The 60,948-nt window shown below is 39.2% G+C and overlaps 1 protein-coding gene and 1 pseudogene across 1 annotated transcript; one reads left to right on the plus strand and one right to left on the minus strand.

The window, feature by feature from the left end:
* The first annotated feature begins 16,157 nt into the window (after positions 1–16,157).
* On the plus strand, positions 16,158–51,353 carry SMC3 (structural maintenance of chromosomes 3). The gene is made up of 29 exons (XM_045854412.1): positions 16,158–16,299; positions 17,312–17,387; positions 22,893–22,931; positions 24,232–24,299; positions 25,825–25,896; positions 26,903–26,982; positions 27,254–27,332; positions 29,311–29,428; positions 30,541–30,716; positions 31,247–31,327; positions 31,562–31,726; positions 32,269–32,390; positions 33,539–33,752; positions 36,958–37,061; positions 37,372–37,471; positions 37,877–38,037; positions 40,657–40,798; positions 42,270–42,420; positions 43,001–43,153; positions 44,776–44,927; positions 45,706–45,864; positions 46,440–46,547; positions 47,285–47,393; positions 48,178–48,425; positions 48,510–48,722; positions 49,085–49,276; positions 49,431–49,608; positions 50,258–50,364; positions 50,939–51,353. Exons 1-29 carry the CDS (start codon positions 16,285–16,287, stop codon positions 51,008–51,010), a joined length of 3,654 nt encoding a protein of 1,217 aa, XP_045710368.1. The 5' UTR covers positions 16,158–16,284; the 3' UTR covers positions 51,011–51,353.
* Positions 35,802–36,064, minus strand: LOC123828936 (annotated as a pseudogene).
* Positions 51,354–60,948: the final 9,595 nt, after the last annotated feature.

The following is a 60,948-nucleotide window of genomic DNA, read 5'->3' on the forward strand; positions in this document are numbered from 1 at the left end:
GGCATGTGCCCTGACTGGGAATCAATAGGCAACTCTCTGGTTCACAGGCCAGCACTTAATCCACTGAGCCCCACCAGCCAGGGCACTGCAACATTATTTTTTAAAGCAAAAATTGAATCCTACTCCTATGTGGCCTTACACCCACTCTTTTCACTTATGAGTATTAACATCACCTTATGTCTTTAAATGGCCTCCTACAGCATCATTTTTAAGAACTATCTGGCATATTGTCCTACCATATGGCCATACCATCATTTATTTAACAAACCTCACATCGTTGAGCATTTTCACCATGCCGAAGTGAACATCTTTTATTACTCCACTGTAACGAATTTCCTGAAGGAGAGCTGTTGGTCCGTGCTGACAAACCACCTTCCCAAACCTTCCCTCCAGTTTATGTGCCCATCTACCAAGCCCAGCCACAGCAATTATCTCGATGGCAGATAAACCCAGGTTTCGTCATTTTTTCCCTCTCCAGAAGTTGTAACCTAATTACTCTCCCTCCTCCATTCTAGAAATATTTCTGTCCAAACACATCAGTTTGGTCTCCCAGCCTCACAAGGCCTTTCTGGCCCTGTCTAGTTCTGGAAACACAAGGTCTGACTATTACCTCCTGCCAATTTTTCACCATAGCCCCCAGGACTTGTCTCACAGAGAAACCATGATAATTAGTTAGAGGGCTGTTTATCTGCTGTTGGTTACACGTCCCAAATCTCATCAGCCTTGTTCACAAATCTCACCTAGGGCGAGTTCTTTCCCGAGAAGATCGACACAGTTAGCTAGTGTCATTCATTTTCTGTTGATGCTGCTGGTTTCTGTTTCGGAGAGTGAGGCTCTGGCTTTGTCTCTAAAGGCAGGGGTGGGGAGGAGGGCATTTTAGCAAAGTTGAAAGTAGCAATTGGGTTCCTGAGTCAAATAGCAGGAAATGAGAGTTCAGATCAAAGGAGGGGCACCCTTGGGGGGGGGGCAGGGCAGTGGAGAAAACAGAGGCCCCTGTTCCCACAAGCATTCCTTGACTCCTTGGCCCCACCTCGCTCCAACCTCTGCTTCTACAGTCATACCTGCTTCTCCGACCCTCCTACCTCCTCTCCTTTACTCCAAGGACCCTTGTGAGTACATTGAGCCCACCCAAATAACCCTGGATAATCTAATCTCTCAGTCTCAAAATTCTCAGATCAAGCACATCCGCAAAGTCCCTTTTGGATGTAAGGTCACATAAGCATAGGTCCTGGGGATTAGGACTTGGACATATCTGGGGTCATTATTCTGTCCACCTCAACCGAGCAAGCCATGTTCCCTCTCTGGTCTGATTTTCTCACCAACAAACTGTGAGCCTTCGCCACAAAGCTCCAGGGGCCCCTCTAGATTTGGCCGATGGGAATATTCTAAAATGTGAAATGTAGGAACTGCACTGAATTTCTCGAATTCTTCCTCTGGGCCTCCACCCTCTCCCCTGAGTGATACTGCTGCCATTTGTACTTACCCTTCAATTGTTTGGATAAATCTGCACAGAGTGCTTACTATGTGGAGTGGTAACTCTTGTTTACAGAGGCACAGAGAGGTTGAGTCACTTGCACAAGATCACAGAGCAGCAAGGCTGAGGTCCAGCCTCAGGCGTCTGACTATAAAGCCTCTGCTCTTAACCGCTTTTGGCTCAGCTTCTCCTCAAAACCCTTTCCCACAGTCGCTTAGCCCTTGCTTAAGTCTCTTCCAGACTGTGAGCGATTCAAGAGCAGGAGCCTTGCTCTGGCTGGGTAGCTCAGCTGGTTAGAGCGTCATCCCGATACACCAGGGCTGTGGATTCGACTCCTGGTCAGGGCACAAGAAACAACCAATGAATACATACATAAGTGGAACAGCAAATTGATGTTTCTCTCTCTCTCCATCTCTCTCTCTCATCAATCAATACAATTTTTTTAAAAAGAGCAAGATCCTTGTCTGATCCTGTGAATTCTAGCTTTGCTATCAGTCTGACACAAAAATAAAGGAAAAATGAATGAATGAATGAATGAATGAATGAATGAATGAATGAATGAATGAATATGGGCATTACTACTTGTCTTCCTGAGGACCCTTGTAGATCAGAGCCATGGCTGCAAGACGTAATAATGAACATTTATGGGACGCTTCAAAAGAGAGTGTGATCCTCACACCAGCACCATAAAGCAGGTACTCTTATTACTCCCATTTCACAGACAAGTAAACTGCAACAGAAAAAGGGCAAGTAACTTGCCCAAGGTCAGCACTGGATTTGAGTTGAGATCTGCTTGACTCTCACGTTTGTATCGTGAAGGTCCGTGTGAACTCCCTGAGGCCTGCGTGTTCTAAGTTGGGACCAAGCACAACTCTGGCCAACCAAAGGGAAGGAAGGAAGGGAAGGAGCATTTCACTCGGCAATTACTGCATGCTAGGTTCTCCAAACTGCCTGAATATCCCATTTTCACAAAAGAAGAACCTAAGGTTTAAACAGATCTCGTGAAGTTTCTAGAGTCTAGTGGGAGATCCAGGATTTAAACCAGGTCTGTCTAACTCAAAAACTCACGATCTTTCTCCTATCGCTGGGCTGTTGGACCTCAGTTCTGTAATCCGCAGAATGAAGGAGTTAGGTGAGTTAGGTGATCTCTGAGTTCCAATTCTGCTTATTTTTTAAAAGCCAGCATTGATTGTGTGCTCATTGCATGCTGGGCACTGTGCTGATAAATTCACATACATTATGTACGTCATCCTCACAACACCCTCTAAGGTGCTCCTATTATTGCTTCCACCGTAGAAATGGGGAAACCGGGGCTCAGACATTCAGGTATTGTCTAAGGTTACCTGGCTACCACGAGGCCCAGCCTGAGTTTTAACCGAAGCTTGTTTGATTCTTGAGCCAAACGTTGACCCATAGCCCACATTGCCTCCAGCGGTTCCAGCCAGCCTTTGGAGTGAGAACATCCTGTGTTCCTCCAGGGTCGGAACAAAGCTGGAGTAGATGTGGGATGAGTTCCTCAAAGCGTGGGCCCTTCTTCCTTTGGATTTCAAAGACTCACTTCAATGAAGTTCTGTTGGAGTCAAGACGTGACATCTTTCCGTGGACAGCTGGCCAAGGCTCAGAGTCCAGCCCTGGCACCTCAAGGGCTTGGTGGTTTTCTCTGATCTTGCAGTCAAGGCAACCCTGGGGCCCTGGGGCTCTGTAGTCATTCTCTCTCTTGCTTCCTTGTCTCCCCACCTTTTCAGACAACACATGAGAGACGGCAGGTCCAAGCGGCCCACTTGTCAATGTTCGAAGGCAATGCTGACCTAAAATAAAAAGTTTTTGGGATCTTCAGGGCCTCAAACAGAAAGAGCTATATTTGCTGAACACTTTGAGAGCAGAAGCTGCCTGCCCCATTCACAGCTGTGCTCCAGAGCCTGACAAGGTGTCTGGACAAAGCAGGTACTCAGTAAATGTGGAATGGATGAACTAATTGTGGAAAGGGGCTCCTTAAAGTAATCAGCTGGAAAACGGGGGTAGAGCGATGGGCTAAGACTTGTAGTAGTCCCCCAGAAAAAGTACCTGTTTTGTACATGTGTGTGCCGTGTGTCACAGAGTAAAGGCTCAACAACCCTTGTGTTATGCTAGCTGGTGTCTCCACTTCTCCTCTCTTCATCCTGTGACCTGGAGCTGCCAACACACACAGTTCCTGCACAGCCCACCGGAAGTTCCGGCTGAAGGATCTCTGTCTGTCTGTCTGTCTGTCTGTCTCTCAAATACACATGACACAAAATTCACTATCTTAACCATTTTAAAGTGTACACTTCAGTAGTGACATGCATATTCACATTTTCCTGTAACCAATTTCCAGAACTCTTTTCATTTTGCAAATCTGACACTTTATAGCCTGTGTTGTCCCTTTTACATCGACTATCTTGGGTTTCAGCTACAAATACATAGTAAACGGGTTTTGAGCTCTTTAGTGAGTCTTAGTGTGGTACAGAACAGTATTGGTGCTCAATAAATGTTCACTGGGTAATTGATCTTGCTCTGTTTCATTTTTTCCTGAGTGTTTCAATCTCTTCGTATAAGAGCAAGTTTGGCTTTAGCTGCGCCTGACAATTATAGGTGCTTCTTGACTGCCCTCTGGTGGGAAAGATGAAGACGTGACACTCAGAACAATGTTGATCCCTGCTGGAAGGAGGGGGCCCTTTTTTTCCCTAACTCACTGGATGTCATTCACACCATCCAGAATTGTGATCCATACAAAGTTGGCAGTTTATCCTCACCTGATAGGGGAAGTTGACACATGGAACGGTGGTGAGTGAATTTTTGAATTTTTAAAATCTGTTGCAAACCAATCTATTTGTAAAATAAAATAAAAAGGAATCCACAGACAAATTACATTTAAAAACAAAGACATAAAAAATCTAATTTTTATTATCAGATTCAACAGAGAAAATTACATCCCAATAAATATAATCAGAACAAAGGTAACAGGAAAGAAATAATATCCTTGCAAAACCTGTGTGTGTTGTTCATTAAATGTGCATGTTCTAGGTGGTTAATACAACAATTGCTATTCTAATAACTTTGTATTGCTCTGCAGTTACACCTTAACAAAAATTGTAAGTAAAATATAGTGTTTCCTTACTTCAAGTGAACACAATGTATATTAACATTAAGGGTTCTTAATAAGCAAATGCACATGTCGATGGCTCGTTAGCCTATCTAATTAACCCAGGCAGAATGGACAAGAATGCCACTTCAAAGGTACAATGTCTGTCGAAACTGTCTCTTTGTTTGTTTTAATAAGAGCTCTAGTGGAGAAGCCATCCTCACAGAGGTTTGTTGATGGAACGGAAGAAGAAATTTTAAAGCAATTTCAGGAAGCTCAGGATTTTCTTGTTTTACTTGTATCCAAAATAAAGCAAATTATTCTAATTTTCAAAACTCATCTTCAATTCTCCATCAATATTTCCTGTTCCACCAATGTATCCTGTAACATTATATAAATCAAACCATCTTTCAATTAGAGCAATGGCTTCTGGATCTGGAAATTTCCCATGCATAGATCTTTTGATGGAAATAAAATGTAAACAATTCTGTCAAATCTGTGAGGCATTTGGACATACGGTTTCACAGATTGCAATATGAAGATCATCAAGTATTTTATTGATAATTGTTGTTAAATTACGGAGCATGTTATCATATTTATGGAAACTGTTCTTCTAAGCTTCTAACTTCTAATTTTTGCTCTTCAATTTTATCTGCCATTGAAAATTATATTGCATTCTTTCCTTGCTTAGTAGTAAGATCACCGAAAATGCCCAAAACATCACGTAAATAAACAAGCCCTTTGTCCAAACTACATTGTTAAAAGGTTGGGACTTTGTAAAGGTGGTTTTGGTTGTACTTTTTTGTACTTCTTGAGAACACGAAACATTCCTTTCAGATTCAAACATTCCCAGTAGAACTTTGTGCCTCAGTGGGCATCCCATCACAGCGTGAAACAGCAGTTGTTATTATTAGCTTTCCTGTTCTCACATAATAAAGAGAGTCATCTCAAATTTAATGCATTACCTTTCCCATAATTCACAATTTTTTACCATGTAAGTAGACACTGTTTAGTTCGGGTAAAATTTTTTCATTGCAGAATTTTCTTAATGAAGAAAGCAGTGTGTTGATTTACATCCTCAGGCAACATCTTTGATTTGGGCACTAACTTCGGGATGTTTACCTGTCAGCGCAGCTGCACCATTAGAGCCTGCTGCTACCCCAAGCTTAAATTCAAACCGTGTTCCTTGACAGCATGGTTCTCCACGGCTTTATCCAGTTCAGAGCTAGTCACATTTGTCATCAATGGCACTGAAAAAAATGTCTCCTCCCATCTCCAGCGTGTTCAAATTGTATATTATGCCAAAGTACTTGTCGTGTGAGCAGTATGCGTGCTTTCAACAACCCCCGAGACTGAGATGAAATCGCAACCTGGCCTACACTTACCTCTCATCAACTACAATCCTATATTTATGTTCTTCCTCTTGATGTAAAATTCACAAATAAGGAAGTGCAAAATTCTTACGTGAATAGTCAGTGAGTTTTGATAAATGTATAAACCTTGGAACCCAAATTCGTATAAAGATATAAAACATAACCATCACCTTCCAGAACGTTCCTTTATGTTCCTTCCCAGTTCTCTTCTATCCTCCCTGGACAATCACCTTTCTGATTTGTGCCGTCATAAATTTGTTTTACCTGTCTTAGAACCCCATACACATAGAGTTATACAGTGAGTGTTCATTTGGAATACATATGATATATTTGAGTATACCTGTAAGATTTGTCAGTATAATGTTTTTGAGATTCATTTATAGAGTTCATTTCTTTTCATTGTCAATGTAAAGATATACCTCAATTTATTCATTGAGTCATCTGCTGATAGACATTTGGATTTTTTCCAGGTTGGGGTCATAAATAAAGCTGCTGTGAACACTATTATACAGGTCATCGGGGACACATGTGTTCATCTTGAGCTTAGGTCATAGGGCAGAGGTATATTTAGTTTTATGAGAAAGTAAAACTCTTACAAAGTGGTTGCGTCACATTATATTTGTATCATAAACATGTCAGAGTTCCAAGTTGTGTAGTTGCTCCAACACCTTGCCAAGATTTCACCTTGTTTTCAGTATTTTTAATTTTAGCCACTCTGATGAGCTGAAATTAAAACTTTTAGTTTAAACTACATGTTTAAAAGTAGTTTAATACTATTTAGTAGTATAAAAACAAATACTAAGGGTGCTTGAATTTTAAAATGTTCAGAGATGTCAGGGTCCTTAGAATTGCCTCTTTGGAAAGACACCAATCAGAGAGCTGAAATACGTGTGGTAAAAGTGAAAGTGTGAACTTGCTTTTGAAAAGAGTGATTGAATGAGGTATTGTGGCATGTTTGCTTTCAGTCCCTGCCCCCCAAACCAGATGATACAATGTCTGTGTTAAATGAGTTTTAAGTCAATAATTACTTTTTTCTTGCTGAGTTTCAACCTGAAAAAAGAAATTTAACTTTGGACTACAGGCTAAGGAATTCAAAGGCATCTTGGGCCTGAGGTTAGGGTCTTCAAATCTTGCCTATAGCAAAAACTCTGATTCTAGAAAATGTGTGTTACCTCCCCCCCAAAAAAACCCCATATTAAATACATTTTAAATTGTAAAAGATAATTTAAAAACATCCATTAAATTTAAAAATTATCATATCAACTTATTGTTAAAGAATGTAACAATTTGTGTCTAACTTTGTAATGATACAATTACTGTAAAATGCAAAATTAGGAATTTGGAACATGACATATTTGATTCCATGCCAGAATTTGAATTTCCTCACTAATCTAACTAGCTAAAGCTTTGTGTAAAGATGATGTGAACCTGAGATTTCAATAGCATATTTGCAATTATGATGTATTTTAATTACAGACACCACTGGTATCTTTTATGAAATGGTTCTAGAATGACCCAGATAATCTGTACATTATATAAATATGCACATGGTCTAAATCTGGGCATGGTTTAAAAATTCACAGTTAAATTTGAGCTGTGATCTGCGCAGGTGGTTGGAGATACAGGAAGGACTCAGGGAGACCCAGGAAACCTGGAAATGGACTCTTCTGGCTTGAAGATGTGGTTGTAAAGCTCACCCTGGAGGAGAGCGCTTTGCTGACTCCTTCGCAGAAGAAACTCTCCAGAGATGTAATGTGGCAAACCCCCAAGAAGCTGGCTTCACTAGGTGGGAAATGGGAAGATCGTGACATTGAGGATCAGTACAAAAGCCAGTGGGAGAAAATGAAGCATTCTTATCGTAAAGAGAATCCATGAAGAGAAAAGGTTGGTCAATGTGGAGAAAAGGTCAGCCTTATTAACCTGAATGAGAAGTCTCTTTCTGGAGCAAAACCGTACAACAAATACAGAGTGTGTGGGAAAGTCTTCATGGATCACTCACCTCATAACAAGCACCCCAGATACCACACTGGACATGAGCTCTCTGAGTATCAGAAATACCGAGAGAAGCCATATAAATGTAACCCATGTAGGGGGCCTTCAGCTCTTCCCAGTGTGTTGAAAAACATGAAAGAATTCACAGTGAAGAGAAAACCCATAAATAAATGTAAGAAATGTGGAAACACCTTCAAGGGGCTCAGATTCTCACAAAAACGCAAGTCACACGTACTGCAGATGCTCCTCATGAATGTAGGGTGCATGGGGGAACCTGTAGCTCTTCACCTTCTCTGCAAACGTGCGAGAGAGCCCACACTGGAGAGACACCCTGCTGGTGTAAATCCTGCAGAAAAACCTTCAGCTATTATTATAAAAGTTACAAAAGACATGAAAGAAACCACACAGAAGAAAAACCCTATGGATGCAAGTTATGCGGGAAGGCCTTCAGATGCTAAATTATTTAGAATCACACAGCAGAAAAACCTTATGAATGTAAGGGGTGTGGGAGATCACTCGAACGCTGCAGTTCCTGACCCACACGTGAAGAGACGCACACAGGCCAGAAACCCTGTGAATGAATGTCCACATTGTGGTGGAGCCTACAGTTATCGCGGCTTCCTTCAAGCTCCCATGGAAATGCTCGCTGGAACACTCCCCATCAACGTAAGGGACGTGGAAAAGCATTCCCCCGCCTTAGCTGGTGTCAAACACACGAAAGAACTCACGCTGGAGAGAAACCCTGTGAATGTAAACAATGGGGTAAAGCCTACGGAGATCACAGTTCCTTACAAATACAGGAAAGAAATCATACCGAAGAGAAGCCATCGAAATGTAAGGAATGTCGAAAAGTCTTCACTTGGAACAGGAGCCTCCGACTGCATTTGAGAGGGCACCCTGGAGAGAAACCACACCGAAGGTGTGGGGAGTGTGGGAAAGCCTTCATGGACCACTCTTCCCTCCGGCAGCGTCAGAGGACTCGCAGGTAGTGCCGAAAGACTTCGGTGGGCGTGCATCTTTACATGTGAAAATTCCCACTGAAAGAAATAAAAATGTAAAGAACCTGGTAAAGGCTTGATGAAAATTAATTTACGTACAATGTTCCAGAAAATTTTTACGGTTAAACAGTTGTTTTTAACATTGTAAATAATCGTGTTTACCAAGTTTCTTTAAGTGTGTTATTGGAATGTGTGGATTCCCCTTTCACTTGCCCCTTGGACGATGTGGGGGTTGGGGTTGGGGACACTTTGTTGACAGCCAGGGATTGAACTGCCACATCTGAGGGAACCCACGTGGTGCCAACCTGTGCTGTTCAAACGTTCGTTGTAAAGGGACGTTTACAGACTCCCTTACAGAAATGAGTGTTGCAGTGAGGTAATTTGGGGAGTTGTCTTTCAACAATAGTACGTATTAATAAGTAGTGACTTTTCATGAAGTCAATGAATAATATTGACTATTTACTTTTTGAAGCCTACTGGATTTAAATTGTGTGAATTCAAGCATGTTTCTAATATGCGATTAGGTTTATTTTTTATGATGTTTTATTTGTTTTGTGTTAAGGGGGCATTGAAAAATGACAGTCCGTTATTTTTTATTTTCCTATTTGAATTTTCCTAATGGTTTTGTGAAATTTCATACCCCTACCACATTATATATTTTCTCCCTTTCTCACTGACAAAGCTCCTTTTTGGGGGGTGATGGGTATAAGAGATTTTTCTCATTTTCCTTACCAATAAAAAGTTGGAGTAAATTTTTATGTATGTCAAATTTATGAAAGAATGTATTTTAAAGTTTATTGTTACTTTTATATTTGACCTTGTGCATTTGGATTTTCCTTTTGACAGGCATGTTGGACATCAGCACATTGTGATGTGAGGGAAGGTGTTTGATACGATCAAAACTCTAGATTTGGAGATTCTCCCTGTAGGCAATGTTAGGAACTAGATTTCCCAGAACTCATTTTCTCTGTGGTTCCATATTAGACTTTACCAATAGCCTCGCCTGCATGAAATTTGCAAGGCAGAGGCAAAGAAGGCATTAGTCACATTGTGAAGTCTCCATACCGGGAGAAGGAATGATACATAGGGGTTTCAAGGACACCATCTTCCAGCTCATTTTTTGGGTTTTGTCCTTCCAGTTAAGAGTATTCTTAAAACTACTATGATCCATTTGATTTCCATTTTATTAGAGGTGTAGTTTTCCACTGGTGTCTTTACAAGATTCACTTCAAAGATCCCCCAGAGTCTGGCTTTTTCTGTAACCTCTCCCTTGTGTCCACCAGGGAACTAATTCAGCCTTTCGTGCATGGGATCATTGTCTGATTCCCTCTTTTCTAGATCACATTGATATAAGGCCTAATTTGTATGGCTCGTGCTGTTCATAGTGCTGGTGAGTATGTGTTTTTCGTTCACCATGACATCTACAATTGTGCTCTGAAAAAAAGAACATAGGAGTTTTTTTCTCCACGACATTGTGCAGTGGCTGGTTTGACCTGGTCCTTTAATGGGAGAGTAAGCACCTTCCTTCTCTCACAAATACTGGGTACTGTGTTTTTTAGGGAAAAATAAGGATGCACGATATATGTGGGTAGTACCTGAAATACCTTGTCTCTTTCTGGTGTTTTGTAATTATCTGTTACATAAAATATCTTGTACCATAACATGTCCAATAATAAATGCTAAGATTCCTTTATAATACAAAAAACAAGTATCTAAATATAAATAAATAAATAATTGAATATAAAAATTAAGACAAAAGTTTTGTTCCTGAAAGTTTAGGCCTAAAATATGGGTGCACATTATACACAGCAAAATACAGTATTTTCTGTTAGTTATAACTGAATGTAATCACTCAGAACATTTTCACTTATGTTTAATTGGATGTGGTTAAAAGTATGCATGTTTTTGGTAAAAAATAAATAAATAAACATTCAGGTAAAATTAGTTTTATTTCTGCTTTGTTGAGACATATTTTACATATGATAAAATTCACCCATTTAAAGTGTACAGTTCAGAGATTTTTAAAAATATATTTAAAAAGTTGTGCAACCATCATTATAACATTAATGGATTTAGAACACCCTCCCAAAAAACCTAATACCCCATCGTTAAATCTTCCCACCCAATCTCCAGCCTCAGGCAATCACTAATCAATTTTATGTCTCTATGGATTTGCCTATTCCGCGTATTTCATATAAATGGAATCATACAATATATATGCTCTTTGTGACTGGATTCTTCCACTTCGCAAATCGTTTTCAAGATTCATCCATGTTGCATTGAATTCTTAAGCATATGTATCAGTCCATCCTTAAGCGTAATTAGTACCCTTTTATATTGCTGAATCTTATTTCATTGTAAGGATAGACCACATTTTGTTTATCTATCTTTCCATCAGATAAGGGACATTTAGGTTATCTCTATTTTCTACAAATAATGCTGCCATGAACATTCAAATACAATTTTTTGTGTGGAAACATGTTTTCATTTCTCTTGGGCATATACCTAGGAATAGGATTGCTAGCTTGTATGGTAATTCTATCTCAAACTTTGTAGAACAGTCAAAATGACTGCCCCATTTTACATTCTCTCCAGCAAATAATATGAAGGTTCCAGTGTCTCCAAATCTTAGCCAACACCTGTTATTGTCTGTCTTTTTTTATTTGAGCTATCCTGGTGGGTGTGAAGTGGTATTGGAGTGTGGTTTTCGATTTGCATTTCCCTGACAACAAAAAATGGTGAGCATCTTTTCGTAAGTTTACTGGCCATTTGGGAAAATGTGTATCAAATCCTTTGCCATTTTTGAGTTGTCTTTTTATTGTTCAGTTATAAGAGTTCTTTATATATTTTAAATATAGGTCCCTTGGCAGATAAATAATTCTTTAGTATTTTTACAGTCTCTGGCTTGTCTTTTCATTTCTTTTGATGCATACAAGTTTGATTTCCATTTTAATAGGTGTAATTTATCTATTTTTTTTTCTTTTGTCACTTGCATTTTTAGCATCACATTTAAGAAACCATTCCCTAGCCCATGGTCACAAAGACTTACTACTATGTTCTCATCTAGGAGTTTATAGTTTTAGCTCTTACATTAAAGTTTACGACCCACTGGGGTCTGCAGCTATGGCTAATAGACCATGCTGTTCCTAGGAGACAGGCAGCAGCCAATGAGGGTAGGGTTTCACTTAACATATCAGACTAGATTGAGCTTGGATAAGCAGAGGCTGATGTCAGTCACTACAATGGAAAAACACAACTTCTCACCCCCTTTCTAGACCCAAGCCAGATCTCGAACTGCAGCCCATCAACTGAAGGGCAGTCTGGGTCCAGGAGAAAGTAAATATCTTCCTTCCTGAAGTATATTCAGTATCAATTTCTCCAATCTGAGTATAAGGTATCAGAGTAACTGAAGCCTGGGAAAGGGGAATACCCAGATCTTCGGAGTGCTGTTAGACACAGGATGTTAGCCGACACTAACACTGGTGGGGGACTTAGAAGTTGGAAAATTTTAGTTTAAGTAATAGCTAATAAGCTTAGTAATCAATGCATGTAAAAGCTACTGAAGCTTCCAGAAACTGAAGGTATGACCCACCCTGACTCCAGGAGACCATAAGCAGTTCCACCTTTGTGCCTCAGGGGGACTGCAAGCAGTTCAAGATGATATCTGAGTCATTGTGCTCTTGGGTGAGATGTGCACCGCCCAGTGTGATAATGCTGCAGTTTTTTAAATCCAATGAACTTTTCCCTGAATTCCAAACCCCTTACCTACATTTTGTTCTCCTTATGAAAAGAGGCATTTTAAAATGGAATTTAAGACGGTCTGTTAGGGTACAAACCCACCACCTTCTCAGATCGCCGGCCATCTGAATAAAGTGCCCACAAAGATTCAATCCCTGTCTCTGCTTACAGCACGAACACCGGCTGTTTCAGTTACAGTACCAGGGGGGTGCAAACACATTCGTGGCTCCCTGGTAGAGTGAAGGTGTACAGAAGCCAACTGATAGATGAAGTTCTGGCCCAAGTTTGTTTCAATTGGTTGCAATGACTCCACGAACTCATTCCGTGGTCATTCCCCTGGCCCATGAGTGCACAGCCATGGGGACTGATGTTCTCAGTGACTGACAGAAATCCCATTAGTCTCCAGGTCTACGGACAAAGATCCATTATCATAGGAGAGGCCAAGTGGAAGTCCCCAAAACTGCCTTAAGCCCAGCCAAGATAGTAAATTAGAAGCAGCGACATCTTGGAGAGAATGGCAGGGATGAGTACCACTCTCAAGGATTCATTCTTCAGATGTGGGGTCCCCATTATATCCCCCATTTAATTCATCAGTTAGGTCCTTGCAGAAACAAGATGGAGTCTATCAGATGATAGTGGATTAACATCATTTAAGCAAGAGGTGACTCAGCTGCCATACTGGATATGGAATCCTTTCTAGAAGAGATCAACACAGCCTTTGGCTCTATTATGGAGCTGTTATCCGGCAAAGGCATTCTTTTTCATCTTCATCTGGAAGGAGTAGAACATTCCTGGGGTTGGTTCTGGCAGCAATTCACACTCAAGGTCCTATCTTTGGGCCACATTGTGTCATACCATTGTCTGAAAAGTCCTTAATCATCTCATCCTTGAGCAGAACATGTTGTTGGTCTACTATATGGATATCATTTCTGGTAATATCGTTTCTGAGATGGGGAGAGGAGGGGTGGCAAGTACTCTGGCTATCCTAGAGAAGGAAGAATAAGCCCCGGTGGCATAAAAATTATTTTGAGTGAAAAGTATTTGAGTTGCTGCCCTGGCTGGTGTGGCTCAGTGGACTGAGTGCCAGCCTGCAAACTATAGGGTAGCTGGTCCAACTACAGGTTGGGGAACATGCCTGGGTTGTGGGTAGGGTCCCTGGTGGGGAGCGTGTGAGAGGCGACCACATATTAATGTTTCTCTCTCTCTCTTTCCCTCAGAAAATAAATAAAATCTTTTTTAAAGTATTTGACTTTCTGAAATCTCTTATCTACATTAAAGCATAACCTCTCGAAGAGTTAAAAATAACTCAATTGTCACAAATCCCCTCCCTACGAACACTCAGGGAAATCTGACTTGCATGAGGTTAGACGTCTGCACATTACACCGAAACAGACAATGCTGCCAAACTAGCATACCTTCCCTAAAAGTCACCTGTTTTCTCTAGAATACTCTTTCTCTACCTCCCTTCTAATAACTCATTGGGTTTCCCTTAAATGTCTTCCTCCCCTTCTCTTTTATTCATTACAGTGATATGTAAGCTCCAAATTCTAACCACCCCCTTGAGTAAAATTTCTTTCTGCGCTGTACAATGTAATGGAAAACTGGGTTGTTTTTTTCCATGCTAATCTGTCAGTTTGAGTTTAATTTGAAAGCTCCCAATTCCTTACGAAGGTGAAGTTATTTTCCTTCTCAACAGAGTGAGACACATTCATACTAGAGGTGCTCAGTAAATATCTGTCGAATGAATAATGAGGAGGGCCCAAAACATTGGTCAGCTCTCCTTTTGGTGTCTTGGACCTTTCAATGTAGCCGTAGGTTGTTTTTTCCTGGGGACTTGCTGGTTTGGTTATAAACTATGAACAACAATTGCTAACATTCTCTCTTGTGCAAGCTGTTCTACATAAATCATCTCAATCTCTCTGCACGGGAGTTTTAGTAGGTATCATTACAACCCCGTTTTTATAGGTGAGGAAACAGAGGCTCCAAGAGGTGAAGATCCCTCTTCCCCAAGTGGTAGAGCGACGATGTGACACGGGACTCCCAAAGCTGGGCCCTCAGCCCACTCATGCCTCCTGGTCCAGGCAGTCCTTGCCTTTGCTGCTTGGAAGGGCAGAGAGTGGTCCTACTGTAATTACGGGAAAATGGTGTATCCCAAGTCACAGAATGTGCAAAATGGAGTCAGCATAAGACCCCTGGGTTTCCAGCTCAGTGCAGAAAAATAGGCACCCTTGTTTCTCACATTATAGGGAGAAAAATGGGGTCACACCCATGATAGAACTTTGAAACTGATAAAGAGCTACACAGATATAAGGGGTTGATTGTTGTGTGTCTATGTTTGGGGTATCAAATAGATCCTGGCTTTTTCTTCTTTTTGAATAGATCTTGTTCTTAAACAGATTTTGTAATCCGTGCCTCTCCCTGGACCCCCGACACCCACTACACAACTTCAGTGTCTTGAGGATCGTGTTGAATCAGTGAGATGGGGCTGAGGGAGAAAAGCAAAAAGACGGAAGAAAACGACGCTGTGTTGTTAACGGGATGTTTCGATGTAAAAAGCCTGCAGTACTCATTTGCTTGACCAGGAGCGAGTAGGCGTTGCTGCACTTGTCAGCTTTAAGGTGCCAATTTCACTTGGGAATGTCCCTTTGCCCCCAGATAGTGCGCATGGGTTTGAGGAGCGATTCCTCCCGGCTACAGGAGATCCATGTGTCCTCCTAATAAATGCTTTCCAGGAAAAAAAATGATGCTGCCATGGGGATGGGACGTGGGTGGGATGCGGTCACGGGGAATCTTTAATGCCAACAGCTGGAATAAATGAGCCAGGATTGTGCTAAGTACTTACTCTCCTGCATTTTTCATTCATCCGTATTTATTGAGTACTTTCTAGGAAGAGGTTACTAAGGAAACAACAGGAACAAGATAAAGTTCCTTCCCTCTTAGATTAGTATTGTAGTAGAGGTAAATATAAGTGTTGTAGTAGAGAGAATAAATAAGTAGGGAGAGGGGGGAGAGGGGGGAGAGAGGGGAGAGAAGAATGGAGCGACAAGGTTTCCACACACCAAACTCCAAAGGACCTGCAGCATTCTATGGGTTCCCAAATGCCGCCCGCGCCTTATCGCATTTTTAAATAGTTCGAGACCACGTGGCCCCCAGCCAGCCCAGCTACAGGCCCTCGGACTCGCATACTTGGCTTTGGCGCCGAACCTTTCCCCCCGTGTGGACGCAACCATTGGCTCCGCGCTCGGAGGGAGTATGAGCCAACCTCTCAATCAAGGCTTTTCCCATTGAAGGTTCCGACTAAGTCTCAGGGCAGTTTTAGCTACAAATTGAAGAATTAAATGAATCCACGTTAGGACGCCGTAGAAGCTTCCTTTTCGAAACAAGAAAGAGCAGACCTGACGCTGACTCCCCCTAGGCTTTGTGGGGAAAACGAGGGTGGGTCTGGCCGAGGCGCGGACTCCGCCTCCTTGGGCGACGCCATTTTGTTTGGCCGGCGGGGACTGAGCGGCGCGTGGGGGGAGGGGTCCCGGAGGTGCCTCACCTGACCCCTGTGTCCGCCCAGCTGCTTCTGGAGGGGTAGCCCTTCTCCCCGGCGGGGGTCTGGGCACCATGTACATAAAGCAGGTAAGGCCTGCACGTCCTTCCCACCCCTCTGGGGCCGTGAGGACGCTCCTCCAGGCGGGGGTATCTCGGCACGAGCTGCGGCCTCTCACCTTTCCTTGCACAGTGGACCCGGGCTGCACAACGAACCGGGGGAGGGCAGAGGCCCGCCCGGGGGGCGCGGGGAGCGCTGAGAAGTGGGGTGCCCCTCTGCAGCCCGCGCCTCTGTCCCCGGCGCTGGTTGGAAGGAGGAAGGACCTCCGAGAGGTGTGGAGGGGCCGGCGGGGCGGGCCTGGCGCAGAGATCGGGCCTTCCCGGGTGGGCCGGGGGCGGGAGAGGCCGCCGAGCTGTGCGGGCCGGCGGGGAGAAGCCCGCGCGGGCCATTCGCGTGGGGCGTGTGCAGATAGGTCTCCCCGACCCGGGGGCGCCCCCGGGGGCTCAGGCTGGGGTGTCAGCTTCGCGGGGGGCCTTTCTCCGCGCGGACTGACGGGAACAGTGGAAGGGACCCCCCCTTCTGGCGGACCGGTTGGCGCCTCCTCATTCCGCTGTTTGCTGCTGTCAAAATGCTCTTCCCGCGCTGCGCGCATCACAAAGGCGAGCCGGTGCGCGGCCCTTCGGGAGAGCTCTCTGTGGGCGAGTCGGGCTCCGAGCGCTCCCTCTTGGGAACGTCCCGTCTGGTCGGCTGCCCCGCGCGTCCGGAGGGCCGGGGCCGGGCGGCCCGCCGGCTCGGTGCGGCCACCCCGTCCCCGAGACCTTAGTGTCCCAGCGAGCCTTACCCGGTGGACTTCATTTTGAGACGCCCTGTGAACGGGCTGCTAGTGGGGGCGCCTTAAAACTGTCAGTGGGTCCTGGTCATCAGGCTGTTTGTTCTTAAGCGACTTTTAATTGCCACTTTCCAAACTGGAATTTTCCGTAGGTGAAGTCGAAAGCTCCCTGGCTGACATTCGGTGAGAAAGAAAGGGGAAGAAGTGCAAGAGAAAATGTTGAGAAGTTATTCTTTCCGTGTGTTCTGAAAAATATTTCTTTTGTTTATTAGGTTATTATCCAGGGTTTTCGAAGTTACAGAGATCAAACAATTGTAGATCCCTTCAGTTCAAAACATAATGTTATTGGTAAGTGCTTTTGGTTTCCCAGATCAGATTTGTCTCTGCAGCCATTTAAATTCTGCATATACCTAGGCTTAGGGAGACAAGAATTTTCTTTGAAAATACATAGATTTATATATGTTTTTTATATGAAATAACTTGCCTTCTGTCTGCACTGGCGACTCGCTTATTTTACATATTTGAAATATTTGAAAACGCAGTCACGAGTTATTTGAGTAGACCCCTATGTGGGTATGTTTTAATAGTTTTAAGTTTATAGTGATTGGCAGTAAATTTAGTGTTGGAACCATTCTGTTCTTGATATGTCATTGCCCAGTTACAACGCCCACTGATTTCAAAGATGACCATTTTCTACTCACAAATACATTGCTCTCGGATTCCTCTCCCCCCGCCCCCATAATGTCTAAGGCTAGACCACGCAGCTTGGTGGGAGGATCATACACTGTGGAGGGAAGCAGAATGGGATTCAAATCCCGGTTCTGCCATGCATTCTTTCTCAAACTTGGTTCCCTGAGGACGCTGTTTTCTCCTTTGTGCAGTGGAGATGATGGCACCCATCTCACAGGGCTGCTGGGAAGGCTAAATGAGAAAGCAGCTGTGAGGGTAAAGGGCTAATGGTGATTGCCCTGTAGTACAATATTTAGTCTGTAGGTTCTTAAGATGATAATGTTCCATTTTGCTGATAGAGCCAGCAAAAGTGGATTTTGATGCTCTGAATTTTTAAAGGATAGATGAAATGAGTGCTTCTAGACACCAGAAAGGCACAGAATGTGCTGTTGATAACTGTTAGACTTCTATACAGTGTCCTCCTTACGGGGTATGTTGATATATTCTGCTCAGTCTACCATAACAAAATATAGACTGGGTAACTTAAACAACAGGGATCTATTTTATCACGGTTCTGGAGGCTAAATTCCATCATTAGGGTGCCAGAATGGTGAGAGTCTGGAGGCCTCCATCTTCATGCTCACAGAACCTTACTTATTTGAGCCTCTCTCTGCTTCCCCTCCCACCCTCCTGGCTTCTTCCTACTTCTCCTCCTCCCCCCTCCCTCCCCAGAGCACTAACCTCATTATGAAGGCCGCACCCTCATGACTTTATCTAAGTACTTTGGTGTGTACAATGCACACTGTTTTGGCCAGATCTTTGAGGGAAAAATAAGGGTGCGCATTATACATGAGTGGTACTGAATCGAATTATACATGGGGATCAGCACTAACAATGTGGGTGCATGTTATTATACAAGGGAGCACACTAGACTCGGTGAAACACGGGGTCGTCCTAACTTCCTCCCAAGGCCCCCATCTCCAGCAAGCATCACACTGGGTTAGGATTTCAGCACGAAGAGTGGGGAGCATAATTCAGTCAATAGTACGGGATAAAGTGAGAGTCACAGAAACCAGCAAAGGGTGAACCTTGGAGAATCAGTCATTTTTTATTTTGAAATAAATGATAAATTTTAGAAGTTGAGAGCAAGAAAAAAACCTGCCCTTAAGTCAGTTATAACCTTGTAGTTGGGAATAAAGAAATTTTTTTGTTTTGGTATACAATAAGGTATACATATTGAGGTTTTACTTATCTTTTGATTACAAGTAAGTGCCTTCTGATGTTCATCAATCAGAAAATATGTAGAAAGAGGAAAATAAATGCTCGATTTATATTATTTCTTTAACTTACAGCTGTAAGTAGATAAATATCTTAATATATCAACTGTATAATTTTATAAATGAGATTTAAAATGAAGACCGTTATTACCTAGGATGATAAAATTATGGTGATAGGGCCTATCAAGTATTACTGTTTTAGCTGTTAGGGGACAGCTGTTTTGCCACGGTACTTTGGTTGCAACATCAGCATTGTTAATAGTTATAAGGGAAATTATCTAAATGTTCTTTTTGATTTAGCTGAAAAAACATAATATTATATTGTTGGTTTAACATGTTTCAATGTCTTAAGGTCAGAAAGACCAAAAATAACATAGACTGAGATTGACTGTAAAAATATCCTGTGACCGCATATCACTTTAAGGATTTTGACCCTTTAGAAAAAAAAAAGATTCAAAGGCAAACATCTGTGTGCTGATGTTTGAATGTTTGAATATACTAAATATATCTTTTTTAAGGTTACCTTTTTTCTAGCCTCTTAACAAAAGAAATATCTTAATTATGGAAGAATATTATGGAAGAACATAAAAGCTAAAAGGGAAAAAAATTAAAATAAACTGTAATCCTTCTACCCAGAAATAGCCATTTCTTAATTTTAATGGTCCATACTTGTGTTCCCCTGGGTTTCCTGGAGAAACAGAGCCTGAGGCCTGCTTCACCTGGAAGGCTTGAATGGGAGGGTGCAGCCTGAGGGCAAGAGTGAGGGGATGAGCGGGCCGGAGCTTTGTGAAGAAGGCACAGCTGGCTTGTGGTCACTTGGCTAACTTCCAGATAGACCGGATGAACCCGCCATGCCTTGGGAAGGTCACATGAGAGAGAAATGGAGAGGGTTTAGTCCGCTGGCTCCTGTTTCGCACTGGTCCGAGTTTACCGCAGAGGGCACTAGCTCCCCCATGCCTCTGGACTGTGTTACTCTGGGGCTGATGCCTCTGAAGTGGGTGGGGAACTGTGGCCTCCCGTAGGTTTCACAGATCTAACTTGAATGAACCCCGCCCAGGATAGGGTGCAGCAACCTGAAGTGTTGGGAAATCAGGTCTGTCTGTGTTGACAGGCAGCTAAGGCCTGGTTTGGGGCAGGTGAATCCGGGGTACACATGAACTGGGTCTGCCTCAATACCTCTTCAGTCCCTGTGTGCTTCTGTATAAGTACACTATCTAAAACAAAAATGGGTTTGAGTGTAGTATGTTGGTAATTTCCTATTTTTAATAATAAACTTGAATATTATTATTAGATATATTCAGCATCTTTAAAATTGCTATATAGTATTTCAGTCTATAGGTAGTAGTAATTCTTAAAGGGAAATTGAAAATTTTTTAATTATGTATGAATGCATTATGGTTTGAACTATTTATGTAATTTTGTTTTTTAATCCTCACTCGAGGATATGTTTATTGATTTGAGAGAGAGAGAGAAACATTGATCTGAGAGAAACATCAATTGGTTGCCTCCCATACATGCCCTTCCATACTAGGGATCAAACCTCAGCCTGCATGTATGCCCTGACTGGGAATTGAACCCTCAACGTTTTGGTGTATAGGAAGGCGCTTCAACCAACTGGGCCACCTGGCCAAGGCTATGTAATTCCTTTAATGTACCTTTTTTAAACTTTGGTTTAGAGGTAATTTTAAGTTTACAAAACAGTTGCGTGAACAAGAGCATTACAGAGAATACTCATATATATAACCTACTTACTATTAACATTTTCCCCAATTGCTTTGTTATTTGTACTCACGTTTTTTTTTTAAGTTGTGTATATCATGGAACTTTATCTCAGACTTAAATGTGAACTTTCTAACAATAGGGATATTTTCTTTTTTTTTTTTTTAAATGTGGGTTTTTTTTTGTTTTTTTTTTTAAGATTTTATTTATTTATTTTTAGAGAGGGAAGGGAGGGAGGGAGGGAGAGAGAGAGAGACAGACAGACAGACATCAATGTGCGGTTGCTGGGGGTTATGACCTGCAACCCAGGAATGTACCCTGGCTGGGAATGGAACCTGGGACACTTTAGTTCCCAGCCCGCACTCAATCCACTGAGCTATGCCAGCCAGGGGGATATTTTCTTAATAATCACAGTGCACTTAGCAACTTCAGTAAATTTAACATCAATGCAATAATCTGTGTTCATTTTCCAGTTAATGTTGATTCAGAAATGTTCTTCATAGCATTTTTTTCCCCTCCAGTAATCTACTTTAGGATCAGATATTGCATTTAGTTGTTATATCTCTTTAGGTTCCTTTTAAAAATATTTATTGATTGATTTGAGAGAGAAACATCCATTGTTGTTCCACTGATTTATGCATTCATTGGTTAATTCTTACACATTCCCTGACGGGGAATCAAACCCACAACCTTGGTGTGGCCGGCCAGGGCCTCTTTAGGTTCCTTTAATGTAGATCATTTCCACAGCATTTCTTTGTCGTTACTAATACTGTTTTTGAAAAATATTATAAATAATGTATCCTCTGGGTATTAATTATATCTGGAGGTACATGATATTTATCTACCTCTTATTGATGTTACTTTTATCACCCAGTCAAGGTAGTATCCAGTCTTCCCAATGTCTAGTTAGTGTTTTTTTCCCTTGCAATTAATAAATAATATGGGGGTGGGGAGACCCTTTTGAAACATGTAAACATTGTGCTCCTTATCAAAAATTTCCCCTGAATTTAGCATCCATTGATAATTGACTTTAGTCTGATGGTTACAAGATAATTTTTCTACTTCCAGTGCTCCTTTCACATTCACCACAAGCTCCGTAGCTGTTCATTTATCTTTTTACAATCAAAATGGACTCATGGATTATTCCCCCCGCCTTCAGCACTAACTTATAATTCATCTAATTATTTGGTAGTCATGTTGTCCTAGACTTAGCCAGTGGAAGTCCACTTCAGACTGGCTTCTGTGTCTTATATTCCTCCTTTTAAAAGTGCTTCATTCATTTCTGGCATAACATAAACTATCTCTTTAGGATTTATTTTGTATTAAAGGTGATAACTTTGGGGCTAAATTTTTCAGCATTTTTTGGTCAAGATTAAGACTTAACTGAAAATTTTGTTTAAAAACTCAAATTCATTACATTTAAAACATTTGATCCCCTCTTATATATAGGATTGTTTATTTCTGAATTTGGTTAGTAAAAACAATGCCTTACACTTGTCCATACTTTTGTGAGTCTATGAAACTACATTATATATAGGCCAGTAGTTAGAGAATGTGAAATGATTCTTTTAAAAAAATTTTATTTATTTGAGAGAGAGAGAAATGGAGGGGGGAGAGAGAGGTCGACCTGTTGTTCCACTCATTGATGCACCCGCTTGTTGACTCCTGTGTGTTCCCCGGCTGGGGATTAAACACACACCCTAGGTGTGTCAGGGTGACGCTCTAACCAACTGAGCCAGCCGACCAGGGCTAAAATGATTCTTTAAGTACTATTAAATGTTAGCAATAAATACATGAATCTTTAAATTGTTAAAAAGATACTTTATTATATATAATTAAAGTAGAATTAATGTTCATTGTAATGGTTATAACTTAAGAAAGCCAGGTAGATACTTATTTTTATTAATTTTAAAGTATTAGGAAAGAGCAAAAGAATCAACAATGAAATGAATGTCTTTAAAAAACTGAAATCTGTATAAAAGCTGCACTCATTTGGTAATTGAAGCTGTTTTGTTTATTGATTTTTTCACTGTTCTGTTGTATTTTTTTCACTGTTCTGTTGCATTTAATATCAAATATTAAGATGTTTTGCTCAAAACTTGGATTTATAAATTTTCTAATACTTTGAGTAAAGTTTTAATTATATTAGTGTTTATATAAAATAACATGTCTTTTTGAACTTTTATAGTGGGCAGAAATGGATCTGGAAAAAGTAACTTTTTTTATGGTAGGTATTGTATTTTGAATTCTAAATATATTAAGACCTAGGTATCCTAAGATAGTTTATTAAAAAAATATGTCTTCCGAGATATTTTTCTTGAAACTCAAATACTTCTTCATACAGGGCTGTAGTTGAGTGTAGAGATCAGAATGTAAGGATCTGAGTTCTCCTCTGTGCCTAGCAATTAATGAGCTGAGTGAGACTGGGAAAAACAGTTAACCCCTCAAATTACTCTTACCACTGTAAGAACAGAGGTGTTTGCCCTACCTACTTTAGATAGGTTGTGGGAATCACATGAGATAATACATATGGAAGTGCTTTTTAAACTTGAGTGAAGTATATGTGTTGTAAATGCATATGTATAAATTATCTCTAAAGCTAAAATCCATTTAGGTACACATAGTAATGCCTCTGCTAACATATCTTCTGGGAAGAAAAAATCATGTTAACAGAATGACTGTACAAGGAGTAAGTTGAAAAAATTTTGAACCTCTTATTTGAGTAGTGTTTGAGGAAAAGGGGGGTTTAAAAGAGCAAAGGTTCTCTTCTGTCTGTGCTCATAGATTTAAAGGGCACTCCATATCCTATCAGTGGTTGTAACTTGGGGATAGTGAGAGAGTGGCATTACGGAAGTGAGTAGTATTTCATAATCTCTAGTGGGATGACAGCAGTTTGAATTCATCTTCCTGCCCCAAGGTGATTATGATAGACAATCGATCCTCACCTTCACCCCATTCATGCACACATAGCCACTCTTAGAACATCCAAGTTCTCCTGGGTGGACTGGGAACAGAACAGCTGGGTAAAGAGTTCCATTTCTAGCTCAGGGTGGTCTGGAAGTAGAATGGCTCCTTACTGAAGGTAAGGGCATTGCAAGCAGTTGAGTAGAAGGTAGAAATCTGAAACATTTCCCTATATTGTTTACTTAGGTCTATTTCTTTGACAAAGTATCGAATTAAGGATATTGTAGGAATGTATCTTTTGTTAATAAATGTATGTCGTTTATGTCTAGTGGGTAAAAGCAAATACAGTGTTAACCTAATCAGTCAGTGAATACTTTAACAGGGAGACCTTAGTTCTGCTTGTCTCTTCCTATGCCTTTTTGTTTTCTTGTTTTCTTTTTATTTTCTTACCTTAAATGTTTCATTGAAAGGTTCTTAACATTTTTCTTATATCATCATTTTCTAGCTGATTAGTCTGAAGTACAGGCAGATTTTCTGCATAGCTTTTGTCTGTATGAAGTGGGTAACCCACTGTATTAGCATTGCTTTAGACAGTACTAATAGTTATGTTTTTGTATTTCTAGCAATTCAATTTGTTCTCAGTGACGAGTTTAGTCATCTTCGTCCAGAACAGCGATTGGCTTTATTGCATGTGAGTGAGACTTCTTTAAGACATTATTGATATTAAGTTGACCTTTGAACACCTCGAGGGATAGGAGCTTCCACTGCCTTCAGTTGAAAATCTGCATGTAACTACAGTCGGCCCTCTGTATGTGGATCCTCAACTGCCAGTGGACCCTTAAACAACATGGGTTTGAATGTGCAGGTCAATTAAGAAAAAAACGTATGTAAGTGAACCCTCACAGTTCAAACCCATGTTGTTCAAGGGTCAACTGTGTGTATTTTTTAAAATACATTGTCAGTCCTGATAAATCATTTGTTCTAGTTTCCTATTCTTTGTGAATAGAATATAGCCTTTTAAGTGTGTTATTCTGCTGTAAATTTTGTTATATTAATGCAGGATAAAGCCCTAATTTTTATACAATAAAATTGTAGGATTTTCGTATATATTGCTCTATCTTCCATATAAATATAAATTTTTCACTCAGGGTATTGTCTGGTAAGGCTCTAGCAGAAGGTTTGCTGAGGAGAAAGAAGAGTTTGAAATTGGGGATTAGGAACTTTTAGATTCCGAGCCAGAAGTTAAGTGGTAATATAGAGAAGCAACCATTGTAAACTAAGCAACAGGCAAGTTATTTTTAGTCATATTTTTACTTAAATGGTAACATTACTTTTCAGTATGAAAGAAGTATAGTATATAGAAAGAAAATTATTATAATTTTTCATTATGAATAATGAGCTAAAGTGGTTTTAGGATAAAAGTTATAAACTAATATAATAAATTAATGTAATTTACCTTTCTGGTTTGAATGTGGCTTATAATTAATTTAAAGGCCAGAAAGCAAGATTCATATATCTTAATGATGTCTCTCACCTAGGATTTTTTTTTTAACCATTATCTCCCCACTTCACCCGCTCCCCAAAATTTGAATTTTTAGTTCAGTAATCAGGACTAATTCCCTATAGAAAAATTTCTGTTTAGGTTCCTCAGATTGGCGATGAAAGAATAATCTTTTTAGATATTCTCCATTATGTTGCACCACTATATAATAACAATGTCCAGAATCCGGAAATTACCTGGACTTGGTATGTAAGTCGTTGGGTCATAAATTGATCTAAATGTTACGTGCCTTAAATGTGTGTTTTCTTAGCAGATTTCAAACCACATAGACTGTGTGAAATTAAATGTTTACAAGAACAGTTCCAATAGTTATATGATTTGTTAGGGTTCATCTCTAGGATTAAGATGAGTCTATAAAAGAAAAGCCATAAAGTGCTTTAGAATAGAATTTAGTGTCTGTGGGGTCTTGTGCTCTAATAAGGACCTAACTTTGACATCTCTTGTATCATTCCTCATTCAGAATCTAAAGCCTTTTGGTTGAAAAGTATTTTATCCTAATCTAGTGTCTGTGCTGTTTTGGCAAGAAGGATATATACTAGTTTGGTAGAAACTTTTTCCATTGAACCAGGCTTGTTACCATGTCCAAAACTTTCAATGTATTTAAAGAATTTGAAAATACTACTTAAATTAAAAATGTATTTATCTCATGTTTTAGGAAGGTACTGGTCCTCGTGTTATTTCTGCTTTTGTGGAGATTATTTTTGACAATTCGGATAACCGGTTGCCAGTGAGTAACTTTTTTCTTTTCAGTAATATTGAGAATTTTATTGTTGCAGCTTATTTTTTTTTCCCATGCTTTAAAACACAGGTGGCAAACACAAGACCTCCGCCTTGTTTTATCCGGCCCTGCACCTTGTTTCTCCCTGGCGGCAGTGTTGAGCTCCTTGCCCCTAGTTAAGGAGTAGTTACATTTATACAGTCCAAAATTACATTTGACCCTATGAAGGCAACTGTGAGGTTGATGTGGCCCCTGGTGAAAAGGAGTTTGACAACCCTGCTTTAAAACCTTTATTTATAGCTTTATTTACTTAAGCTATTATAATTTAGTTTATATGAAAACAGTGATGCAGTTTACATACTGATTTTGTCTTAAAATTATGACCATTTTTGTAAATAAATGGGGATGTGCACACTTGTGAAAAAATGTCTATCATAAGAATTAAGTATTCATATACCATGCCTTTAATGAGATTGATATTTCAGAATAATTGTTATGGTTAGGGATTCTAAAATTACCTTATTTACTAAAAAGTTTTCTTTTTCACTATTTTTATGGTTTTGGATTTTTTTTAAAAAAGATTATTTATCTATTTACTTATTTTTAGAGCGGGGCAGGGAGGGATAATAAGAGGGAAACATCAGTGTGTGGTTACCTCTCATGCGCCTATTGGGACCTGGCTCACGACCCAGGCATGTGCCCTGACTGGGAATCAACCCGGCGATCCTTTGGTTGTCAGGCCAGCGCTGAATCCACTGGGCCACGTCAGCGAGAGCTTTTGATAGTTTTTTGAAATTGATTTTAGAGAGGGAGAGAGGAAGGGAGAAAGAGAACCATTGATTTGTTGTTGTATTTATTTATGCACTCATTGGCTGATTCTTGTCTGTGCCCTGACCAGGGATCAAACCCACAACTTTGGCGTATCAGGACGATGCTCTCTAACCAACTGAGCGACCTGACCAGGGCTTCACTTTTACTATTAAATTAACTTAGGGCTGTTACATGTTTTTCTCAGATTGACAAAGAGGAAGTTTCACTTCGAAGAGTTATTGGTGCCAAAAAGGATCAATATTTCTTAGACAAGAAGATGGTCACGTAAGCATTTGCTTTACATTTGTAATTTCTTTACAAACGGGTAAAAGTATTCTTTTACTTGCCTCATGTGGAGTATATTTGCCTCATGTTTAACAAATCAGTATTTGGGGCATAAACATAAGAATCAGAAGAGTCTCCGAGGCTGATGAAACACATGGTGTAATGACTGTTCTGCTCTCCTTCATGCAACTTAACCCAAAAGTTAGTGTTCTCATTTTTTTGGTTATTGTTGGATTATTATTTATCTGAAATTTTCAATCTTTTTTAATAGGAAAAATGATGTGATGAATCTCCTTGAAAGTGCTGGTTTTTCTCGAAGTAATCCTTATTATATTGTTAAACAAGGAAAGGTAAAAAAATTGTTTTTCAATAGAATTTGCTTTTTGAATGTATTCATTGAAAGAAGAATTGGTGTATTGATTCTAGTAGTTACATTGTGCAAAAATGTATCGTATTCTTGTTTTCATTGATTTTTTTTGTATTGAAGTTAGTATTACCTTTTATGTGGCCACAAAATACAAAATAAGCCCATCGCATAATGGGAGGGAAGTATTTCAGCAGTTATTTAAGTGGATCATGTTTCCTTAGTCACCTGTGTCACTAGTACTAATGTGCATTGTACTGGAAGACGTTTTTGCTTTGTGAAAGTCATAATCGTGATTTTAAAATACTGTAGAAATTCTATAAAAATCACATTTGAAAAAATTACTTTCTCAAATTAATATTGTTACTCAGTATATCACAGAATTAAAATGCTAAAAGGCTTACATTACCAGAAATCCACCATAATGCTATGTATTATTTTTTTTATAGAGATAACATTCTTAATAGGTTTTAGTTTCCATGTACTTTAGTTGATTGTTCTATTATTTCCTCATATACTTTAATCTATATTTGAGATAATATCTTTTTCTTAGAATATACCTGTAATGACCTAAAGTTTTCTGTAGTGTTTGGACTAGAGGAAAATTCTTTACAAATGTCCATTTCTTATATCTCACTGGAGGCGTTTTAGATATATGTTGGAAAGTTAGCATTTAGAAGAAGTGATTAGGAAGAGTTTGATGTTTCACCTTTGGGAAATGTGATACCAGAAGAACAGATTTTTGAAAAGATCATCTGTGTAAGAGAAACTTTTTCAAAAGGAGGGTGGTTTGACACAGCAATTATCTGAGTTTTCTCTGCACACATACAACATGGGTCCCCTTACATCATTTTAATTTCTGTTCATCTCTGATTTCATATAAGCCACCCATGACTTCCTCATCCACAAAAGCATTGCCTTCATTCCTACTCCATTGCTTTACTTCCTTACTCTACTTTATTTTTATGGTATGCTTATTTCCTTTCTTTTACCACTAGCATGTAAGCTCCATGTGGGCAAGACCTGTTCTGTTTTGTTCACTGTTCTTTTCCCAGTACCCAGCTGAATGGCATTTATGTTGTAATCATTCATTACATATTTTTTTAAGTGAAGACATTTAATGAGTGAACATGCTTAATTGGTATACCCAATGATAAGCATCTGAAGGGTGTTTTTTTGTTGTTGTATATACTTTTGTTGTTATATATACTTTTTGATCAATTTTTCTCAGCTCAGAGTACGTTCTTTTATGTAAAAGTGTTAATGTAACTGTCACTTGAATTTTTAATGCAGTAATAGCACATTTTTACTTTAACTGTTTAATTTTATTTCTATGAATATGTGAAACTCATGCTTGTTATATAAAGTTGCATGGCAATTAGATTTTACCATTCTTTGTATTTTTTTGCTTATTTTATTTAATGCATACTACCCCTGTGAGACAATTGTTTTTATCTATATTTAAGCATACCATTTTTTATTATATTTCTAATAGTATAATTTGTAGCTTTTAAAAAATGTAAAGTGAGTTATGGTTTCCCCTTCTGTTCTTTTCGAATGAGTCTCATGTTTTATATCATATTGACTAAGAAAAAATGGTGGTATGTTATTCCTCTATTATTTGTAATTTGGACAGTTTTATCCATAAATTAGTCCTATGAATGTATCAGTTCTATTTGGATTTTTGTTTGGTAAATTTCATTTAAGTAAAAGGAAGTACAAGTATGTAGGTATACAGGGGTGAGCAAAGGTAAGTTTATAGTTGTGAGTATGCAAAACACAGTTTATGCCGGCATTATTTGTTACTAATTATTGTATTATTTTCCATATAAACAATTGCAAACCTACTTTGCCCACCCCTGTATGTACTATAAGATTACATTAGCAAACTCATACTCAACTTATGTGAATCCTCTTTTAAGGTACAGTTCTTAAAGAATATTATTTTTCTCTAAAAATTTTAGATCAATCAGATGGCAACAGCCCCGGATTCTCAGAGGCTAAAGCTATTACGAGAAGTAGCTGGAACTAGAGTTTATGATGAACGAAAAGAAGAAAGCATCTCTTTAATGAAAGAAACAGGTAAAATAAATGTGATTCTATCTTCTATTTGCTGTGAATTACTTTGCATTATGTTATAGTGGAAAGGAGTTACGTCTGTTCTCGGGTATATTATATGATAATTTGTCTATGTGCTGAATGGAGCAAAAATTAGTTTTAAGCAGTTTAAGGTTTGAGATTTCCAATAATTTATTTCTTTGAATAAAGAATTGTTGCTGTGAGATAATAACGCCTTTTTAGGTCAGACACTTTGTGTCATTATTGTCCTCAATGTGTATGAGGATAACAGATTTGGATGTATTCCTCAAAAACAAACAAAAAAAAAGTTGTTCAGGAACAAGTAAATGTAAAGCTTCGAACTTAGACTCTTCATTAGTACATTTATTATGGAAACCCTACTCGACTTTTCAAGTACTGTGCCGTGTCGTAGCTTAGAGTCAAACTGTCCTGGATTCAAAATCTGCTAATGACTGACATTATGACTTTTGACTTGATCTCTCTGTAAGAGCCAGTAACACCACAAGTGGAGTACAGTAGGCATTCAGTATATGGCAGCTGCTGATAATGCCATTATTGTAAAATTGAGAATCGGTGGTATCAATGATGTTAGTAGGGTTTTGTTTGTTTGTTTTTTTAGTGTTGTGGGAAGGCTCACTGGCTTTTAAAGGAAGCTTAACCTGAGGCCCTTATCACACCTATTTAGAATCAGTTGTGCCATGGCTGGTGTGGCTCGGTGGGTTGAGTGCTGGCGTGCAAACCCAAGGTTTATGGGTCTGATTCCCTGCCAGGGCACATGCCTGGGTTGTAGGCCGCTCCCTGGCTGGGGGCATGAGAGAGGCAACCTATAGATGTTTCCCTTGCATGTCAATGTTTCTCTCTTTCCTTTTCCCTTCCCCTCTCTCTAAAAATAAAGAAAATCTTTAAAACAGTCAGGTGTCACTATGTGTAAGCTTGTTCTCTGTTTAATAAAGCATATCAATTGTCATTTTGTTATCTTAAATCTGGTTACCACATAATATCAAAGAAATAATGCTATAGTTCTTAAGATTAAGTTTAACTCATGACATATTTGAGAAGTGATATTATATAAAATTCATTCAACTCTTTCTTCCCTCATTTTTTTTATTGTAAAGAGGGCAAACGGGAAAAAATCAATGAGTTGTTAAAATACATTGAAGAGAGATTACATACCTTAGAAGAAGAAAAGGAAGAGCTAGCTCAGTATCAGAAGTGGGATAAAATGAGAAGAGCCCTGGAATACACCATTTACAACCAGGAACTTAATGAGACTCGCGCTAAACTTGATGAGGTAAAATACTTCCTTTTGCCACTTAAATTCAGATTAATTTTATTATTATGAATGTGCTAAACTCATGCTATATTTATACTTTTAAATTAAATTATTTTTAAATAGAAACTTAAATTGAAAACCCCTTTATAAACTTACTAGTTAGCAAATTTGTTCTTTCAGTTTATTCCAAGAAAAATATGTAGACCCATGTTGGCCTTGCTGTGGTTGTATCTGAAATACAATCAGGTGTCACGCGGACCAGGATCAAAGGAAGCCACCTTTAATGCCTCATGACTTTTTTCTTAGCTTTTTAAAATGTATTTTTGTAATTACTACTGACATTTTGTACAAAAATTTGTTGTGGGTAATGCTTAAAAACTGAGAATTTTTTATTTAAAGAAAACCACTAAAATTTTTTTGTAAAAGTTTTTAAGTGAATGATTGTTTTAGCAGATATCTAAAAATTTTACTGGATAGATGTTATGAAATATTAAATTCAAAGTGGATTAGAAACCATAGCTTGTTATTTATTTGTTTGTTTGTTTCAGCTTTCTGCTAAGCGAGAAACGAGTGGAGAAAAATCCAGACAATTAAGAGATGCCCAGCAGGACGCAAGAGATAAAATGGAAGTAAGATTACAACTAAGCTTGGGCTAACTCCTATTTTTTGACCACAGTAAATACTTTGTGCCAGAATTAGGAATGGTAACTCGAAGTGGGGTGTGTCTGGGATTGAGTACTGGAAACATAGAGTACTGAAAGTTTAAATGAAAGAAAAAGAAGGGACAAAATGAATGGTTTTATATAGTTCTGCTGTTGTACTTTTAATTGCCTGACTTCTTTGTGTTCGAAACTTTTTAATAGGATATTGAGCGCCAAGTTAGAGAACTGAAAACAAAAATCTCAGCTATGAAGGAGGAAAAGGAGCAGCTCAGTGCCGAAAGACAAGAACAAATTAAGCAGAGGACTAAGTTGGAGCTTAAAGCGAAGGATTTACAAGATGAACTGGCAGGCAATAGTGAACAAAGGGTGAGTTAAAATGCTAAAAATGAAAAGCATAAATGTTCAGGTGAGTAGGAATTGCAGAACTAAAATAGTCCTTTCTGTGACAGGGTATATGCTTGAATTTTTAGAAAAGATTTGGCACATTAAAATAATTTTCATTCATGTAGCAATTCAGTTCTATCTCTTTGTTTCTTACATTTAAAAATTAGTCTTATGTCACAGGACAAGTTTTCTCATGAATTTCTTTCATGAGAAAACATTTTATTTTTTTATTTTTTAAGATTTTATTTTTTTTTATAGAGAGGGGAAGGGAGGGAGAAAGAAAAGTAGAGAAACATCGATGTGTGATTGGTTGCCTCTCATGCCCCCAGCTGGGGACCTGGCCAACATCCTGGGTAAGTGCTCTGACTGGGAACTGAACTGGCAACCTTTCAGTTCGCAGGCCAGCACTCAGTCCACTGAGACACACCAGCCAGGGCCATGAGAAAACATTTTATGCTAGAGTTATAAATTAAACAAAAAGTTTTAAGCAGATTATATTTTTACTTACCTTGCTTTATTTACAGAAACGCTTATTAAAAGAGAGGCAGAAGCTGCTTGAAAAAATAGAAGAAAAGCAGAAAGAACTGGCAGAAACAGAACCTAAATTCAACAGTGTAAAAGAAAAAGAAGAGCGAGGAATTGCTAGGTCTGGGATTTTTTTTCACCAACACTTTTACCTTTCTTCCTGGGTTTTCTATAGAACCTAAACAGTTACGGGTTAAGAAGGCACAGCATTAAGGGCAAAAGTTAAATGCCGATTACAAAGTAATAGCCCGTGTTAAAAAAAATACCGTGGGCCAAGTGTTACTGTATGGATATTGCCTATGTTTTTTCTACTCAAAGGCCCTAAGGGATCTATACTGTCCCCACTTTAAATTTGACAAACTTGCGGCTCTGGTAGGTTAATTAACTTACTGAAGATAACATAGCTATTGTTGGTCTTTTAAAAACATTCATGATATTTGTTTTTTTCACCCCAATAACATCTTACTGTATGTTTCATTCTGCAGCTTTCTTTTTTCACTCAATGCTCTTTTAACACGTAGACATTTTAGTATCAATCTGTAGATTGGACTTGCCAGTGTTTGCTGATTTTATGAGTTACTGTATTATGTTTTTATGCCATTAATATTCATTTTAGTGAAATGCCTGTTTATATCATTTGCCCATTTTTAAATTATTTTTTATAGGTTGTTTTATGTTAATATTTGTTCTGTGTGTTGTGAATATTTTCTCTTGCCTTTTAACCTTTATAGTGTCTTTTATTGTAAAGGGTTGAAATGTTTGTATAGTTAAATGTAGTTGGAGCATTCTTAAAAGATTTTATTTATTTATTTATTTTTAGACAGAGGGGGAGGGTTAGAAACATTGATGTGAGAGAGAAACATCTGTTTGTTGCCTTTCTTATGCTCCCTGACCAGGGTCCAAACCCACAACCCAAGGCATGTGCCCTGACCAGAATCGAACCTGTAACTTTTCGCTTTGCAGGAAGGTGCCCAACCACTGAGCCACACCAGCCAGGGCTAGTTGGAGCATTTGCTGAGATGGGGTACTAGAACTGTATAGATTTACCAAGTAACACAAACCTGGAGTAAAGACATTTTCTGTCTAAAATCCTTTGGGTGTGAGCTTGTTTATATTATACCTGACTTTAACTGTGATTTTATATTTAAAAACTTCTTTAATGGAATTTTTTAAATGACTGTTGTCTCTGGACTTTTGATGTGTTGATTGCAATTAAACTTGGTTATTTCCTATTCTGGTTTTCAGTATGTTCTCTTCTATCTTGTGTAGATTGGCCCAAGCTACCCAGGAAAGAACGGATCTTTATGCAAAGCAGGGTCGAGGAAGCCAATTTACATCAAAAGAAGAAAGGGATAAATGGATTAAAAAGGAACTCAAGTCTTTAGATCAAGCTATTAATGATAAGAAAAGACAGATTGCTGCTATACATAAAGATTTGGAGGACACTGAGGCAAATAAAGAGAAAAATTTGGAGCAGTATAATGTAAGAACTGTTACAACTGTTTTGTAAAAATATTTTCATAGAGATAAGTGTGTAGTTTTACCTATTTGTTTTAACAGTTTCCACACTACTCTTAAAATATACAAGAGAGGTACTCATTTAGAAGAGACCAGCACAAGTTTAACATTATACATATGGTAGTTCTCTTTTACCCTAGTGAGTGTCAATGTAGACTGAGTATATTTTGAAATATATTTTTATGAATTGGTAGTATGTATCTGAACTACCCTTAATTTTAGCATCATACAAATCTAAAACATAACTTTATGGTAATTTTCTGTCAATTTAATAACTTACTGCAGAATGTATTTTTGTTGGTAAAGCAGTGGTGATTTCATGACATTTTCTAAATGAATTAAACATTTACTGTGCATATTTAGCTAGCATTTCCTTAAAAGTTGAAGTAGAGGATAAAGTCACTTTCAGAGTAAGAAAGATCTCTTATAATTTGAAATGAGAGAGGGAGAAAACTGCTTTCCTAAGTGGTGTGTGCGGCTGATAGTGTAGGTGACTGGAGGATGATGGGAGTGGTGCAGGGGGAGTGTGTGGGACAGGCACAGGAGAAGGACGGTGTGTGCGTCTGTCAGTGCGTACCCAGAGGGAACCCTCACACCACGTAAGATCTGTACCAGTTGGTGTGGTTGGTTTTTCAAATAAGCCATTAAAACATACAGTCTTAATATATGTATGTATTACATATATAATATGCATGTGTACTACACATAAAAGCATGTACATTTATATCTTTAAGTATTTTATTTTAAATAGATAAATGTATGCTTATGTGCCAATTTTTTTTTGTTAGACTTCATTTTTTTTAGAATAGTTTTGGGTTCATAGCAAACTTGAGAGAAGGGTATAAAGATTTCCTGTATTCCCCACATGTGCATAGCCCCTCCGTTATCAACATCCTCCGCCAGAGTGTACCAGTCTTTTGAAGTAGAGCCCAAGATTGCGGGTTTTTTGTTCGTTTTGTTTTTTTGGATGAATCGTAATTGGAGTTCCCAGGGGTCTTGTTAATGAGCCAGACACATATACATGTACAGTTTTTCTTAAAGTTGGATGAAAACAGTTTAATTTAGGGTTTAATTTAGGGTTTAATCTAGGATCATATGTTGCATTTAGTTGTTATCTATCTGTTATCCTCTTTAATCTAGACCAGTTCCTTAACTTTTTGTGATTTTTTTCCAATTATAGTTGACATATAATATTATATACCTTACACTGAGGTATATAAATGAATGACTTTTTTGTTACTTGATGTTTTGAGTTACTTTGATGAAGTGCATATTACATATTGATATATACATTTATGTATTACAGATTATATAATTATTTTTCCCTAGTCATTTAAAGTTGATTTGGCCATTTAGTTTTTAGTGACTCACTTTTGAATGTGTCCAAAAGTAAATCAAGTGGTTTTTTTTTTTTTTTTTAAGATTGCATTTGTTTATTTTTTAGAGTGGGGAAGGGGGAGAGAAAGAGAGAGAGAGAAACGTCAATGCGTGGTTGCCTCTTGTGTGCCCCCGACCTGGGGGCCTGGCCCACAACCCAGGCATGTGCCCTAGACGCGGAATCAACCTGGCAACCCTTTGATTCACAGGCCGGCACTCAACCACTGAGCCACACCAGCCAGGGCATAAATCAAGTTTTTAAAGAAGTAGTTCTTGGTACTCATTCTCAGTCAATGTTTAATATAATCACAGTTAGTCAAAAAATAATATAACAGTTGGAAGCAAACAGAACTGACTCTGTAACCATAAATGACTCAACTAGTAGGAATAGTAACTGGGAGTAACAGACAGTAGCCTACTGGCCTTGAGAGTGCAGTGTGCTTTGGACTTTGGTTTGGATGGAGGGAATGGGAAATGCAGGTTTATCTAGGTAGACAGTATGGCTTTTGTTATAATATACATGGTTGAGTTTATTGCAAGAAATGATAAAAGAGAATGGGGTTGCAGAAAGAAAAGACGGGGAGGCACAACTGGTGGATAGGGGTTTTCCTACAGAGCTTACTGTTCACAGGCCTAATCAGCCCTGCCTTGGATCTGCCCAGTTTTTTCGCATCAGAAAGTTGATCTTGCAAGTCATTCCCATGTGTAGATCCTCCACAGGTTTCATAGCTTTTCTACTGTCAGTGGTGGCGGCAAGGCTTCTAGTAATATTGGCGTCGTTTGATGTCCTCATCAGTGAGCCCATCCATGGTGAGGATGCTGTTTAGGGTCCTGTATGCACCTTCCACATTCCCTTCCTGCCATCACAGTTCTGGCGATGAACTTCCTATGTTTTGCCATGACCTTGAAATTAAGTCTTCACTCCACAGGACCCAAGGTCCTGGGGACCCAGCTGACACAGAGTCCCTAGACAGTGTAGTTTTAACTGCAATGCCTGCAGGTCCTTTCCTGAAATAAAGAAAATGTGTTTTGTTTTGGGTTTGTGGAAATATCAAACTCTTTTTTTTTGAGAGCCTAGTGATAAACTAAGATACTCCAATGAGAAGTTTATTTACGCTTTCTCAAATTTCAAGTTCCTTATTTTTCAACATTCCAGTCATACCTTAGGGTATCAGAATGACCACTTGTGAAGGTGAAGTCTCTCCTTTATATGGGATATGATTTTACAGTGCTGATTACATTATGCAAAATAACCTTTAGCTTCTCAGTATCTCTTGTGGTCTAGTGTTTGTGTGCAGAGGAGACAATATGGAAAGTACGCACTGCAGTGTTTTGAGATTTTATGGATGTACGTTTTTCTCCTAAAATTCAGGAGTATATATTATATAAGTAGTAAGGTTTAGATTATTAATGAAAAAATTTCATTTTAGCAATATTTTCTAGAGTAACTATGATTTATGTTTTCTGATGATATGCTCTTTTATCTAAAGATAATTTTTAAAAATTGAAATTTTATTTAACAGCTTTTATTGAAGTATAATTGACATATAATAAATTGTACATATTAAAAATGTATCATTTGCTAAGTTTTGACATATATATACCTGTGAAACTGTCACCACAATTAAGATCACCTCCAAAAGTTTCCCATACCCCGTGCTAATTCCCTTCGCCCCTCTGTCCCCTACTGCCCCCCACACCTATCTCCTGACAACAACTGATTTGCTTTCTGTCCCTTTGGATTAGCTTGCATGATCCTGGATTTTAAATTTGAATTACTTTTATTTCCACAGAAACTGGATCAGGACCTTAATGAAGTCAAAGCTCGAGTAGAAGAACTGGACAGAAAATACTATGAAGTAAAAAATAAGAAAGATGAATTACAAAGTGAGAGAAAGTTAGTATAGACTAAAATATACCTTAATTGTTTTTTGAGAAATGTTAATTACTGGCTGTTAAGTGGTCTTTAAGTTATAAATTAACTATTATTCAAGTTTGATTTTATTATTGTACTCTGAATTCTATACTGTTAGTGCATCTTCTTAGTACTTTCTTTTATTGTTGTTCAATTAAAGTTGTTCTCATTTCCCATTACTCTCCTCCGCCCTACCCACCCCCACCCCTACATTCAATCCTCTCCTCCTGTCCTGTTGTCTTTCTCCATGTATCCTTTTGAAATTAAAGACAGTCTAATTTTTATTTGTTAGTTACTTGTGGAGAGAGGAGAATGCAGAACAGCAAGCACTTGCTGCTAAAAGAGAAGACCTTGAAAAGAAGCAGCAACTTCTTAGAGCGGCAACGGGAAAGGTGAGCAGATTTTTTTCATTACCTCAGTTTATGTTGAGTCAGTTGCTGTTGCACAAAGATTTATTAGCTTTCAAGCTGTAGGTCAAGGGTTCCAGGTAATAAGAATAGAGTGCAAATCACCTGTCCTTTAAGTATAAAATGATGGGTATTATATAATTATGTAATTAATGATAGCACTTTCGATTTTTAGATGAAGAACCCATTTGTAATGCTAGTGTCAGAGAACAGAACCCACAATATAAGATTTTGCATGTAGTTGGATATTTCGGGGGGGGGGGGTGTTTTGGGGGAGGGTGTTTTTAGTTTAATATCTGGCATATTTTTAAATAAATATATAAAGGGTTTATTTTTTACTAGCAAGAGAGCCATTGGTAACTTATTTTAATATTTTTCACTTATAAACAGGCCATTTTAAATGGAATAGACAGCATAAACAAAGTGCTAGACCACTTTCGTCGAAAAGGAATAAACCAGCATGTTCAAAATGGCTATCATGGCATTGTGATGAATAACTTCGAATGTGAGCCTGCTTTCTACACATGCGTGGAAGTCACTGCTGGAAACAGGTGAGATTATTAGCTTGATATCTTGAGTTTTTAAAGGAAAGAGGAAGCCCTGGCTGGTGTGGCTCAGTGTATTGAGTATCAGTCTGTGACCAAAGGGTTGCCTGTTTGATTCCCAGTCAGGGCACATGTCTGGGTTGCAGGCTAGGTCCCCAGTAGGGGGCATGTAAGAGGCAACCACACATTGATATTTCTCTCCCTCTCTCCCTCCCTCCCTTCCCCTCTCTCTAAAAATGAATAAATAAAATATTAAAAAAAAAGATGTCAATCCATTACCTTTAAAAAAATGAAATAAAGGAAAGAGGGAATAAGGGTAACCTAAGAAATAGCTCTTTGTAGTTTTAATACAATATGTCTCCCATTATTTTCTTGTATCCTCAGTTACTTATTTAATTTCCTAATTAAATGAATTCATTTCCTAAATTAAAATATAGGTGCCAGATCAGGACATCCAGCCAAGATGGAGGCATAGGTAGACACACTGTGCCTTCTCATACAACCAAGATAGGGACAACAACAATTTAGAAACAGAATAACAACCAGAACTGACAGAAAATTGAACTGTGTGGAAGTTGGACAACCAAGAATTTAAAATAGACACGTTCATCCAGACCAGTAGGAGGGGCGGAGTTGGGCAGCCGGACACGGGTCTCAGTGTGGAGAGCAGAGAGCTTTGGGACCGGGCACGTAAGGCATCCGGGGCTCACAAGACCACAGCAGGTGGACCCTGAGTGCGCAAGTGGCAGCTGGCAGACCCTGGCTGAGGGGTGGCAACCGGCAGACCCAGTGAGGCGGCAGTTGTGAAGCAAGGCACTGCGCGCAACCCAGGATCACAGTGCTGGGAAATAGAGCCTTGGGACACTGATTGAAAACTCCTGTGGGGTTGAGGCGCAGGGAGAGACTCCCAGCCTCACAGGAGAGGTCCTTGGAAAGCCCCACCGGGTGCACAAGCCCACCCACACGGGAATCGGCACCAAAGGGGCCCAGTTTGCTTGGGGGAAGTGGTAGAAGGGACTGAGGTCTGATGGAGAACGGAGCAAGCACCATTGTTCTCTCTTGGACCCCGCCCCACGTACAACGTCACGACCCAGCAACTGGGGTGCCCTGCCCTGATGAACATCTAAGGCCCTGCCCCTCATATGTAACAGGTGCAACTGGACCAAAGGGGGGAAAAAAAAAAGATGGCTCAAACAGAAGTGAAAGCCCCAGAATCAGTACTTTTAAGCAACAGAGAGATAACCTATCAGGTGCACAGTTCAAAGCACTGGTGATCAGGACGCTCACAGAATTGGTTGATTTTGGTCGCAAATTAGATGGAAAAAATGAAGGGTACTATAAATGAAATGAAGAAAAATGCACAGGGAACCAATAGTGATGGAATGAAAGCTGGGTCTCATCAATGGAGTGGACCAGAAGGAAGAAAAAAACATACAATCATGAAAGAATGAAGAAATAAGAATTCAAAAAAAATGAGAGGCTTAGGAACCTCCAGGACATCTTTAAATGATCCAACATTCGAATTATAGGGGTACCAGAATGGGAAGAGGAAGAGCAACAAGTGCAAAACTTACTTGAACAATAATAAAGGAGAACTTCCCCAATCTGGCAAAGGAAATAGACTTCCAGGAAGTCCAGGAAGCTCAGAGAGTCCCAAAGAAGTTGGATGTAAGACGAAACACACCAAGGCACATCATAATTACATTACCCAAGGTAAAATGAAGGAGAGAATCCTAGAAGCAGCAAGAGATAAAGAGACAGTCATCTACAAAGGAGTTCCCATCAGACTGTCAACTAATTTCTCAAAAGAGACCTTACAGGCAAGAAGGGGCTGGAAAGAAGTATTCCAAGTCAGGAAAGGCAAGGACCTACATCCCAGATTGCTCTATCCAGCAAAGCTTTCATTTAGAATGGAAGGGCAGATAAAGTGCTTCTCAGATAAGGTCAAGTTAAAGGAGTTCATCATCACCAAGCCCTTATTTTGTGCAATGTTAAAGGGACTTATCTAAGAAAAAGAAGGTAAAAAACGTGTATAGTATCATGACAGCAAACTCACAATTATTAACAACCACACCTAAAACAAACAAAAAGAAACTAAGCAAACAACTAGAACAGGAACAGACAGAAATGGAAATCACATGGAGGGTTATGAACAAGGAAGTGGGGGGAGAAAAGGGGGAAAAGGTATGGAGAATAAGCAGCATAGATGGTAGGTAGAAAATAGGGGGAGGGCAAGAATAGTATGGGAAGTGTAGAAGCTAAAGAACTTATGACACGTGGACATGAAGTGAAGGGGGTAATGTGGGTGGGAGAGGGTGTGCAGGGTGGAGGGGAATGAAACTGGGTAATGGGACAACTGTAATTGCATAATGAATAAAATATATTAAAAAAACATATAGGTGCCAAGTATTTGTTTCTGATTGTAGACCTAGAACTTCCCCCTTTCTCGGCTTTTTCTTTCTCCCTCTATTTGAATTTTTCTAAGTAGTTCTCCCCATCCCTCATATTAATTGGGTTGCATAGAAAGGAAGTGATTTGTTTATTTAAATGTTTATAGCACTTTAAAGTCTAGCAATTAAAAACCAATTTAGCAATAAAAATGTGTCATGTTCTGTTTACATGTAGGTTATTTTATCATATTGTTGATTCAGACGAAGTCAGCACGAAGATTTTGATGGAGTTTAATAAAATGAATCTTCCTGGAGAGGTCACTTTTCTGCCTCTTAACAAGTTAGATGTAAGGGATACTGCCTATCCTGAAACCAATGTAAGTTGGTCTGTCTTTCAATCAGTTACTTTTTAAATGTTTAACACATTCTTACCGCACAGGTACTGTACATTAGGATTCACATGGTCTGTGAGCTGAACATGCCTTTTTTCCCGTGGAACACAGTCCATGCTCGGTGGGAACGACAGAGGCCACAGCCACAACATGAAGCAAATCATTGAATTATGTGCAAAGTGTTAAAATACATAAATGCAGGATACTTTGGGGATGTATCCTGGGGTGACAAAATTAAGGTTAGGTAGTTGGAGAATTCCCTGAGGATGTGTCACTTAATATGAATATTTTTAACTTTTCTGAATATAGTTTTTTAAACAGCTTATAAATGAAAAATGTCTACAGAGCAATAGGCTTGAAAGTTATAATGTTGCTTTTGTTACTAGCTGGCATCCTTTAAATGGACTGAAAATATTTCTGAGACACCATTCTTGAAAAAAACCTGTAGTTACTTTGAGGCATTAAATTCTAGAATGTTCATGGTAGTAGCAACTATTTTAAACTATCCTAAGGTTAAAGCAGAAACCTTATGAGAACAATCAACAATTTTGGAGGAACAGTGAGAATCTAACAAACTGCTCACAGGGTCCAGCTTTGTTTGGGGGAGGAGGAATTGAGTCACAAATGGGCCGTGTGAATGAAGCAAGACACAGAAGAATTCATGTAGTGTGGTTCCCTTTACACCTCCTAAACAAAACTAAACTTAGATTATAGAACTAGAAAGAAGTGCAAGGAAGCGACTATCATAGAAATTAGAATAGTGGTCCGTCTCTCGGAGGTGACCACTCTGATTAGAAAGGGTCACACTGGCGGCTTCTGGGTCTCCACAGTGTTGTTTCTCGGCCTGCATGTTGATTACATTGGTGTTCTCTTTATAATTATTAATTTAAGTCTAATACAACTGCTTTTTTCTTTAGTAGGATTTATTTCTTAATTTGAAAATTCTACAAATCCTACTTCAACCGTTTAAGAGAAAAAGGAGGGGAGGTTAATTTTATATGAAAAAACATTTTCCTAAATATCTAAGATAGGTATAAAATTAAAATGTTTTGAGAGAAATATTACTAGTTTACATTTGTTTTACCCTTCTATGTGACAGATGCTATCCTAAGTGTTTCATAAATATTTGTCTAGTCTTAACTTTGTAAGAAACTGTTATTGCAAGTTTGTAAATGAAGATACTGTTACATGGGGAAGCTAGATGGCTTGTTCACTAAGCTCTTTATCACTGTGATCTACTGTTGAAAACCGAGACGATAATCTCAGCACAATTTCCAGGATATTTCAGTAGAATGATTTTTCTGACTTTTTCAGTATAAAAACCAGTAGTTTTAAAATAGAAAGGCATTTGTGTTTATTTCTGTTTCATAAAGATATAATTCGTAATTGTGTTAACATGTTTTAATTAACTGTATTGTGATCTCTCTTTGCTTGCTGAAAAAATATTCATTTTTAGGATGCTATTCCTATGATAAGTAAATTGAGGTACAATCCCAGATTTGACAAAGCCTTCAAACATGTATTTGGAAAAACACTTATTTGTCGTAGCATGGAAGTTTCAACCCAGCTGGCCCGTGCTTTCACTATGGACTGCATTACTCTGGAAGGTTTGTAATGGAATTTATTTACCATTTTAGTTTTAGGAGTATTTGAAAATTCATATCCAGTTATGTTTTAGTTGGTTTATTCAAATCAGAATCCAAACAGGGTCCACACTTCAGTATAATCATGTGGTTTATAACAGGGATTCTTAAACTTTTTTTTTTACCATGGAATCTTTGGTGAAGCCTATCAACTCTTCTTCAATGTTCTTAACTGCATAAAATAAAATACTTTGGATTTTTAAAAAGATTTTATTTCTATTTTAGAGATAGGGGAAAGGTGGGAGAAAGAGAGGGAGAGAAACATTGATGTGTGAGAAGAACATTGATCAGTTGCCTATCACATGCCCCCAACTGAAGACCTGGCCCACAACCCAGGCGTGTGCCCTGACCAGGGATAGAACCGGCTGCCTTTGAGTTCACAGGCCAGCTCTCAGTCCGCTGAGCCACACCAGCCAGGGCTAAATTCTTTTCTTTTTAGTTCCCATTAAACAGGTAAAGCCTGTAGATTAGCTGTTTGATTATAAGTCAGTATATCATTGAGTAAAGGTGTTATGAAGAATTGCTACCTTTGTTTTGTTTGTAGGTGACCAAGTTAGTCATCGGGGTGCTCTAACTGGAGGTTATTATGACACAAGGAAGTCTAGACTTGAACTACAAAAAGATGTTAGAAAAGCAGAAGAAGAACTAGGTGAGCTTGAAGCAAAGCTCAATGAAAACCTACGCCGAAATATTGAAAATATCTTTTTGTTTTGTGCTACTATGTAGAACTGTATTTTGTTTGGAATATATAATCTTTTGCATGTTAGGTGTATCTTATACACTCAGTGAGAAAAAATCCCTTGTGTTTGCCTTTTGTTTAAACACAGAAGCTTATGTTGTTTGTCTTTTTAACTTACGAAGACAGAAAAAAACTAACAAGTATTTTAACATTGATCCTTTGCTTTGCTGTTAAATAGCATTGAATCTACTGAGAGAAAAGAACTCAAGAAACACTAAAATTTAAGGTTATAAGGGAATTTAGGCGGATTGGGCAGAAAATGGTTGAGGGATCTGCATAGCATACTTTGAGAATTCCCCAAATTGAGCAAGATGTTAGCTTTAAGCATGGTGAGTACCAGGAATGCTACATGCAGCATAGAAGTTAAATATATAAGGGTTAAAAATGTCCATTAGATTTTTCTATCACAAGGTCACATGGTTCAGATTTAGTATTAGTGGAGGAAATGGCCACCAAAGCCCATGAAAATGGTGTTTCTACCAAGAGTGGCTCGTTCACCACAGTGCCCCTTCTTCCCGCCACGCCCATGCCTTCTCTCAGGCACGCATCTCCTAACCTCCAAGGATCCCCACACACAGGACTTGCAACCACAGGAGCAACGGGCAGTGGTAATTCACAGACTAACCCCCTGGACTGGTCTCCAGGGCCCCCTTTTCTCTGACTTTTCAGTGAGCTAAAAGCAGCCCCGCCTTGGCCAGTCTGTTGCTGGGACTTTTACCTGTCAGTGAGTCTACACAGCGCCCCCTGGCTCACTTTCCTGTAATGTTTCTAGAGAGCCAAAGCAGTCCCTTCCTAGGCACTCTCCTGTTGCTGCTTCTGTCCTAAGTCCTTTCTTGTTTCACTGTCCCCAGCTTTAATAAACATACTCTCAAAGTCACACACACACACACACACACACACACACACACACACGAGTGGCTAGTTCAATTTACAGTTGAAATAGTTGTGCCTTTTCATTGTCTTGAAACAACCATGGTATAAGGCACAAGTGTTTTATGTATGCAAGTATGAGTTTATAGCTTATCTCCATCAGTGAAAGCAACAACAGAAGAAAAGGTGAATAAACATCTTAGTTTTGACTTTGCAGGGATCTGCATAGCATACTTTGAGAATTCCCCAAATTGAGCAAGATGTTAGCTCTAAGCATGGTGAGATACTAGGGAAAAGGAGGAAATTGGCAGCTTAGACCAAAAGTCTTCCTGTATTTGATAATCCAGTGAGGTGAAATTATTCTTCCACGTTGGGTAAGGCCTCTTCATACATAATTTCCATATATAATGCTTTAAGCATAATAGATTATGTAGTAAATATTTGTTGACAAAATATTTTTAGAAGCAATACTGTTATATTTCATTTATCTTCTTCTAGGGTTTCCTAAGAATGCTGATTGATTGATATAGCTATTAGCAAAATAATAAATGTTGTTTTGAAAGAGAAATGGTGAGGTGAGCACCATTTAATTCAACATTATTATGGTCAATAAATTTGAGGAAACAACTTTTATTGAAGGGTAGAGAAAAGGAAGGGGATACGAAATGTGTTTAATAAGAATTGGGAGAATTTTCCTTAGCCTTGTATATGGATTAATAATGAAATTGACCAGTTGATGAACCAAATGCAGCAGATAGAGACCCAGCAGAGGAAATTTAAAGCCTCTCGAGATAGCATATTATCGGAAATGAAGATGCTGAAAGAGAAGAGGCAGCAGTCAGAGAAAACCTTTATGCCGAAGGTTCGTAAGTATGCCTTTTGTTATAGATGGTTAATTATATAGAAGTGGGCGGGCCATATTACATAGGTTATCCTTGGGCTTCAAGTGTTCCGTTTTTGTTCAGCGCCATACTCTTTCGGATATCTGCATTTGTTACATCACACTTATACCTGTGAGGGTACCCATGGTCTCCTTCCATAGCCCACATTCAGACTTTCAACTTCATTAAACAAATTGGCATTTTGAACTCTGGCAAAATAGTACTATCTGATAGTAAATTTGTCAGTAAGCACTTTTGTCTGTAGAGTACTATTTATGGAGTCACATGAATATTTCATTGCATTTTGTTCAGAGTATTAAAATGACTAGAAAGTAAACTTACTGCTGTTACAAGTGATAATACTTAATGGCCTTATACACGTGAAGCGATTTGACAAAAACTATTAATTTGGTATATCAGTAGTATTAAAACAAAAGTTTTTTTTCCCCCAAGAATTGCCCATAATTTTTCTATCCATGTTCATTCTAGCAACTATTTTTTGTTCTTATGAATGCGTATGAAGATGTTTATATAGGTTGGTCATGAGATACGGTGTTCCATACAGCCCCATAGTATCTCGTCATGAATATCGTTGCTGCGGTTCTAATGATCAAACTTAATGGATACCTAGTAGTTAATTGAGTTGATACCATTATTTAGCTCATTTTACTCTCAAATATAGATTGTTACCAATTTTTCACTATTATAAGTGATACAGTAACTAATACATTTATTAATAAATGAATAATCATCTTATAGCAACGTAGCTTACAAAGTTTGGAGGCAAGTTTGCATGCTATGGAGTCCACCAGAGAATCCTTGAAAGCAGAACTGGGAACTGACTTGCTTTCTCAACTTAGTCTGGAAGATCAGAAGAGAGTAGATGCACTGAATGATGAAATTCGTCAACTTCAGCAGGCAAGTACAACTGACAGGAAAAAATTTTTGTTGATAACTAGCTACTGTGAAAAGTGTCTTTCTTGCTAATAAAGAAATGCAAAGGATTATTAAAAAAGTGTAAAAATGACACTTGGACTTAAAATAGCCATAAGAATAAATAAGTCTTTCTAAACCATTCTATATGTGTTAGGATTATACAAGAAATCTTCATTTTATTCTATCTTATTTAATGGGCATTTATCATTAGTAAGGTTGGGATTGTTAGCTTTGCCATGTTGATGTGATCAACATGTATTTAATATTGTTTTGATTAAACATTTTATTATTTAAACTGAGATAAAAACAACACTGAGTCCAAAAAATAAGCAAGAGAAGAAAAACATTTTTGATAACATGTGCTTATAAAAAGAGCCAGGCACAAAAACAGCATTCTGAAGAGAGAAAATGAGGAAAGTATAGGGCTTTTGGGAGGCTATAAAAGTCCTATTTTCAGCTCATTTGAAAATAAGTGATGGAGATGGCAGCACATTAACAGCATTCCTGCCGGTGATATGTACATGCTTCTGTAGACAAATACCTTTCTTTTCTTTTAGGAAAACAGACAGTTGTTGAATGAAAGAATTAAATTAGAAGGTATTATTACCCGAGTAGAGACTTACCTCAATGAGAATTTGAGAAAACGCTTGGACCAAGTAGAACAGGTATGTTCTTTTTTGAGAGTTCCTCGATGACCATAACTTTTTGAAAATGCGTATATGAGAGGCTCTGGCTACGGGCATGGACTTTGGGAACAGAAAGACTAGCAGCCTGACCACCTGCCTCGAGTTGGAATTCTAGCACCGCCACCTGGTGTGTGATCTTGTATAAGTCATTTCATATTTCTTTTTTTTTTTTAAATTTAATTTTATTTATTTATTTTTAGAGAGGGGGAAGGGAGGGAGAAAGAGAGAAACAGATCAGTTGCCTCTCGCACACCCCTACCTGGGGGGCCTGTCCCGAAACCCAGGCATGTGCCCTGACAGGGAATCAAACCAGAGACCTTTTGGTTTGTAGGCCAGCATTCAATCCACTGAGCCCCACCAGTCAGGGCAAATCATTTAATATTTCTAAGCTTCAGTTTCCTCTTGTGTTAATTAACTAAACCTAACAGTAATACTGTTTTGTATGATTATCCTGTTACAGTCTAGGAACTCAGTAAAAGTTCATTAATATTTTATCAGTAGTAGGCAGATGCTGAGAAATTTTTTAGTAATTATATTATTACTCCCCCCCATAATGATACTTTAAGTACTTCCATTTAATGAAATGGTTTTGTTTGTTTTCTTGAACGTTTATTCTAGAATAACAGCTATAGAAACTGTTGGTAGTCGTAACATTTTGAAACTAACAAAATTCATATTTTCTGGTTTAATGCGCATAAGTTCCTTTTGTGTTGCAGGAACTGAATGAACTGAGAGAGACTGAAGGGGGCACTGTTCTGACTGCTACAACCTCAGAACTTGAAGCCATCAACAAAAGGGTAAAAGATACCATGGCACGATCAGAAGGTAAATTACTATTTAGTAAAAGTTTTAAAGGTAATTAATTAAATTTATCCCTGGCTAGTGTGGCTCAGTGGATTGAGCACCAGCCTGTGAACCAAAAGGTTACCAGTGTGATTCCCAGTCAGGGCTCATGCCTGGGTTGCCCCCCAGGTCCCTGGATGAGGGTCTGCAAGAAGCAGCTGATGATGTTTCTCTTCTCTCTCTCTTTCTCCCTCCCTTCACATCTCTCTAAAAATAAATAAATAAAGCCTTTTTTAAGCTTTATTTAATTTTTAAGCTTTATTTAAGCTTTATTTAATTAAATTTAGCTTATGTGTTTTATAACATTGTTTACTACATAAAGAAATATCTAAATAGGCAAAAGCATCTAGTAATGATGTCATATTTTCCATCATCATAAATAATCTAGTGGATGGAGTTTAGGGTATTGATTATAAAATAGTAATCTTTGTTTTATTGAATTTTTGTGACAATTTTAAGACCATAAATTATTTGTTGGCAAAAGTAAGAAGTAACTGAATCAAGTTTCTTATCTCCTAGTTGCTGAGAAGAAAATTATTTTTTTTTTAGTTTTTTATAAACATTAATAAGAAAAACTATGCTTGTGATTCTTGTGTAAACTCCTAATTTTGTCCTGATTGTTTTATGAGTTTTCATAGTAAAATTTAAAGAGACATTGAAAAAGCCTCTCTATTTTGATAAATTTGATTATTAAAATATTTGTTCACATAACACTCTGGCTGTAAAATACACATAGTGGCCTAATTTGTTTTTTTCTCCATTTTAGATTTGGACAATTCCATTGATAAAACAGAAGCTGGGATTAAGGAGCTTCAGAAGAGTATGGAGCGCTGGAAAAATATGGAAAAAGAACATATGGATGCTATAAATCATGACACTAAAGAACTAGAAAAGATGACCAATAGACAAGGCATGCTGCTGAAAAAGAAAGAGGAATGTATGAAGAAAATTCGAGAACTTGGATCACTTCCCCAGGAAGCATTTGAAAAATACCAAACACTGAGCCTCAAACAGGTACATCTTACTGGTTTTGAATTTGAAATCTCATTGCAAATTTTCCTGCATATGAATTTATGTATACATCTTTCCTCCTTGTAGTTGTTTCGAAAACTTGAACAATGCAACACAGAATTGAAGAAGTACAGTCATGTAAACAAAAAGGCTTTAGATCAGTTTGTGAATTTCTCTGAGCAAAAAGAAAAGTTAATAAAGCGACAAGAAGAGTTGGATAGGGGGTACAAATCAATCATGGAACTGATGAATGTACTTGAACTTCGAAAGTATGAGGCCATTCAGTTAACTTTCAAACAGGTATGTTTCTTTTTGTAGTAGATGCACAAGACAGAAATTTAGCTATTAGTCGATTCACTGTTCAGTTTATAAGGATTTTAAAGCTTTTTTCCCCTCTGATAGTTGTATCTAATACATGTGAATAAATCCAGCATATAAGTTACTAAGCTAGTAACTAGAATGTTTTATACAGTTCTTAAAAGTATCCAATCTCTTATTCTTGTTTTTAAAAAAATACTTGTGACTGCTTTTAAATATCTTTGTTTTGAGCAGTAATATGTATAATTCCACCTAAGTAAAATTTATATTCAAATTGACACCCAACCTTATTATTTGTGTGTGTGTGTGTGTGTGTGTGTGTGTGTGTGTGTGTTTGTTTTAAGGTGTCCAAGAACTTCAGTGAAGTGTTCCAGAAGCTGGTACCTGGTGGCAAAGCCACTTTGGTGATGAAGAAAGGAGATGTGGAAGGCAGTCAGTCTCAGGATGAAGGAGAGGGGAGTGGTGAGAGCGAGAGAGGTTCTGGGTCACAGAGCAGTGTCCCGTCAGTGGACCAGTTCACCGGCGTTGGAATTAGGGTAAATACCTCAACATCCAGTTTTTCTTGATGATTTCCAATATGGAATTTGTAGAATATTTTGCAAATCTGAATTGATGTATTGTGTGCAATTTAATTTGAAGAGGTAATTGTGACTCTGTTCTTTTAGGATATTGACTCAGATGTTTTCTTAGGTGTCGTTTACAGGAAAACAAGGTGAAATGAGAGAAATGCAACAGCTTTCAGGCGGACAGAAATCTTTGGTAGCTCTTGCTCTCATTTTTGCCATTCAGAAATGTGACCCAGCTCCTTTTTACTTGTTTGATGAGATTGACCAGGCCCTGGATGCTCAGCACAGAAAGGCTGTGTCAGGTACAGTTTGGTTTTGTGCTTAACAGTGAGAACGTGCTTTACAATGATAGCTTGCCTCTTACAGTGATTTCTTGTTGCATGAGATATTTGGGGGGACTAGAAAGGGTATGTATTTAGTAAATAAAATTTCTCTGTTAAGAGGTTTTTAAAAATTAGACTACTTTGCAAAGTTTAGTTCTGTGAGAAAGATATAATTCTTTGAATCCCTTGAAAATCCTACTTCAGTTAAACTTTTATGTAGAAGTCACTCATTTTAAACTTGTATTTCTCAATGTTTGAGTAGTTCCTCTCATAAACAGTTGATTCTATGTTTAAAGAATCTGTATTTGATCCTTAGTAAGTTCAGAAGATCTTTGAGGAGTGGGTAGAGGGGAAAGGTTGTTTTGTCTTTTTGTGTGGGAAAACTTACTTTGCTCTCACGTTATTTCTAATGCTGTGTTAGAAGTTGCTGCTTCCTTATGTTCTGTAACTTTAACATATTGGGGTTAAAGATTTATCCCTAATTTAAGAAATTAAGGTGGTAATTTTTGTAGGTATATGCATGAAAAATAGATTCGCAGGCTGTGTTGAATTTTAAGTAAGTGTAAAGATAGTTGGTTTTTAAATTTTAAGATCTGAGAAAAGGATTCTATTACATTACCTTTTACAGATATGATTATGGAACTTGCTGTACACGCTCAATTTATTACAACTACTTTCAGGCCTGAACTGCTTGAGTCAGCTGACAAATTCTATGGTGTAAAGTTCAGAAATAAGGTAAATTTTTTTACATGAAGTTTAAGTTGATACAGTATTTAATCCATTATATTTGTTGAATCCTTTTTTATGTTACTTAAGTCATGAAAGAAAGCTTAGAAAGTAGTTGCTTATCAGATGATGTCTTTGTAAAGAAGAAACTTTTACTTTGGCGTTCATTGAACTGATCTTATTTTCATTGGCATTAAGAGACAGTATCTTCCTCTCTCTTCAGTACTTATTTAATGCAGTCTTTAACAGTTAGGTACATTGATTTATGTTTGGCTAAACCACATAGTTTTTCCTGGTGTTTTAAGCCTTAATTAAAATTGGTTCTTTGAAATAGCAAAATAATATTTAGGCATAAGTACTTATCTGTATCTTCAGAGCATTGAAATGCAGAGTATTTTTACACATGCACATTGAACAAACACCATTATAAAGGTTTTATCGGTCAGTGTTTTAGAATCATTTGACTTTGTATCTAAGATTTATAGGTGATAGCTGTGTATTTTAAATGTTGCCTTATACAGTGAGAACACTGATATATTTCTGTAAGATTTAACAGATTTTGTGTCTAACATTTGTTCTTCAGGTCAGTCATATCGATGTGATCACAGCAGAGATGGCCAAAGACTTTGTGGAAGACGATACCACTCATGGTTAATCGGAAAATATTGTCCCCTGGTTTTCAAGATGTATATACTATTCTGATTCTCATCCCCAGGAACTGTAAATTTAAACTTAAACATCTGGTCATTATTAATAGTTTTCCAATTTAGAGCACACACAGTCCTTTTATATTTCTGTCGTTGTATTTTATAAGATACTCTGTAATGTTACATTTCTATGTATAGTTTAAGAATTTTATTTCCCACACAACTTTTTGTAAGTGTCCTGTTCCTGTTTTAAATCTTTTGAAACATGCTAAATATCGTTTCCTAATTATTTTATCAATTTATATTGCTTCTTTTTTATAGCTTCAATTAAATAATTGGTTTTATGACTAATTTTGTGTTTTCTGTATCTTTTCATTTATAGTTGTACAATTAGAAACAGATTTTTCTTCAATATCTGTGTTTTATTTTGCCTAAGAAAAGGTCTGCCTTCACCTAAAAGAAGATTTTAAAAATACAGTTTCATATTCTGTTGAATTACATCAGTGGTTCCCAGTCCTGGCTACATGCTTAAATCCTTGGGGGGAGCTTTCCCTCCAGTTGGATCAGATCTTCTGGGGGTGGTGTGCTGGTCATTGTTATTCTGCAGGCCCCCCGGCGATGCTTTCTCTCAGTGAGGGTTAGAACCCCTGCTTTAAAGTCCATTTAACAGTCCTTTAAAGATTATTTTAAATTTAAGATGGCAGTATATTTAATAAAATTTGGGAAGGTAGTTTTAAGAGTAACTGGGAACACTAGAACCAAAAAATGGAGCCATAAAATTTCCTTGTTTTTCTGGGTAAGTAAATAGTTTTGGGAAACATTGTTATTGACACATTTTTTTATTACCTCTCAAATGAGGTCTTTGTTGTTTATTGTTTTAAAATTGCTTTATTGTGTTCTGTAAGTGGCCTGAAGTGATCTCTGAACGGTTCACTATTCACTTGTCCCAGAAAACCCCACAAAATCATGCAAATCAAGAGGTTCAAATCTTCCCCTTCGTGTTCACTTTTAGGAACGCTCATGGAATTGCCCAGGCCATCAAAGGCATGCGTATCCGAAAAGCCACCGAGTATCTGAACGACATCACTTTTACAGAAGCACTGTGTGCCATTCTGTCATTACAGTGGTGGGGTCAGTAGGTGTGCCCAGGCCAAACGGGGGCTGGACACAGAGTCCATGGCCCCCAAAATGTGCTGAGTTTTTGCTGCACATCCTTAAAAATGCAGAGGGTAATGCTGAACTCGAGGGTTTAGATGTAGATTCTCTGGTCGCTGAGCACATTCATGGTACGTTTAGTAGCTTATCAACAAAATTTCCAGTTTTCCCACTAATGCCGCCTTTTCTCAGATCCCATGGAAGATACTAGTTGTCATGTCTCCTCTGGTTGGTGACGCTTCCTCAGTCTGTGTTTTTCATGCCTTAAGAGTTTTGAGGAGTGCTTTTCAGATGTGTCCTGTTCGGGCTTGTTTTATATTTTTTGGTATGGTTAGACTGGAGTTAAATAATACCACAGGGGTGAAGTATCCTGAACATATCAAATGATATGTTATTAAAATGCCTTATTGCTGGTGATGTGTATCACCAGCTGCCCAAGATTATTGATTGGCTGCCCAAGATTTTTTTGCCAAATATCTTCACTGTTAAAATTTTTCCCCCCATTAATTCTGTTTTTTTGGAAGCAAGTCACTAAGTACAGCGTACACTGGGATTCTCCCAGCCTTGGAAAACTCATTTATTCTAGTAGTGTTTTTTGTTTGTGTTTTGATTCTTTGGGATTTTCTACATAGGCAATCATGTCACATGCAAGTTAGAGACATTCCGTTTCTTCCTTTCCAGTGGTACATATAACCTTTTATTTTTCTGGTTGACTTGTTGGGAACCGCCCTGACTGGTATCAGAGGCTGAAACCCCCGCCTAGCTAAGGCTAAGGGAACGCCCTTGGAACCGTGAGCCGGCAAGGAGACAAAAGCTTTTCTTCCTGGCAGGAATGCTGCTTCTGCTGCTTTGTTCATAACTGAACCCCCAAAAGCTTGGTCGGTTAGCCAAAGACGGGTAAGATTCCCCATGGGGGGAACAACCCAAGCCAGGCACGATCACTTTGGGAGGCCCCCCAAAAGAAGGACTTGGGGGGCTGCAGCAAAAGGGGGTGATGGACCCTCACTCCTCGGCTTTGACAAAGTCTGAGTTCTCAGCGTCCGGAAGAAAATCTCCTTATCTCTTGGTTACCTTAGTTCCCTTGCTCCACCTAAGCCTGAAACAATGACAGGGTGTTGCAGCTCGGTACTGAGAAGTGCGGATTTCCCGGGGTGATCAGGCCTAAGAAAGAACATGTAAATTACTGTGAAACCTTCTTTGTTTAAGAACGCTCTCAGTTGAATGAGAAGGGTCTTAGGAGGAAGCTAGTTTGTTCCTCAGCCTTACAGCTCTTTGACCCCCAACTCAATAGACCGGCAGAGTTCTTTGTTTTCTATAGTTCCTTACTTCCCCTAATGAGTACTGTACTTTGCCTGAATTATTATGCAAAATGAGCCTAATAAAAGCAGGTATGGACGGTGGATCAGCGCGCTCCCCACTAGGGGGGGTGGCCATTCTGTCCCTACTTCCCCACAGAAACTAGTCTGTCTCTGTGCATGTTGTTATTTCTCGCGTGTTTATTGTCGAGCCATCCACAGCGTTCCGTGGTCACTGCTGGCCGGTGACCCACGCGCAACATTGACTTCCCCCCCGCAAGTTTATAGTTATCAGCAGGTTGTTTGGTTTGTTAGCTGCTACTCTATCGGTGGAAGCCAGAAATCTCTAAAGAAGCACTTTTATTTATTTATTTTTAGAACAACTCAGAAAAATGATGTTAATGCCTCAACCGTATTTACACAACATAAGAAACACTTTTTTAAAAAAGATTTATTTTTAGAGAGGGAAGGGAGAGAGAAAGAAAGAGAGAGAAACATCAATGTGCGGTTGCTGGGGGCAGTGGCCTGCAACCCAGGCATGTGCCCTCCCTGACTGGGAATTGAACCTGCAATGCCTGGTTCACAGCCCGTGCACAATCCATTAAGCTACACCAGCCAGGGCAAGAGACACTTTTTTAAAGTGAGACAAATAGTTCTGTGACTTTAAATTGAATTTAAAAATGTTTTGAGTTTTCACTTTGAGTTTTCATTTTGACTAGCTGAATCTCTCTTGTTCAGTATATTGTTTAGTTTTGCCATAGTATAATTGATCTTCCCTAAGAGACAATTTGGCATAAAAAAATATTCTAAGACCCCATTCAAAGAATTATGCTAGACCAATATTTTTCTAGTATTCCTAAAATGGTTTTTAAGCATCTCCCTGAGGGTATTTGCCATGAATCCGTATGTAAGGATGTTGCCGTGGCTGGTGTGTAGTCTGCATTCTGCAGCTTTGCTCTGCTGTGACCAACCCCCCATAATATAACATTTGGCAAGGGGTGTTATTATATGCATAGCATCATTCTAGAACAGTATTCTGAGCATCTCCCCAGGGGTATCAGTATAATGAAACTCCAGTGAATTCGTAACAATAAGCACCTGAATGATGAAATACAGAATATAAATATAAAACCCATATTCTTTGCTATATCTTAGTCATAAATTTATTCTAAGGAAAATGAATAGGAACATGTGACCATCTGGGGTATGCTTGGTCAACCCAGAAACAGAAAGGATGGAAACTGACCCCAGGAATTTGCCAGTGATTCAGAAGAAAATCTAAAGTGTTTCTGTGGCTGGACAGTTCTGTCTCGATGTTTCTCCTTTGAGATTGTAATACTGCTACAAAGTATATATATTAGTAGATTTTAAAAATGCATACAAGGCCTGTCCAGAAAAAGCCTAGCCATCATTAATATAATGAGAACAGTTTGTGCTACATCGATGTAACCTGGCAGCCAAGGAGAGTGGACTGGAATGCGCATGTGTGAGCAATGACGACTTCACTGTACCAGTCAGTGGGGGTGGTAGACGTTCTTGAGTGAGCATGTGTGCTGTGTGGCCGTCACATTCAAAATGAGAGAGTAGAGCAACAAATCTGCATCAAATTTTGCGATAAGCTTGAACATTCCTCCACAGAAACTATTCAGATGATTCAGAAGGCTGTGGGGACAATGCAATGAGTGCAGCACAAATAAAACTAGGGCACAAATGCTTCAAAGATGGTCAAGAATCTGTTGAAAGTGATCCCTGTTCTGGGAGGCCTGCAACAAGCAGAACACCTGAGAATGTTGAACGTGTTCGGGCTGCAGTCAACAAAGATCGGCGACTGACAGTGCGAGAAACTGATCTGGGGATTCCAAAAATTACTGTGTCTGAGATTTTGACACAGGATCCTGGCATGAAACTAAAATCACCTTTGGAAGGGTAGAGATTTCAGACCATCAGTGAGATTCAGGGAAATACAATGGGGCAGTTGATGGTGATTCCAACAAAAGATTTTGCAAAGTGTTTTGAACAGTGGAAGAGATGCTGGGAGAACTGTGTGAGGTCCCAAGGTACCTGCTTTGAAGGGGACTGAAGCAGCATTGTCCTGTGTACAATGTTTCTTGTATCTTATATCTTCTTCAGTGAATGTCTCTATTTTCATATTACATGGCTGGATACTTTCTGGAATGACTTAGTATTTTTAAATCACAAGCTGACTGTCACTATTAACATTTTGGGACATTTTCTTCAAATTTTCATTAAAAGTTTTGTTATTTATATTTATACTAGTTATATAATTTCATATACTAACTAGACTTTTCACTTAGTAATACAATATAAGATATTCCTGTGTTTAATCTCTTAGGAAACAAATTTTTAAAGCCACAAAATTCTGTCAAATAGAATTAGCTAATTTACTTAAATATTTCCTCTTGAATGCTTAGATTGTTTCTTTTAGCTATATTACCAAACACAAACCAACCCAAAAACCAAACACATTTTAACACATGAAACTCTGGAAATTTAGGATTATTTTAAGATAGATTCTCGGAAATCAGCATATGAACATCTATAAAGCTTTTTGTATAATTTTGGCACCTTTAAAAAATAAAATATGAATAGGAGACATGGGTTAAATACTTGTCCACCCAAAATAAGTGAAAAAATGTTAATTTGAAAGAAAATAATGCAAGTTAGAGAAACATGAACAGTGGTATAACAGTCATATCATAGAAGTAAGAAGTGTAAGATGAGTTTCGGAGGATTTCTTTTTTTAAAAAAGTATTTAAGTAGTAGCAAACTTGTCTTTGAAAACAGTTCTTTTTTAAAAATAATTGATTTTAGAGAGAGGATTTATCCGCTGCTTCTTGCATGTGTCCTGCCCAGGGAACAAACCCGCAACCTTGGCGTGTCTGGACAACACTAACACACTGAGCACCCAGCCGGGGCTAAGTGTTAAATGGAGTTGGTCTCATAATGACTCTCGAGATAGAGGACTAACACTTTCATTCAGCTCCCCGCAAAGGGAGAATATAAGTGCTGAGGAAAAGAAAACAGATTAAGATTTCACTATCACCCAGCAAACGGTCACCTTACCCTGGGAGAAGCATGCTGCTGGGACACTTGCCAGGGAGGTGCCGAAAGTATTTACTGTCGGGGATTTTTTTAAAATAGTAGCACGGTATTCATTCTTCATCTTTCTTCACCTCTCACTCCGGCATTTCTCCTTATCCTGGAACACTGATGACTAATCCAAGTTTGCATCTTCAACAGGGGAAAAGTAAACGGAAAACAGATGCACACTGATGCCGTTAAAAATTGGTGACAGCAAAGGGTTAAGCTACTACCAAGAAACTAGGAATGCCCTTCCTTACTTGAGGATTTTTTTCTTTTAAATTTCACTTATTGAGTTTTTTTAAGAGAGAAGGGAGAGAGAAAGAGAGAGAAACATTGATTTGTTGTTCCACTTACTTATGCATTCATGGGTTGATTCGTGTATGTGCCCTGACCTGGGATCAAACCTATAACCTTGGTTATGGGGATGATGCTCTAGCCAACTGAACTACCAGCCAGGGCCTCTTTTTTTCATTTTAAATTATATGTAATTAGATAGAAATCCTCTACTTTTGTGTGAATATTAAGCCCATAGTGATACTCTTATTCCCTAGGTTTTATATTTCTTTTAGGAGAATCATTCTTTTCCTCTGAGAAAAATGATGATAGAAATCTATTTCAATTGTCTATTGCCTACAGATGTGGTATGGCCTTTATTTAGGTCACATTAAATAATTCTTCATAAAGTGGGTTGATTCCCTTGCATTTCTAGAAGGAATCTTAGTTTGACAGGAACTCAGGTTTTGTCAACAGCATTTCCTTTTCTCAAATACAGCTTTTTTCGTCAACACACTCCAAGCTAACAATATCAGGCCTTACATGTAGGATCTAGGGATACAAGATTTTTTACTTTAATACTTGCGTTTTATAGTTGAGGAAATTGGAAGCCCAGGGTAACGCCCAGGTCAGCGATCCAAGTGACCTGAGTAGGCACACACAGTGCAGTAACTGATGGAGCCCAAACAACACCCAGGCTTCCCTGCCTAGGCAGAGCGGACTTGCCGTCGCATGGGCTCTTTGTGCTCCCTACCTGGTTAACTATGAGAATGGGAGAGATGGCGGGTTATGTTTGCACAGTGTTATTGATCTTATGTGTCCGAGTACCAGATGTTATGAGTGAGGCACCATCTTTAGTTTTCTTCACCTTTCCCTTCCCCACTCTCCCCCCCCACCCCACTTTTTTTAGGCCTCCCCTATTTTGGTACACTCTGATCACTTGTCTCAGTGTCCTAGGGGCACTGGCTGCCAGTCTTCTGCCTGCAAGATGCCAGTCTTGCTCCATAAATCTGCCACCATGTGGCACTTCGTCTCCCCTTCCTAGAGACAGAAAGTCTCCTGGGTGTAAGAGCCCTTGTGGCAGCCAGTAAGTGCACAGGGAGATGAGGTCACATAGAAATTAGGTCTGCGGGGGGAACACGGATATATTTACTCTCTCAAGTCATTGCATCAGTGGGTGTAAGTCCGCCGCAAAGGGAACGCTAGCATTTGAATGCTATCTTTTTCAGATCTGTGGGGCTCAGACCAGCGCCTGGCATGTTGGTCATGTAAAACTTTATACCAAGTCCTGCTGTAGCCTCATAAATTAAGTGAAATTACTCAGCCATTAAAAATAGTGGTTATAAAAACTCGTAACATGGAAGCATATATAATACATACAGGCGAGAGAGAAAAAGCACAGTAGAAAAGTCAACTCGGAAGACATGGGTGGGGAGCCAAATCATTCGGGACTAAGGTCACAGAGGCAATGAACGTGTAGCATAGTGAAGAACTGTGCCACTTCTAAGGCACAAGCGTTTGTTAGGAGAGGTTTTTCCAAACGGAAGTCTATCATACCACCTCAGACTTAGAGACGATCACTGCCCAGGCTGGCGAGCGTGAGGCTTTCTTCAGCTTTGTCTGCGCGGCTGCTTTTTCCTCCCCAATAGCCGAAATCTCAAGTTGTGCCATTCATTTCCAGCACCGCTAGAGGGGGCCCTCGGCACACGCCAACCCTCCCTCCATTTTTTTTTTTTTTTTTCAGTCTAGTTTTCAAACTAGTTTCCTCTCTCGTTTCTCCTTTAGTAAAGTTCCCGGAGCAAATGGGTTGACGTGTGATATTCTTGAGATTTCTCTGTTTATGAGCCAAGTGTTAACTGCTTGCAGCTCAGTCATAAATTGCAACAAGTTATATTGTTATTTCGCAAGCTATGCAGCAGCTGTTGAACGGCATCTTGTTAAGGAAATGGCAGCCCTTTCCTGCGGCAGCGGCAGCACCGCTTGTTTCTCTTCAGAGCAGAAGCTGCTTCTGCCTGGACCTGATTTAGACCGGTCAGCCTTGTGGAAGCCACTTCATAGTTATTACTTAGCACTGAGTGCCAAACAGGGCCTTTCGTCATCTCACTGCAGGGCAACAGGTTGGAGGTGGGTGGTGTTAACCCCCGTCCACAGAAGAGGGCATTGAGCGTCCACGAAGGTGAAGTCACTTGCCTAAAACTTTCTGTTAGAAAGTAGCGGGGCTGAGCGTAGAACCCTGGTCTCTCCTGCTTCGCCAGAGCTCTCTGGCTGTCTTTTTGAAACTCAGACTTGCAGATGCACCAGCCACAATGCAGGGTGAAAGTCACTTCTGACTGGTTGGTGTCAGAGCGGTGCACCCATCGGAGGTGTCTGTGTGGAGCTTTATTCTTCTCTGCAGCCTCATCACTCCCCACCTTGCCCCCCCCCCCCCCCCCCCGCGGATGCCAGGCCACCAAAGGAAAAGGCTTTGTTGCAACAAGACCCTGGATTATGCAGGCTCTTTCAGACGGTACCCAAGAAGGAGTTGCAAATCTGAACCCAGGAGCCCCTTCTTCCCCTCCCTATATGAGCCATATGCTTTTTTGCGGTGTAGGGTGCTGGCTGAGTACTTTTGGGTCTGGAATTCTCTAGCAGTTAACCTTCAGCTCCTCCTACCTCCCCAATTTTTGAAAAGGCATCTGTTGCACATGCAGCACTTGCGGAAAGAGCTCTGCTTTCCGGGAGGAGAGCCCCGGCTCCCTTCTCGTGGCTCACCCTCCAGTTATGAAGAGCGGGACTGTGATCCTGGGCCCATGCCCACCGCCCCTGTTCTCGTTTGGCCCTCAGAGCCACTGGATTATTCCTCACTGTGTAGTTTGCAGGTGTAAGAGGGTTTTAAAGCAGTAACTTGAGACATTCGAGGTAGAGAAGGATATGGAAGTTGACTGAACTAAGAATAGTTCCCGGTCACCAAGCTATTTAGACACATCAGAGCAGGGGCGGGGGGAGGGGTGACAACTTTATCTGTTTGTTCCACAGATTGAAGCCTCAGAGGTCTCCGTATGTCACCCCCTTTCCTGGGACCTCTACAGTCTATTCTTGCCCCAAACGACTGAACCAAAAGCAGGGGTGAGGGCAGGGCAACAGTGGGGCTCTCATCCGAATCGGGCCAGTGCTTCCCCTGCAGTTCTTTTCCTGTCACTTCAAAAACAGAAACCTTTGTCTTCTTTTCTTTACCTGAGAGTAAAATTCCTTTAAGACTCTCTACCCTACAAGCACCATGAGCATTGGGACCATATCTGTCTCTTTTTGGTTTTGTTGTTTTTGCCGTTTTTTTTTTTTTAATCCAGTGAGTGTTTGTTGAATGAATAACGGATGACAGCAGCCTCGCTCACTGAGCACATGTGATGTGCCACAGCCTGTTGGGAGTGATTTAGGTTCCTCATGGCAGACCAGCCTCACAGCAACCCTGAGAGCGGAACCGCTCTCCTTCTGCAAACGAAGAGACTGGGCCTCAAAGGGGCTCTTTCCCCACCCACGGCCATGCAGTTCTCAGAGGTGGCATTGCAGGACTGTCCTCCCCTCAGGTCCCCAGCAACGTGGGGCCTCCCATCAGGGAGCCTTCCTCCTGCCAGTGGGCCGTCTCCTCTGACACCCAAGCTCCTCCCCTTGGTGACTCCAACCACAGACTCCGTCTTGGACTCGGTTCTCCCCGCAGGGAAGAGGAGCGGGTGCTGGAGACAAGCCACACTCAGTGAGTGGGCTCCTTCGGTCCCACCCCAGGGATGAACATGGTGGCTAAGTAAGTTATGGGGAAATTTAGCCAAAACTTTGTCTTGAGAGGGGTGCAGAACCCCATATACTATCTCGTTAGCCAACCGGAGGGGTTCTAATCTCCACCTACGATACCCAGGCCTTGCCTCATCATCGAATTCACTTGGAGTGGTTGTTGAAGATGCAATTTCTCCAGCCTTTCCCCCTGAGGATTCCAGACCGGCAGGTCAGGGGCAGGGCCCAGGAGGGCTACCTGTAATACCTGTTCACTGGAGCAACCTGCTGGCCTCAGAAAGTGGGGTCGGGCCTGTTGAATCCTTTGGCCTTTGGAACAGAAGATGGTGAACCTGGGAGAAATCCCTTCTGAG

Source organism: Phyllostomus hastatus, unplaced genomic scaffold (assembly GCF_019186645.2).
Source record: "Phyllostomus hastatus isolate PE091 unplaced genomic scaffold, TTU_PhHast_1.1 phas_scaffold_1066, whole genome shotgun sequence".
NCBI classification, from domain to species: Eukaryota; Metazoa; Chordata; class Mammalia; order Chiroptera; family Phyllostomidae; genus Phyllostomus; species Phyllostomus hastatus.

Excerpts from the sequence above, each read along its gene's own strand:
- SMC3 (XM_045854412.1), top strand. Across the intron at positions 17,388-22,892 it reads TTCAAAACATAATGTTATTG|TGGGCAGAAATGGATCTGGA; the intron begins GTAAGTGCTTTT and ends GAACTTTTATAG. Across the intron at positions 43,154-44,775 it reads CCTACGCCGAAATATTGAAA|GGATTAATAATGAAATTGAC; the intron begins ATATCTTTTTGT and ends AGCCTTGTATAT.